This window comes from Cryptomeria japonica, chromosome 6 (assembly GCF_030272615.1).
Source record: "Cryptomeria japonica chromosome 6, Sugi_1.0, whole genome shotgun sequence".
Taxonomy (NCBI): domain Eukaryota; kingdom Viridiplantae; phylum Streptophyta; class Pinopsida; order Cupressales; family Cupressaceae; genus Cryptomeria; species Cryptomeria japonica.
The window spans coordinates 116,140,525-116,212,613 of NC_081410.1; the positions used below are offsets into that span (position 1 = coordinate 116,140,525).

Here is a 72,089-nt window from a genome sequence, read left to right on the forward strand (position 1 = left end):
CTATGACAGAATTCAAAACCCAACACCATGACAGTGCAACTGAATATGCACATTCTATTCCTAAGCATACCACTGATGCTTTTAGATATATACATAAATTATGTATCACAAATTATGAGCCCTAGGGGCAGGATCAAATTTTTAAATATTCATTCAACATTTATGTATTACAACATATAAACATAAGATATAAATTTGAATGAAATATCAATACTGGTGTAAAAGCTTATGTTTCACTGATGATACAAAACTTTGAGCATGCATTTATGTAAAATGAATAGCTTATTGTTTGGCAAAGGTATAAATCACGCTAGAAATTCGGTAAACTAAAAGGCAACCAATATGATTAGTTATTTCCAACCTCTATTCCAACAAAATTCAATCAAAAAAATACAGAGATTATTAGTTCAAATGTCATCAACTACATTTACTATAATAGATGCCTAGCTTAAAAAACTTGATCTCTGCTCTTTCTCATTCAGTTGTAACAAATCAACGTTTACTGGCATAGTAAGATGTATTTAAATATCAATAGTAATCGAGAGGATGCATTTAAAGCTACCGAATATGCAGGCAGCAAAACAGACATGGTTCATAAAGGCTTCTCATCACTATTCAGCCAAAGAGGGTTTTATGCTAAAACAACACTTCTAGTTGAAAAACGGTTCTAGGCATGATCTTATCCAGTCAAATAAATCCTCACATTGTATATTTAAATTTCAAATGCCAATCATAAACCACTCCTATAATCTCTCCCACACAAGATTTACAAGTTGACACTATTATAGAATGTTTTTCTTCACATAACAAATTGGTAAAGATGGTACCGTTGTGAATTTTTATTTAGATGTATTATGCATTAAACCTTCCACAATATTAAAACCTACTCTGACAATATTAACTCCAGACAATCAAAGGTGTCTTTTGGGTCAAGCTAAACAAAATTCCATGTTGCCCACTACATTTACAAAAGACCTTTATGCTCATTCCTGGAAAACCAAACTAGTAATTAATATATCCTTAAATAAAAGATAAAAGAGCAGTTCAGTTGGTATGTGATATGCATACAATTTAAAGGAACATAGCTCCTGTAACTAATTACGCTTTTAATTCGAAGGGTTATATTAAAGCACAGAAAAGCTTATGACTATTCTCCCACTTATCAAGAAGAGATCAAATCAATAAGCTATGAACTCAATGAGCTAGAAAACAACTTGCCAATGGTTATCTCATTGTAAATGCTTCAGAGAATGATGAGGCATGCACTTGATTCTTTGATATTATTAAAACAACCATCAATTACACTGACTGGTTACATGAATGGATAAAAAGGTAGAATCTTGGTCACAGTGTTTACACGAACATCTTTCCGTATTAAAAGGGAATCGATGCATCAGTGATACAATAGAATAAAACTTCCCCATTGTAGACTGAATTAAATACAAATAATTTGTCAAAATTGTGAATTGCTAAGAAATGTAATCATACATCTTGTGCTTTGGAAGCTTGTATCTAATCTCTGCCATGTAGAACTTTGGAGCTCAAGCAACTGCCTTGCCTTCTCTTGTAAAAATATTTGCCGTCGGATTGTTTCACCATGTATCTGATGATATATGATCATTACAGATTTCAGGTATGCTTACAAAGAAAAACTTTCCAGCATAAAAAAATGTACAACAATATTTTGTAAAATTGATCAAATCAAGTATCCATGCTCACCTTTAAGAATAGCCGAACCAAAGCCTGTACAAACTCAAAATTATTATTGCAAAAGACCTCATTTACAAAGTAATCTAGCAGCATCCCAATCCCTTTCAGTTCTACTGCATGCTCAGTTTCTGTTACATTCTCATTATCAATAATTTGAAGCATGCGCAATTCCAAATCCACTGCCGAGGGAGATAAGCTCTTCAAGTAATCTGTGACTGATGCAACTGCAAACAACATGGGAGCTTCATTATCAAGAGAGATATAAATGTAATCTTTACATGGACTATATTTTTTTTTTCCTTAGCTATTATTTTCTAGATAGTAAAATCACAAACTCTTCGTGATGGCAACTTACAGTCTTTAGTTTCTATGCAAGAATATAGAAGATTCATAAAGGGTGAAAATCCCTCATTTTTATTTGCTTGAGCAGCACTTTTAACATTTTCTGCCTCATTTTGATCACCACTGTCACTTACAGAGTTATGAACAAAAATCCTTTCTCCAGTAAGTGTAGACAATGATTGCAAGAAGAAAGGAGCTTTCTCTGGCTTCTTAGGTGGCTCAATAGGCTTGTTTCGCATCTGTAAACAAGTTCATCAGAGGAGATCATGCTCAAGTTTATGGAAGGTGCAAATGCATATAAATTTCATGTGCATGGTTGGCTTTTAATCAAAATGCTACATAAATAAATCCCCAATAGCTTTGAATTATTAACAGCAATGCAATGCATTGTTGGATCAAAAAGATACAGCATGCCGTTTTCCCACTTTCAAGTTCCAAGTTACAATAATGAATTAATTTTTATCAACAGTAGTAGAATGCATTCTTGGGTCAAAAAGATACAGTTTGTCCTTTTTCCCACTTCCCAGTTCCAAGTTCCAACATTAACTTTCAAACAATTCACAGGATGAAAAATAGAAGACTTCAAAATAAATACAGAAATACTCAGCCTGGTCTGAAAATTATGATTAAAAAAATATTATTTATAAGGCTCCGCAAACACAAGCCTGCCTTTTCAACAATTGAACCTCAGAAAGACACTTACCAGGTGTTAGCTGGCATCAGAAATTTGAATACATGACCTTTAAACCATCACAAGTCGGGCTAATAAAAATTTAAAAGGGAGATGCAAAATTCAGAAAAACTCCATAAATTCTGAAGGTGTTAAAGTTCATATTTCAGAAGCTCAATCTAAAGTATGAATGCACAACACTATTAGAAGCTTTCTATGATGCATAAATAACCTTTAAGATTTTAATGCTCACAATATCTGTAAAAGGAAGACAAATGGAAATTAAGAATTTGACTTCACAAATAAGGTATGAAACAATTATCAACAGTCATGACTCATAACACCATTAAAAATGTAATATTAGAAGGTAAACAAAGATTATAATGAGGTACCTTTATGATGTCTAGATTGACAAGACTTTGCCATTGAGTCTTAGGTAACATTGCAAGAGTCACAAGTCCAGGTGTAAGTTGAGCTGAGCATGAATTTCCTAACAGGCTATTTGAAATATCAAGCTTCTTGATAGCCTGGTCTTTAACAAGCATGTTCTCTTCAGTATCTTCAGATTCTTTTCTGGACGAGACAGTTGGCATAGAAACCTTCACAACTTGCTCCCCACTAATGAAAGATTCAATATCTTCAGCACCTGAATACATCATACGGTTCGCCCTGAAAATATTTGGAAAACAATTACAATCTTAATTGCATAGGTAGCAACTCCATATGGGAAATCTAAGATGAACAAAATTAGCCAATTGTCTCTACAGTAAGCCTTTTATTTTATTATTAAGCATACAAAATTGGTAAGCAAAATAAACAAAATTTGTCACCATGCTAGCTCATATGCAAAAAAAGCTTTTCCTTTTCAGCTCAATTCAAGAATGCTGCTCAACTACCATTGACGACCCAATTTTTAATTTTTTTTTTACTTTTGAAAATGTCTAATATATTAATTTGCAGCATTAAGATGTATAAAGCCCAAAACCAGGATCTAGCCTAAGCTTTGTAAGATCCAAAAGATAGAAAAGCAGACAGAAAACAGGGAAGCATTGAACTGACATGAAGAGGACCAATAACAGATCGCACTAGAAAACATATCAAGCAGTTTGGCCCAAGGCTGCCCCAGTCTCTACTCTCTAGGGTGGCTGCTAAATGCTGAGTTTTTAACAGCATCAGCTGTAGAGGCTGCTATTCACAAGAAGGAATTTTTTTATTTGGTACACTTTTGATCCTGTTTGTCACACCTGCCATATGCTTGGTTATATATTCATCAGAAGGCAGGAATATTCTTGTTTACTTTTAATGGATTTTTTTTTCAGACATTTTTGAAGCTGTAGAAGGAGAAATCAGGATGTTACTGTCATCTAGTCTTAAGACCCATTCCAAAAAAATGGAGCTGTAAAATCTTGACACTACAACTGGAAAAAGATCTAGAAGTTCATATCCCATTCATGAAATTTTACAGTTCGGTGGAACTAAGAAATATTACTTACAAAATTAAATTTAATTATTTAAGTTTGGCAGTTTTAAATTTCAAAAATACTGCTTTATTCAATTGACCTAGATTATAAACTGCAATTTCATGCTACTGATTTATATGTAAGTAATTTTCCTTCAAATGTCATAATCTGCATGGCAAACTAGAAAACGTACAACTTCTAGGAATAGCTTTCTTAAATGTTTAATCTTGTGCAAAATTTCAGCTTCTGTTCATATCGCTGAAAAAGTGAATCTTATCTTATCATTGTCTTCTAATACAAGGTGCATTACAACATAGACTTGGAAAAATGACACTAGTTCAATATTGATGATTACTATTTTTTTTACAGTACATAGTTTACACATGCTAACTATCTATAGAAAAATTAATATATACAGGGAATTAATTTCTGTTATGCTTGAATCTGAACGGATAGATGGTTTAGTTTTGAGCATATGTTTGAAATTGTTTTTTAAGTTTTTACAACTTGAAATCTGCTATGAAAAAAACTTTCGCCCAAAGATTTCTATTTTTTTTCAATGAAAGACATTCTCTGAAAAAATGGCATTAGAAAAAACGGGCTAAAGCCCCATCCATTTGGAATATCAAAGCCCCCATAAAAGGATTTAGAATTACTAACAAACAAGAGTGCTCAGGACTTCACTTTCATATAATCTTTCCTCCTTTAAGTCTCTAAACAGCCATTACCTGCTACCAACTAGCCAAAACTTTCCCTGGCATAAAATAAAGGTAATGAATAGAACATTTACCACAAATAGATGCCATTTCTGTCAACGTGTGTAGTTGCCAACATATCCATATTTGGTGATATAGAAAGAGCTGTTGGAGCTGCATCAAGATGAATTGCATCAAGTTGCCTTGATGAAATTACATCCCAAATTCTTATAGTTCCATCCATACTGGACGATAATAGCCACTTCCCATCTTCACTAAAGCACAAATCGGTAACACGATCCATGTGCCCAACAAATTTGCGCACAATTCGCACTGCCGTAACATCAAATAAACGAAGAATCATATCATCTGCTGCAGTAGCCAGAAGCCCTGAGAACAACAAAAAATCATTTCAAATCAAACACATTACATCTATTATTAGCAACAAATTGAATAAATAATTGACCAAATCTAAATAAAGGCAGCGCAAAAAGTATGATGTAATACCATTTCCAGCATGATAGACTATCTTGACTAACGGGACACCAACTTCCCATCTGAACTTTAGATCACGACCCTTGAAATCCCAAACCTGCACAATAAAGTAATGTGAGTAAAACAGAATTTGAAAAATGAAGCTACATAACAGAATATAATCTAATGGTAAATGGGCGTGTGCATGTATAGTCATTGATCTCACAAATATAGCATGATTTGCAATAGGATTTAATATAATTATGATCTCAATCACATAATGGATCTGCACTTTTTACCTTTGGATTTTCAATTTTGCTCTAGGGAATTAAAAAGAACTACTGGATTTAATTCCATGTAAGTCAGCGAAAAGTGAAATAACAGTATAGCATATCCTTATTGAGAATAACTGCAGCAATGGACTAGGCAAACATAGTGACACTTGAAGACGTAGAAAATACAAGAGAATTAGATACAGACCCTATTAAGTTCACTATTTGGTTCCAAATCTATTTGATACTAGCATCTTGTTTAGGAAGCAGACACTCAGGTTATGGATAAAAATATATTTTTCTTGCCCAACACTATTTAGTTATTTGATTATCTGATGCTCAACATCTTGTTTAGAAAGCAAAAACTCAGGTCACTGGGAAAAATCTTTTTCTTGGCCAAATAATGATTTCACAGATACAACTTGAGATTTGCATTCCCTTAATGAGAATTACAGTGTTTGGGATCCTAATTAAGCTCCTAAGTTGAATATTGTTTTCGTCACCATCAAGCTTCGTTTGTTACCTTTCTGAACATTAAGATGTGATACTTAGTGTCTATTACAATACCAGTTGTTGGTCATAAAATGGGCTTTGTACTACTTGTTAAGCTACGTTGGTTAAGTATGTTAGTGTCATTGAGGGTAGTTGTCCGTTGCACGACAGTTCCCCACGGGTGGTAACTGCAGCCCTCGACCGTGTCTTTATATATGCTCTTGTACTTGTTGTTGAATACATGGATGCAGAGAATGATTATTGTACTAGACATTTTGGCATTAATGAAAGCATTGCTCTGAGTTTCTGGTTACTATTCTATCCTATGGTTATCATCTGACTGTTGATATGCAATATTAATAACACTCCCCACGGGGTAAACACCAGTATATATTACAAACCATTATTATTGATCTACAGAATAAAAATTATATGGCACCTACCTATTTTGATTGCATCAAATTCTAAACGATCACTTTATCATTGGATTTGTAATTTGAGAGGTGTATAGTCATTCCATGTCTGAAAGTCCTGATTGCAAGCTAGTTCTACTTAATAAATATGATTAGCTTGACATATTTCTACTTAACTGTTTCAGGCTAAATTGTTAGAGATAAATTTTTGTATAACGTGTTTTGAGATTTGAGATTTTACACTGTTTACACCATAAGAAAAGTTTCATTGATAGAAATTCTTCAAATGGTTGGTTACTGGTTCTGGGTTGTTTCATGCACTTCGGTTCTCTTGTCTCTGCTCACTATGCTACATACTCTAGCATATTGTATTGAAATTGATCTGTTACATTGCTAGTGCGTGTACATATCGACTGCCCTTGAGGCTTGGATTACCAACATGTGGTATCATTGGACAATTAAATAAAAATGTGGTGGCTTTGTTTAATAGTGACTATGGTCTGCCAATTAGATGTGTATTTAAAGAAATTCAATATCCCAAATTTGATGAATTGTCGAAAAACGGGAATTATGTAAGCAACTATTAGGATCCAATGGTCCCACCCTATGCCTTGGTGTCTCTTCATTGTGTATGTCACTTCTTCAATCCTAGTTGCTTATTATTGTTAAGTCCTTTATTAAGTGCAGCACTAAATCTGTGCACCATATCAAGGCTTTGGTTCTAGTGGCAGTGTTTGTGTGGCAATTATGCTTCAATACTGCATGAGAAAGTCTTCAAGCAATGGTTATACAGTTGTTTCTCTTGCATCTTTGAGAGGCAACTGGTTTGGCAAGAAAGATTTTAAGTAATCATTTTCATGTACAAACCCTAAAGGCTTCTTTTTGCAGAAGGTATTTTGGATTTGCTTTTTAAAATGATAGTTCAAGAAAAGTGTGTTAGCTTGAGGGTAGATAATTTTTCATAAAACACCCAAATTGAAGCAAAACTTCATCTATTAGATAATTAGCACGTTCATTGTAAAGCACTTCTTTTAATATACAGTACAACATAATTCTTTAATATATAATAAAACGTAATTTTGAGCGTAATTTTGAGCAATACTGAGGGAAATGTAGTTTGTGGAAGTTTATGTCCTGGAACAGCCTCTTATTTGTCTGCAAAAATCACACCTGAATTGGAAAAACCCTAAATTTTGTTTGTAGTGAGGAATCTTTGGTTGCTGCTTTATTTTTATCACACATGAGCATTGGAAAAAGCATACGCATTGATAGGAAGACCATATTGTTGCATGTTACTTGACAAAGCACTTGTCTGCCATCATTCTTGGATACTTGCCATTGGTCATAATAATATTTATGAATCTCCTAAATGGCAACTCGTTACTGGGTATTCTGCATCTTATTAGAATGTAGTTATAGTGTAAGACATCAGTAGTAATGGGCAGACCATCATTGAATTGTTCCTTGTCCTGTAGTACTTGTCAACTTATTGAATATTCAGCTCAAGAAGGATTGTTCTTGTTAATCTCTAATAATTCACCTTGCTTGAAGCGTTAATTGATCTTCAGCTCTTGCTTATTTTCCATCATAGCCATATTACATTTTTAAGGAAAAGTTCAAGACAAAAGTTCTAAAAAAATTACATACTCCAAGCCCAAGCCCAAACCAAAGGCCAAGGGGTACATGTGGAGAAGTTGCTGTATTCAAGGAGATAACTGGACAGCACAGGAATAAGGAAGAGGAAGCAGATTTTAACATAGCACATCTGCAGACAAACTAGTCTAAGCATAGCAGATCAAAAACAGACCATTTGAGTGGATCTTGTTAGGGCTGGGGTGCAATTTGGGAATATGAACCATCACAATCAGTCAAGCAAGGTAATGGTGTTGAGTATCAAGAGATATGCATAATAGTGGAACTGTGCATTCATATTGCCATGGACAACAAATTCAAGCATCTTAATACAATGGTTTTGCTGCTAAAAGATTGCACTAGGTAAGGTGATGTGCCTTTCCATTGAACTGATGCCTTTAATCATGACTAGGGTTTGGAAGCTGTGGCCTCCAATATTATCATCGAGGAATTTCATTCTGCTGTTAATTGTGAGTGCTGTAACAATAGCATTCCCATTCACCCATGTGGGATTTCACTCTGATTGTTTTCATTTTTCTGAAAGAAGAAAGACTGATTGATAAATTGATGAAGACAACCAACAGTACAAAACACTAGGGGATCACCAACACTTGGCGATTAAATATCGATGCTGCGTAGGGAGGGGAAGGTGCAAGGTTGGCCATTGTGGGGCATATCTATAGAACTAAGGAAATATCATTTTAAACACTGCTGGTAGGGAATCCAATATACCTGAGAAACTCACTTTGCTATAATATTGTGGGGATATAAAAGCAGTTAGTTAAAGAGAGAAAGGCTGGTGGGGTGAGTGATATTAGAGTGGACAGATAAAGGTTTAAGGACTGCTTGAAAAGAGTTTTGTTGATAGGCAGCCAAAGTGGTGGGATGAGAAAGATGGAATATTCTGATTAAATTCAGCAAAGATTTATTAGAATATTTAATTAGTATTTTAATGCTCATTAGTGTAATTTTTGCTTTATTTAGTTTTCTATTTTTGGCTTCTATTTTTAGAAACATCACTGTTTGTAATCGCCTATTTAAACAGCTCTATAGTTGAATAAAGTTATCCGATTGTTTATTCAATTATTTTTCAAGATTGTGGAGCAGATCATTATGCTGTATAACAACAGATAGTTTCTCTTTCGCTAGCTCAGCAGTTTTGTCAGCTTAGAAAAGCTGTTGTAGAAAAATTTAAAACTATAGACTTTTAAGGATTTCTGTGCTAATCCTTTTAAACAGCTTGAGAGACAGCTTCATATTTTCAGTAGAGTGATCTCTTTTAATAGACTTTAAAATGTGTCTTCTGCTATGTCTTGGGTGGTTGCGAGGCAGGTTGGTGTTTTCAATCAGCAGTAAAGGATTTTTTGACAGTTTCTAAATGATGGAAGGGATTGGATGATTTCTCTAGGTAGTGATTAACCTTGTTTATGAGACTTAAGATGAAAAGCATGATTATCACAGACAAACTTTCTTTTTCACATGCTGGAAATCCTTTTACCCAGGTTACGTTGGTAGATATGAATTAAATGTTGCTTGAAGGTAGATGTTTGTCGACATTAGTATGCTTCTAAAGTGAGGTAATACTTTCATTCTTAACATGTAATATTTGAGGCGTTATGGACATTGTGCTATATAAGTAAAAATCAGTTGTGTGCTTGTAATTCCCACACTTGGAGTGGTTGCATCTTTGACATGGGATACATCACATTCAAAATGTATGGAAGGGCACCTTGAATGAGCCCTGTTTATCATCGAATCATGCATGGCATTGAGCTTCTAAGAGTAGTATCCACGGAGATGCATGAAGAAGTACAGATGTGGCAAAGGCTATTTCCTCGAGACAAGCCTAATTGACACAAAAGAAGACTAAATGTCCAGATGTTGTGTTTAGAGGGATGACTTTGTCCTTTGCTGAGCATTGAAATTGAGAACCACGGCAGGGACGTAGGGTTAGGAAAGGATAGATGCATTGAGGTTGGGGAAAAGATGATTATGGATGCTGTAATATAACATGCTAGATGTGGAGCAAGGGATGGTTATTTTTGTTGCTTCTTTGAAGATCACTAGGTAGTTATGGGTTTGTTGAAGACCTTCCTTTGCTGAAAGTTTGTCATGCCCCACCTAAGGCTAGTGTTTAATAAATACCTAACATTACCCTAAGCCTAGAGCAGACTAGGAAGAAATATGATAATGATAAATAAGAAATAATTACAGTCCATCAACTGACAAAAGGAGGCTGACCTGGGAAGCCGACCTAGGTTTTTTATGAGACAAAGATTATAGAAGTTTAAATTAAGGCTGACCTAGCCTTGACATGTACTTGAGGGCCGACTCATACCCCAGCCCTAGACAAAAGGCATATATAAGGCGGAGGCAGGGGGCAATTTGGAAACAACAGGCAAAATGCAAAGGATACATTACATTATTGCAGAGCAGCAATCATTCTGCATACAGTGATAGATAGGAATTAGGGCAGTAACTGCAGAAGGCTAGTGCATCGACTACATTATTTAATAAGCAGCAATCAATATTGTTAAAGGCAGCGAATCTCATTATGGATAAAGGCAGCAATCTCTTTATGTTAAAACCACGAGTCAGAAGGCATAGATAATTAAAACAAGCATAAGGCAGCGATAAGCATTCGGTTGTTAAGGACGATTAACAAAGGGATGTCACCTTTGGTGAGAAGTTGTCCCTCTTTAGAATCAAAACCTCCATTCTTAATGGCACATGATGAAGTATTAAAGGGAAAACCATTCAGTTGGAAAAGGGAAGGAGAAAGGATGAATCGAACAGCAGAGAATAGAAAGACAATCAGATATATATATATATATATATATTGATTCCTTTAAAGCTTCATCCAATCTGTTGTTTTGTTATGAAGGGGCATATAAGGAAAGCGAGTAGCAGGGTTCCATTCGAGTTAAGTTAGGAGGCCGAATGACAGATGTACTTCCGTGCCCCTGAACTTGATGGATAGGCTCAAGGCGCCTTGTGTGATCTTCCATGGGCTTCATAATGTGGATGGGTCATTGGGTTAAGCTTGAAGGGAATCCACATGCACATTATGTAATTTACAATGATGGTTAAGATAATGTCCCTAACCCTAGTAGGAAAGGTCAATTTTATATCTAACATGATCGAGTGGTCTCAATCAAGAACTAATTGGTAAATGATATCTCTATTCCATTTCTTACTGTACCTAAAATTGTAATTTTAGGGCAAAAACTAGGGCATTGAAAAAGGGGACATTACAGAGTTTGGCTACCTAATTGTGTTGTTGCTTTTTATGTAAAATTTGTATTGTGGATAGCTTTATCATTAACTCTAATATTTGATGGCATGACGTATTGATTTTCAAATTTCTAACCAACTTTGTGTTTTCATAAAATATTGTTGGTAGACTAGGTATATGTTAGTTCACTACGCTAGAAAAATTATATTTTATTTACTCACTCTCATTAAGCACATTTAGGTAGTTGTGTCAATCAGTTGTACCTTGATTTATGGACCTGATTGACACTTGTCTATCTAGGTTGAATTAAGTTCCATCTATCATGCTAGTTAGGGTGAATAACTCCCCTCTTGATTAGGAGACATTTATAGTTAAATACTTACCCCTTGGACGTCATCTCTTTGATTCATGGATCCAAGAGGTATACATGTATTTGTACATTACTCTTTCTAATTATGCTCCATAATATTGAATATAAAAATTCTTTATTCATTTCCCTGGTTTAGTTATTTGTTTATAAATTGTAAGCATTAGGTTTTGAAGAGATTTGTTGTGTATATGACAAATTCTAACATGATATCAGAGCCATGATGTCTAGAGCTAATTTTTTTCTCAAAGTAATTAGATTTTAGATTTTTGAATATTTGGTGAATGTTGGAACTATTCTAATTTTAGCTAGGATCGACTATTATTTTGACTAAATCAGGCAACCTGAAGTTAGCCAATTGGAGGGAGCGCTTTCTTTGACTTTTGCAGGAAGTAAGCTGCTCCAAAATTAATCATGCCATTGCATCTGAAAGAGAGAAATCATTAAGGATAAATGGTAAACAAGCCTATGTTCAGCGCTATTTTTTAAGGTAAAAAAGAAAATTTAGTACCTGAGCACATTACCTGAGATCACAAATAACCAGTAAAGGTCTGAATTGTTTGTTTTTTCATTTTCAGATCTAAACAAATGTAAAAAACAATTTAAAATTTGTAATTCTACTTTTTTTTTCTTAAATTTGGCATCAGCATTTTTTGGATTTAAAAAAAAATATCAACAGAACAAAACGAGAAATAAAGAGAAAAAATAAAAAATATCCATTTTTTGTTTGTGAGGCTGGCCCATTTAAGGCCGACTGCCACCACTTAGGCTGTGGAGCCTATCTTGCTTGACCTACATTTTTAATTTTAATTTTTCTTTTTATTTCATAAGTGTCTTTTATCTTTTTCATATATAGAGGATTTGCATTTAGATGTTTACTATTTAATTTTTTAATTTTCTTTTTCTTTTATGTTTATGATACTTTTATAACTTAAACTTATGTGTGTGACATATATGTTTTATACATAGGTTTATACATGTTATATAGGATTATAAACATATGGTTATAGTTTATGATGTTGGTTATTTGTTCTTATATTTCTAGGTATTAAATAGGCTTGTTATATTTATGTTATTCTTAGACATAGGTTTTCCATATTTTGCAATAGTTAGTAGCGTATATTTCTCTCTTATTAGTTCCTATTTTTAATTTATTTAGCTTTGTTTTCTCTTAGAATATGCTTAGCTGTTTATAATTCTCTTTTAATATTTTTCTAGCCTCTATTTCATGCGCCCTAATTTTTCTATATTTGTAATTTTGTTTGCTTATATCTCTTGCTTATTAGTTGGTTTATATTATATAATTTCTGCTCTTTTATATATATTAGTATTCTTGTTTATTTGTTATGTGTGTGGCCTTATAGTATTTGTTACATTTTTTATAACGTCTTTTATTTTCTTAACCCTTCGTTCACTTTATATTATAGGCTTTTGTGTTATTTTAATGGTATATTTTATTGTTGGCTCCTTCCTCTTTTCTTCTTTAGCTTTTATATTTTAGATAGATAAATATGCTCTATTTTACTATCCTATTATTGGTTTTAATGTTTAATTGTTTTCTTATTCTTTCTCCTCATACCCCCAGCTTCCTCCCCTCTCTCTCTCTTCCCTTCCTCTCTCATTTCTATTTATTGGATTCCTGGGTCTGCAACTAACCATTTCACATCTCATGTAACTTTCTTTCATTCTGATGATGGATCACAGAGTGTGATCCAAAACGTTGATGATAGAAAAGTGATACACAATCAAATCCAGAAACAGCAAAGATAACCATCTTCTACTTGTCAGGGGAAGTTTCTTCATTGTGTAAATTGATAGGGGCAGCATGAGAGGAGGGCCATTGTTATGCTTGTGTCTTCTAGCTTTCAATTCTTTAAGTTGTGCTCTTACAATGGATAAACCTAAATTTCCTCTCCTAGCACCATATAATTACTCCCCATGGAAACAAGCAATATAGAATTTATCTAAAGGCAAAAAGGATGTACTAAGTATGTAGATAAAACAAGGCCTAAACCCATTGATCCTAATAATAAGGAAAATTGGGAAGATAAGTATTAGGAAGCTGTTGGCCACATATGCTCATTAGTGGTTGCCTTTCTTCATGGAGGCAAGAAGATATAAAAAGAGAAAGTAGTGAAGTAATGGTCAATGGAAACAGCAAAGAATAAAATGACAATCAGATATAAAAGACAGATATGATTGGAGAAATATTAAGACTATTCAGCAGTCTTTGTTAATCACAAGAGCTGGGCATGATGTAAATATACTCTTTATTATGCTGTGTCCATCATAATGATATTATTTAATATTTATACTATTATTAATAAAATATATATGTGCATAGTTAATTATGATAAGGTTCCTTTAAAGCTTCATTCAATCTGCCGTCCTATTATGGAGGGGAGATATGGGCATATAAGGAAAGCAAGTAGCCAGGTTCCATTTGAGTTAAGTTAGGAGGCCGAATGATGGATGTACTTCCATGCCCCTAACGAGGCCAAATGATGGATGTACTTCCATGCCCCTGAACTTGAGGGATAGGCTCAAGGCGCCTTGTATGACTTCCCGTGGGCTTCATAGTGTGGATGAGTCATTGGGTAAAGCCTCAAAGGAAACCCACATGTACTTATGATTATTAGGATGATGAATGGAGTTCTATTTGTAACTTGTTGGATTATATGTTTATCTTTTGATAACTAATCTGACTGTAGATTCTAAATCAAGATGTTAAGTCAGCAAATCACATTTCCAAATATAATCCATACCTCATTTAGGTATTTTAGGGCAAACTGAGTTAGGGAACATTACAGTGACCCTGCTGGCCTGTAGATGCTAACGAAGTATGCTGTCTTTTAGCATTACAGTTCATATTTTCTTGCATGTATGTTTTAATTGCAGTTCATTGCCTATTAGATTTGAGTTTGTATATGCACATAGATAGATTGTCTCAAGTCATGTCACCCAGAATAGTTTCCAAACTCCAGTGCTTACTGCTATTTACTTTGCAATTATGTCCTCTCTTTTTTTATCAAACCCTTGAAATAGAACATATGCTAGTTGACTTAATCCAATTTTCTTTTGTCAAGATGCATGCAGCTAGAAGTCTGGCAATAACTAGCACGAAAAAGGAAATTAATTCACAAGATATATGAGCCACCATTACAACATCACAGAAAAGATGAAGACTGAATGAGACCTTAATATCTCCGTTGTAACCTCCACTTATCAAAAGGGAGTTTGTAGCTTCACAGGCAAGACCCACTACTGCTCCATGATGTCCACAAGGTTCCTCCTCCCCAATATCAATATAGGTGCCTCGACTGAAACCTGATTGGAGATTAAATCGCTCTATCCACCCTCCCTCTGTACCAATCACAGCAAAATTGCCACACGTACTAATACTGCAAGCCTGCGATAATAGTTATTAAATAAAAAATATAAGCCTAGATTCTCATCTAGAAGTCCCTATCTGATCAAATTGAGTCATCTGCTGAAGCATTAAAATTCTGACCCATTTCAAAGGAACTAAAAACTTAAAAACAAAAGGAAAGCACAAAATATACCTTTACTGCCATTGGCACCTCACACGATGGCCTCAAAATATGTTCACCAATTACAAAGTTCTGAAGACGCCATGTATAGGCACAAGAATCATCCAAATGGCAGGTAACAACATTGCACCAATCTCTTTCACGAATTTCAGCTACATATTTCAATGACATGCATAAAACAACAGTAAATTATCGAAAGTTACAGATAACGTGTGATCACAGTACAGATAAGTAAGCCCTGAAAGTAAGTATCTAGAAAAAAAGTACTTATGCGCTAATTCATGTCAAAAAAGAATGTAGAATAATGTACTCATGCTCAAGTCATACTAAAAATCCTTTTTAACACTTTACATGACATCGCTGAAAACTTGAAAAGTAGAACACTGTTCAATCAATGGTGAAACAGAGAGGAAACATTTTAGTAATATGTAGAAATAAACCTTAATAGATAACAATTTGCTTCTACTTTATTTCTACAGATATTCAGCATCAAAATTTCCATTCAACAAACATTAATAAATGAACATGATGATCCCCCTGTGGTCCCATCAAATGAATATAGACAATGATGGGAAAAGCAATAAGGCAACACCTATCAACGATCTTCATAACCATTAACACAATACTAGAAAATAAAATCACTTGTACTAATTATTATAACACCAGCAGATCCATCATGCCAACTTCAATCGTTAACCCACATAAAACAAAAGTGACGAAAAAGCAGCTTTCGTCATGAGCACCCATCAACTTGTAAGACATAGGCCCTATGGAAGGCAAAGTGCAAGTGATGTTTACTGTGTTCCTTATATGAAGTAAGATAAAGTTGGGATGGAGCAGATAATGAGTCAATCTCTCTGTACAACAAAAACAAAAGTAGCTTAGAATGAATGGCAACTATCAATGAAGTTAAACTGTCATAAAAGCAACAACCCACTTAAGACAATCAACTAAGCTGTTTTAAAAATATAACCTACAGAGTAACAATGAGAGCATTTGTCTCCAACACAATTTCTTCATCGGTAATAAACAATGTTTTCTACTGTGAAAGGTCAACTTTTACTTCTACTAAAATAAAAAAGCATTCCTTGCAGCTTGTATTCCACGTATGTCTGTATGGATAAATAACTAAACAGCAATATCTGGAACACATTCAATAGGGATTTATAGCAGGCCTGCAAGGAATGGCCATTGAAAAATTCATTATGGATAGGCAACTCCTCACATTCATTGCCATTACCTATTAGGAATCAAGCTCATTATTTTGGACCCCAACAAATTGTCGCAATTAGCCATCCATAGAAATCATATAAATAAGTAATATATATTCTATAGAGAACTTCTCAACTACAGCCCATGCAGTGAAAAAACGTACCTTCTCACAAACATTAACTATTTGTAGATTGTATCCATCAAGAACCTTAATTGCCAATGCATAATGAATAACACTTCAGCTCTATGGTAAACCTCAATTGATGGCATACCATGGAGTACACCTAAAGTTCTAGTAGCTATACAGGATAGATTAATGGTAAAATGGGATTTATAGGCTTCAAAAGGTTCTATGCATGCATATGTCTGATCCTACATGTTGACCTTAGTTTCTCATAAAGTAATGTATGTTTCAGTGCCAGAACATTCTTGCATGCTACTGATATAATTGAGTGTGTCTCAAATTGTTAGCAGCTGTAACAGCAGGATTAAAGGATATACCTAACAAATATGCCAGATCATCTTTGTCCTCAACATGTTGAGTGCAAGCAGTATAGATGTTAAGATAATTTCTAAATGGTCTCGGACACATTTGCTATATAGATCCTTCAAAATGCTGGTTCTAATGAGAATTTATCCTCTAGCTAGTGCACTTTCCAAGGAAGAAATGACACAAAAAAGATGACAAGTGCAAGTCCAACTATGCCTTCTAAATGATCTAGACCAAGATCACATTGATATGAAACTCACTAAAGAATAATTTTAGCCTCGGGTGTAAGTTTTTAGGAGGTTTGTGTTGGCATGAATTGTGAAAATGGACAAAATTTTCCTAAATTGTCCTAAATTTCTTGTGACATGTGGACCTTATACTTCCAGTGAGATATTCTATGACAAGTTAACCTTATTTTATGATATTTCAAAAATAAAGGTAATGATAAATGTAGTTCTTCAGGTCACTGCCAAGCAAGTCACCAATGGTTGTGGATGAAACCCCCCTTGTAGAGTCCATAAGTGGATTCTTTTCCATTAATCTCTCATGTGCTTCAACAATGTACATTCCCACTCCGTTCTGCATTAAAGTGTGGACCTCCTCTATGGAATATAATATACTGGCATTGTAAACTAAAAGTGATATTGTAAACAGAATTTTGGGTTAAAAAACAAACTATAAAACGGGCATTACCATTGACTATTTACTCAATAAATAAATGGATGGATGGCAATGCTTACCTGCATCAAAGGCGATAACTGGAGGTAGCTTTATTTCTTCTTCCTACAAGTAAATCAGTTTTCATTAGCATTAATTCATGAAACATTGTAAAATTTAACATTCTATAAAATTATTCATCTGTTATCTATCTCTCATAGGAAATGAAATTGTGCAAGATCTTTTAGGGCAATTTGGACCTTTCTATGCACAATAATTAACTTAAGAAGAAATGGCATCAATCAAATATCATCTCTTCATACCAACTAGATTTTAAGAATTAAAAGTTGGCATAATTAGTTGTTATCGACATTGTTGGGAATTATATTACACCTATTGTATAGTTAGTAGTTTAATAAGTAAATTTTTAGTAAACTTAGAAATAATAAAATGTTAAATAATATTAGTATTATATTATTGGGTGTGGTAGTTAGGGTTAGTTGTGTGGGAATTTCACAAAAAGTGTAATGAGCTGGAATATATTTGCTTGGTTCAATATAAAAGTTTGATGCAGAGTCAGACCAAAAAGTTCTAGTTTTCTTGGGTGGAAGTGTAATGTTTGACAAATGTATGATGAAATAATTGCAGTAATAACAAATATACAGTTTACTTGAACTTCAGCAAACATAAATTTGCACATTTAGCATTAAAAGTATTCCATTACAATTGCTCAATAACAAACAGATTTCTGAGCCCAGAGGGGTAGCACGGTTGGTTGAGGGCATCTGGTCTAGGTCCATGACGTTTCGAGGTCAACTCCCACCTCGGATCACCCGATGGTGGCAACTTACAAGCTGCTGCCACCATCCTCATAGATTAGTCTTGCCTCAACTCACCCCAAAGGAGCCGCAGGTTGGGTCGCAGGGACATCCCAGGTCAGCAAAAACAAAAAAAACTGATTTCTGGCCTCTCATTGGTCAATTCATGCACAATTCTCATCCCTCTACTGACTGGTTTGGTCTCTTTCTCAGGTGTATTCCCTCACTGCTGAATGAATTCTGATCTTCCCAATGCTTAAAGAACACTTCAAAGCTCTTAACCAACAGAAGTGACCTCTTTTAACCACTGTTCAGTCCCATGTCTCTGCTGAGACTTAGAATACCACAGAAATGCAGCGACCAGATATTAAATAATAGGAATCAGAGTAGGATGACAGCAGTGTGTGGCATTAGACAATTTTTGCTAATTTTTTCCTTGATTCAACCTCGAAAAATCCACTCCTCTACCTGTCATGATGTTCATTTCCCTTTCAACAACGTAAGCAGCTTTCCAGACCCAACCCTGTTACCATTCTCCACAATTTAGAACCTGCACGGCTCCCTTTCTGGTAACAAATGACTGTGATTCCTCAAACTTGATTCAACCTCGAAAAATCCACTCCTCTACCTGTCATGATGTTCATTTCCCTTTCAACAACGTAAGCAGCTTTCCAGACCCAACCCTGTTACCATTCTCCACAATTTAGAACCTGCACGGCTCCCTTTCTGGTAACAAATGACTGTGATTCCTCAAACACAACTGAGAATTTCCCCTCCACGTGCCCAGCATAAGATTTATAGACAATATTTAATAGTCACAAATTTCTTTCAACAGATATTTGCTATTAATCACCACACCCTTATCTACTTAAGTTTATGGTTTATTTTTAGCACGACCAACACTCCAAATTAATTCAACCAGCTATATGTTATAGCCAAAGACTTTTATGAATTATTTCACTCACCTTATTATATCCAGGAACCTGCATTTGCCATTCCACCATCCCTTAAACTAAACCACCAAAAAAACTCTGAAAATCGAAATCTTCAATTACAATTTTTAAATCATCAAATCTTTCTACATGTTGTTTATAACTAGGGCTTTATAGGGTTCGGATTGCCTTAAGGCAACATCGCATCCGAACCCTTTTAGGTCTGGGCCCTAAAGGGTAACGTGACCCCAAGTCTAGGCCCAGCCCTATCTCTCACGCTATCCTAAAACACTCACGCCATTATAAATTTGGCACCAAAACCTAAAGGAGGCCGACTTGAAATAAAGGTTAAAAGCGCATATAAATAAAGGACATTTCTCAAGTCAAAATCATCAATTCAATCTCAATCAAAAGCGAATTTAGCTCTGCTGCTAAGGTGTGAATTTTCAAGGAAGGGTGTGAACTTATCCAGACTTGTGCGAAATTGTCCAAGAGGACATAGTGTATTTTGATACAGTTTTGAAGCATGCAAAGGGACAGATCTGATATGTGAAGATCAGATTCAAGCTAAGTATTGTACTTATGATTTAGAGGAGAATATATAATCTGACCTGTGGGTCTTTCATGCTGAGTTTTTCCTCCTTGGAGGTTTGCTTGTTTGTCTACTGTTTTTATTTCTGATTTTACTGAATGTTGGCTTATTAAAATACTGCAAATCTGATTACAATCTAGGGCATAATCAATTATATAAATCTGATTAACATACCTAGGGTATAAAATTACATGGTATCAGAGCTAAGGTGTCACTAACTTCTGATTTTAGCAAATCAATTGTTGCATATAGCTGTTGTTTGTTTTCAGATTAAAAAAATGTCAGGTTTGAAGGCTGAAGATAGACTTGAGGGAGCCATTGATTTTGCTGCTTGGAAAGTTCGTATTCTATTGATCCTTGAAGAGAATGATCTACTGAAATTTGTAGAAGAAGAAAGGCTGTCTCCTCCAGAATATGCTGAAGAGCTGAAACTGTTCAAGAAAGATTCCCTCGAGGCTAGAAGGATCATAATTGAGTCCGTCAAGAATCATCTTGTCACTGTCATATCAAAGTTTGTATCTGCCAGAGAAATGATCAAACACTTGGAAGGGATGTATGAAGTCAACAATCTCAGCAGGGCCCTTGCTCTAAGACAGCAGCTTCTTCACATGAAAATGAAAGAAGAAGACTCAATCATAGCCTACTTCATGAAGATCAATGAACTAAAGGACAAGCTAAGCACTCTTGATTGCCAAATCTCAGATAAAGATCTTGCTATGATTGCATTAAATGGTCTACCTGATGAATGGGAACCATTCATTCGTAGCATTGGTGGAAGAGCCGATCATCCCAACTTTGAGCATCTTCAATCTGATTGTATCGAAGAGGAATCTCGAATTGAGGTAAGAGGAAAACTCAAGAACTCTCTCAAAGATAATCATGTTCTCTTAACTAAATCTAGGAAAGGTGGTCATTGGAAGAAAGAGAAGAGAAGCAAAGATTTTAGATCCTCCTCCTATGATCCAAGGAAAAAGTCAAGAGATTCCTCTCACATTCGTTGCTTCAGATGTGATAAGTATGGTCGCTATGCCAGAGATTGTCAGAATGACCCAAAGGAAAGGGAAGCCAATTTAAATGAAGTTGCCGAACAAAGTGAAGATTACCTTCTTATCTCTGCTCTATCCAACAATGTTCCTACGGACAGCAATACGTGGATACTTGACAGTGGTGCCTCCAGACACATCTCAGGATTTCACGAGCATCTCTCAGATCTGATTGAAAAAGACACCAATCTTCATGTAGTAATCGGTGATGATGCTCGATACTCGGTAAAAGGTTCTGGCACTACCTCTTTAAAACTAGATTCTGGTATTTCCTTGCAACTCTGTGATATTCTCTTTGTACCTGGTATTAAAAGAAATCTTATTTCCATTTCTGCCTTAGAAGATAAGGGTTTGCAAATAGCATTTTATGAAGGGAAAGTACTCGCTTCGCCTAAGAAATCTAATTTCAAATCTGCTCGTATTATTGGAAATAGATGTGATAGTTTATATAAGCTTGCAACTAATCCAATTCAAGCTCTCATTCATGAGACCCCTGAATCATGTGAGCTATGGCATAGAAGATTGGGTCATCTTCACTTTCAAGCTCTTCCCACTCTCGGTAAAATGGTCAAAGGTATGTCTAAACTCAGTTTATCTCATGATGATGCTTGTAAAGGTTGTGCAATGGGTAAGAATGTAAAAAATCCTTTTCATAAAAGCAAAGGTTAGAGCTTATTCATTCAAATTTATGTGGTCCTATGTCTGTAGCATCTCCTAGTGGTTTTCTATATTATGTTATCTTCATAGATGATTTCTCTAGGAAAACATGGATCTATTTTCTTAAATCTAAAGAGTCTGAATAAGTCCTAAACAGATTTAAAGAATTCAAAGCCTTAGTTGAAAATACTACAGGAAATCAAATTAAATGTTTGAGGTCTAACAATGGAGGTGAATACACCTCAGGTAGTTTCTATGACTTTTGTGTTAACGTAGGAATTAAGAGGGAGTTATGTGTTCCCTACAATCCTCAGCAAAATGGAGTTGTTGAAAGAAAGAACAGGACCATTGTTGAAGCTACAAGAGCCATGATCCATGATCAAGACTTGCAACCTTTTCTATGGGCGGAAGCATCCAAAACCGCAGTTTATATTCAGAATAGATGTCCTCATCGCGTCCTAAAGGATGTGACACCTGAAGAAGCCTTTTCAGGAATCAAACCTGACATCAGTCACCTAATGATATTCGGAAGCCCTGTGTATGTTCATGTGCCTAAAGAAAAACGAACCAAGTTGGATCCATCTGGAAAGAAAGGCATCCTAGTAGGATACGGTGAATCTTCCAAAGCCTTCAGGATCTACATTCCAGGTCAAAGGTATGTTGAGGTAAGTAGAGATGTAACTTTTGAAGAAGATATTGCTTTCAAAAGATCTAAAGGTTCATTAACCAACGATAATGATATGGTGATTGAAAATCAAGATTCAATAGTTGATGCTAACCCTGAGTTACAGGAGGAGTCTACTGACCTTCCAAATCAAGAAGTTCAGAATGACCCATCAGAACCCATGCACTCTACCGATATACCTCGGGATATTGTAGTCTGCAAGAAGAGACCACTTTGGGTTAGAAACACGATTCAAGATGCTGAAGGGTTTGCTGCTCCCAGAGGAACCTTTAGAAATAGCAAGAGTTTCCAAAATCACGCCAACTACATTTCTATGATGTGCAATATAATTGAGTCTGAACCTCACAATATCGAAGAAGCTATGTCCCATCATGCTTGGAAATTAGCCATGGATGAAGAGTATAGGTCTATCATCAAGAATGATGTCTGGGACATTGTACCCAAACCCAAAGGTAAGTCTGTTGTTTCCTCTAAATGGTTGTTTAAAATTAAACATAATGTTGATGGTAGTATGGAAAAATATAAAGCTAGGTTTGTAGCACGTGGTTTTTCTCAAAAGGAAGGAATAGATTATGAAGAAACCTTTGCCCCTGTTGCTAGATATACTTCTATTAGGTCTATAATAGCTATTGCTGCAGCCAAAGGTTGGGAGCTGCATCAAATGGACGTTAAGACAGCCTTCCTTAATGGTGTCATTGAGGAGGAAGTCTATATTGAGCAACCAGAAGGTTATGTAATCCATAAAAGAGATTCTCATGTTTGCAGGTTGAAGAAAGCCTTATATGGGCTCAAACAGGCTCCTCGTGCTTGGTATGAAAGAATTGATAAGTACTTACTAAGTTTAGGATTTTCCAAGAATGATGCTGATGCTAACATTTACTTGAAAGTTTATAATGATGAGATGCTTATTTTAGTTTTGTATGTGGATGAATTATTTCTCACTAGTGAAAGTAAATTAATCATAAGATGTAAAAAGGAATTAGCCTCAGAATTTGAAATGAAGGACTTAGGTCTAATGCATTACTTCCTAGGGTTAGAAGTATGGCAAAGAGCTAATGAAATTTTTTTAAGTCAAGGAAAATATACTATTGATATTTTGAAAAGGTTTAGAATGTTAGATTGTAAACGTATGCATACCCCTATGGAATCTAACTTAAAGAAGTTATGTGTTCCGGCAGCTAACTCTGATTTTGCAGATCCCTCTGAGTATAGGCAGTTGATTGGCTCCCTGATGTACCTAGTCAATACTAGGCCAGATATCTGCTATGTTGTGAATGCTCTCAGTCATTTCGTGAGCTTACCTAAACTTGTTCACCTGGTTGCTGCCAAGCACATTCTAAGATACCTGCGTGGCACGATTGGTTATGGGCTGAAGTATTCACTTAATACCTCAATCCTCTTGGAAGGCTACTCAGATTCAGATTGGGTAGAAAGTGTCAAGGACAGGAAAAGTACTTCAGGTATCTGCTTCAACTTGGGCTCTGCAATGATCTCTTGGGCATGTAGAAAGAAATCTTCGGTAGCATTAAGCACTGCAGAAGCTGAGTACATTGCCGCATCTGTTGCATCCAGAGAAGCAGTGTGGCTTCGTAAGCTCCTTGTTGGATTATTTGGTCAAGCTAGTAATCCTACCACCATTCATTGTGATAATCAAAGTTGTATAAAGATGTCAGTAAATCCTGTATTCCATGATCGGTCCAAACATGTGGAAACACACTATCATTTTATTTGGGACATGGTGCAAAGAGGTGTAAAGTACATTAGCACAGATGAACAGATTGCGGACATCCTTACCAAACCTTTATCCAGAGTGAAGTTCGAATACTTCAGAGACAGGCTTGGTGTTGTGAAAAACGAGACCCTGATTGAGAGGGAGCTGCAATCTCAGTGACTCTATCTGCAGCACTATGAATCATCCTTTGCTTGTGTGCAAGAGTGAATTATGTCCAATCTATGCTTGTGTGCTAGATGGATGATTGTAATTATGTAAAGACCCACTTGTGTACTACACTTTCTATGCTTGTGTGCTAGAACCATCCTATGCTTGTGTGCTAGGTGGAAGATGTAATTCTATGTTTGTGTGCTAGATCCATTCTATGCTTGTGTGCTAGATGGAACTCTAAAGGTTCAGATTATGTATTCTCCTCTTCCCTAGTTAAGAGGGAGTGTTGTTTATAACTAGGGCTTTATAGGGTTCGGATTGCCTTAAGGCAACATCCGAACCCTTTTAGGTCTGGGCCCTAAAGGGTAACGTGACCCCAAGTCTAGGCCCAGCCCTATCTCTCAAGCTATCCTAAAACACTCACGCCATTATAAATTTGGCACCAAAACCTAAAGGAGGCTGACTTGAAATAAAGGTTAAAAACGCATATAAATAAAGGACATTTCTCAAGTCAAAATCATCAATTCAATCTCAAGCAAAAGCGAATTTAGCTCTGCTGCTAAGGTGTGAATTTTTAAGGAAGGGTGCGAACTTATCCAGACTTGTGCGAAATTGTCCAAGAGGACATAGTGTATTTTGATGCAGTTTTGAAGCATGCAAAGGGACAGATCTGATATGTGAAGATCAAATTCAAGCTAAGTATTGTACTTATGATTTAGAGAAGAATATATAATCTAACCTGTGGGTCTTTCATGCTAAGTTTTTCCTCCTTGGAGGTTTGCTTGTTTGTCTACTGTTTTTATTTCTGATTTTACTGAATGTTGGCTTATTAAAATACTGCAAATCTGATTACAATCTAGGGCATAATCAATTATATAAATCTGATTAACATACCTAGGGTATAAAATTACACTACACACTCATGAACTTTAAAAAAATCCACTCTGCATTGGCTAGGGAGAAACCAATTTCCCTTAGGGTTTTCATCCTAGGGTTTCAACTTGAACAAATTGTCCAGACTCCAAACTTCACAATAAAAGTTGAATTTGCCAAAAGATGTCAATTTCTCATTTACCATTCCCTTTTATACAGTCTTCGAATAATTCAAGAAACTATATTTTATTTCTCCAACAAAGTGACTTTTAATTTTTAAATAACTTTTGGATCCCAAAATAAGTCAGTTTATAATAAAATGCTCAACTTTATTAAAATAAATAATTAAATATTCCTTCAATGAATTCCCAATTAGCCTACAAGAATCAAAATAGTCTAAGGGTCTTCACTAAACGCTCACTCCTAAGAAGAGGACATTACATAAGGTAGTTTGAGTGGTTAACAAGAGGGTTTTATAAATCTAATGCCTTACAATGTTCCCAACGAATAATAATATCATATAGCATTATATTTATAGTTGTTGGAGTAATTAGGACACTTTATCTAATTATTTAATTTATTAGGTCCTTTAATTACTTTTTCACTTAAGCTAAACTTAGGTTCTTTTATCTAGAGTTATGATTTTCTAGCTTTAGTTCACTTAGTGGTACTTTAGTCGTAGTTGAGCTTAATTTAGCTCCTCATGCTTTTTCTTTAGTTCTCCTAGTTTTAGGATTAGGGCATCTCTTGCTTTCTATAAAGCAAACCTGCATTCATTGTATCTCCAATATTGTGCGTGTTATAATACAAAATTCTCAGGTTGTTATCTTTGCTTGATCTCTTTTGTGTGACAAGTGTTTTGCTTACAGATGATTCTTGGCTCCTATGGTTGTATCATCCACTTCTACCAACGATGGATTGATCTATGTTTTTTGAACTACCAATTTCAAAATTGTATTAGAGCACCTATGGATTTTGGCTCCATCAATTGACAACTCCATTTGCAATTACCACCATCAAATCTGCAAGCAAGGTTATTCTCTCCAATGAATGACTATATGTGTTTGTTGAAGATGTCAAATCTTACACTAGAGATGGTGGTGTGTTTGGGCACTGTCAGACTCAGCAAGCTGATTTTTGACTCAGGCTCGGACTTGGTGCAAACTCGGCAAAAGCTCAGCAAGCTTAAAAACCTAAGAAATTTAGAGATTTTGAATGATTTAAGACTTGTTTTCATGCACCCTTTAATAAATAAACCTCATCAAACAGAAGCTACATTGATCACACAAGTGTAAACACAAATTTTAACTGAAGGAAATAGCACATTTTGATATATAAATATTGTCAAATGTGTAAAAAACTCATGTAGTATGAAATCCATGGCATCAAAATAAAAACTAAAAAACATAAGTGTATGGCTCAAAGGAGCCTACATTAGTCATCCCAACATCATGGCAAGTCATGCGATGGCATCTAAGATAGCTCCTAGATGATGATGTAGCCATGCCTGCTAATGAAAGACTCGAGTGGCCCGGCAATACTCGGGCCGGTATTTGAGGCCTTCTTCCCGACGAGAAGGCAATGTTCTCGGGCCCTACTGATAGAAGGAGATGGCGAAGAAAAGACTGAGGAATTTATTATTAAATTTTTCTTGAAGCCTGCAAGATCGCATGTTTTGTTGTTAGGCTCATTAACAAAAAGAACAGTTAAGTAAATAGATAAATAACTATATTCTAGTTTGACCTTAGCTAGGACACTAATAGATGGGATTTTTCTGACTTGTTTGTGCAAGGCATGATTGATACATTATTGCAATATGAAAATGTCATTTCTTTGCAACTATGAGTTAACGTCTATTAAATATTGCAATCACTATAGCATGCCAAATTCGCCTATGGCATTCCTTGTATACTAAACTAGTTGTCCAATGTATGAAACAAGATAATCCTTGATTGTGGCTTTGACTATGAAGATGCAAGATTTGCAACAAGTGATATGCATTTTGTAGATTTTATGATCACGATTCATCATTGGCCTATTACTTGCTTAGAATTATAGTTTGATGAGGATTTGGGGGCACCCTAATGGGGTTGAGGGGCAACATCCTCTACGGGGGTTAAGGGGCAACACCCCAGCAGGTTCAAGGGGCATCCCAAATCCACTAACCTTCATGGTGCACACCATTTTCATATTTTCTTGTAAATCCTAGATGGGCATGTCATAAACTGAACAAGCATTGAAACTGTGTACTTGCCTGCTGGACTTGCCTAAAATCAATGAGTATAGCGAGTCTCCCAAACTTGTCAAGAGTCACACACACACACACATAAACAAATTGATACATACATACACACACGTGCACACAATCACACACATGCGCACACACACAAAATATACTAAAAAACAAAATTACCTTCAACTCCTCCAAGTTGGGTAAAGTTTTGAAGATGGATTGTGACACGACGGTCTATGACAAACATTTGAACCTCCTCGGCCTCCATGTAGATTTCTTTAACCCACTCAATCTGTGTGCCAATCTTTTGCAATATCAAGTAAGAGATTGGACAGAAAATGGTATACTCCACCTCCATTATTGAACCAATTGACCTGCAATTTTTAGCATTGTTCATTATTGTAGAGGAAGGGATTTGTCACCTCCAAGATGATGAATCTTAGAGGACAAATCGATCCGCCGCTACCTCACTCAAACCGGTGCTAAGGTGAGCCAAGGGATAAAAATGACAAAGTTAAGTAGTTAATCGCAATCTAAGGCTCTCGGGTGTCTCTGTCAAGCCTCTGTCCAAAGGACGAGCGCGCGGGTCTAGGACACTAGCGCGGCGCGCTATCATACTGCACAGATGAGGTACAAAATTCGTACAAGGAGTTCCAGGTGCGATTATAATGCAATAAAACACAAAAAGTAATGAAGCTAAACTAGTAAATGTGATATACGAAATAACCAAGATAAAATGGAAGGAGAAAAAGGAAAGAAAGTAAACAAACAATAGGTCCACGCTGTGAAGCCTCCAACCAGATGAATCTTCCCTAATGCAACCTGCACACAAGCTAGAAAAGAAAATGTTGGGGGTTGTGTTGTGGAGTCTACATCAGTCAGACCCCCATTTTGGTGTTTCCACCTCCACAGACAACCCAGATAGATTGATAGTGTAAAAGATAGATGCAAGATAAAATAAATGATAGAAGAGGGATGTGATAAACCCCAAGATGCTCAAAGATAGGATAAATAGATAGATATTACCGAATTGGCTTGACAAAAGCCAAGAGAGTTGCAAGAGATATCGTGAGAGCTTGAGAGTGTTGTGGCAAACTAGAGAATGTTGTAGCAAGTGAGTGAGAGAGCGAGAGCAAACTGTGAGAGCCCAGAGAGAGAGAGAGTCTAAGAGAGGTTGAATAACCAAGAGGAGCTTGACTGAAGTGAAAGATGGATTTAAAATGAGAGAAGAGGAGGGAAAGAGAGGGTCGCAAGCTGTCTAGAAGATTCTGAGCCGTTTCCACCGACATACGCAGATGACAAGTGGAAAGATGTGCTTAGAACCAACATTCGAACGTTGAGATGTCGTCGGACTAATGTGTGGCGCGCAGACGTCCGTGCGGCGCACTAGTGTCCAAATGAATCACACTCGAAAACGGCAGGAGACAAGGGAGACACGCGGCTAACCAGACTGACGCCACGAGGGAGCTGCTAGGAAGGGTCTCTTGAGCATCTCGAGAGGGAAAAGGCTGATGCAAGGGCTGAAGTGAAACTACTCAAGTGCTAGGGGAATGGCCACCAAAGTGGTTACAAAAGATGTACGTCGAATTACAAAGGGGTATGCAATTTGCGACACTACAATTATGACTTGCACAAAGCTTCCAAGGCCCAACATCTCAATGGCTTGTATGAGGATATTGGCAATGAAGGTTGCATCCTTCGCTTGCCCCTCACAATCAACTAGCTTCAAAAACATCAACCCTTTCCAGAATGTTGAAATGACATTAATTAATGGTCTATTTTAACAATCTTCCATCCATAAAAAATGAACACTTTTGTTTTACGCCATGCATCCTTGATTGCTCTCAAATGCCTCTATAGAAACTCTTTCCTTAGCCAATTAGGTGGTGTACATCTTTTCATCCCTAGGACTAATATAATCAACAAGTGCATTAACAATTGCTATCACCATATCCAGCTAGCATGGTGATATAACAAGGTTGGATGGATGCACTATGAATGCAACAAGCAATGCTCTCATGTGCAGCCTTTCTTGCCTCACTCTTGAAGACCTTTTCCAATGGGCCTCTTTTACAAGAAAGAACAAGGTTATTCTCTTCTCATAAATATGATGGTGGCATGAAAGGATGTCAGCCAGCTAGTTGTGTAAAGCCAGCAATAGGTTTTTGCAATCCTTTCTTCGAAAAAATGCATACACTTTCCTTCAATTTGTTACTTACCATGTCAACAACCTCCTGTTCTATGATATATCTCATCATTTGTTGCTTTGGCAACCTTTTTTGTTCGGCCCTAGACAAATTTTTATTTTTAAATCAGTAATATTGAACTAATGAGTTTTCATTCAACTATACAACCAACAAGTGATAAGGACCATAATAGCGTAGATCTTTCTGTAATGTAGCCTTCACCTCCAAAGAAAAATATGGGAACCTTAAAAAATCAGCAATGGCAGCTTGGAGCCAAAAATGTTGTTTTAATCACTTGTGTTTGTGAAATAAAGTAAAAGAGGTTATGAGCCCTCACTTCATAGCAAAATAAAGTGTTAAAAAAATCCATCTTTTTTTTCTTAAGCACCTTGTGGGGTCCTTCACAATCTGCCCCGAGCACCCTATGTTCCCTATGGATCCTTCACAATTTGCACTAGGAACTTGGGGTGGTCCCTAGACAAACTCCTACCCAAACTAGCCCAAAACAAATACATATAAGTACAACAAAGGTTTTGTCAAACTTTGCAACATAGTATAAGCATAGCATGGTTGATATAAGAGTCTTAAAGACATTAATGATAACAAGGGAGGTCTCAAATCTGAAATTTTGAAAGTTTTTTAATCAAATCATTTTATATATACAAACTCTATGTAATAGAGTTTTTAAAGTAGAGATAGGCATTTGTGCATTGTTTCTAAAGACATTTTTGGTAAAGTTCATTATAGTAGGTGCATTATCAATTGAAACCAACGCCCTCCTTTTATACATAGGCACAGATGACATCATATTTGATAATTGCAATAGTTTCATGTTCTCTAATGCGACACGTGTGACATCAAGTGGATAGAGGAAAGAGGCGGTTGAAAGTATTTTCCCATCTCAAGATAGGTTCACTCAAAAATGGTTAATTGCATAAGATGGAGCAAAGAGGATCTAGGTAATTCTTGGTAGTATTTTTGGATGGTGTAATATCACTAGAAGAAGTGTTGTTAGTGTATCTAGATTTATTGGTTTTGTTCATGTTGTACATTGGAGGAGAGATGTGTTCCCTTTTGGCACTAGATAAGAGATTTTGACACTTTCTGAGGGTGGACTCTCAAAGGAAAGTTGTTTTCTCATTGTGCGAGCAATCGATAAGTGATTTGGACAATCTCAAAGGAGAGTGGACCCTCAAAGTAGAGTTGTTTACTCATTGTGCATGGAGATTGGAATTTGTTCTCTTATGTGGTAAAGAGGATTTGCATAATTACTTGTTCAACACTCAGATCAACCACTAATGTGATCAAATATGGTATGTTTTATCCCAGTTGAGATTTGGTGGAGCCACTTCATCAGATTTCCATTTGGAGCCACTCTGTTCAGACGGGGGAATGCTGGGAATTATATTACATATATAGAATGGTTAGTAGATTAGTAAATATAAAATTGCTGTGTTAGTAAATAATGAAGAGTTGAATAATATAGTATTATATTAGCAAAGGCGGTAGCCTGGGTTAGTTGTGTGCAAGAATTTCTCAAGAGGGAGTTCACATGGTTTGATGAGAAGAAGTTTTTATAGAGCCAATGTATTACAATGCAACCCAATCCCAATGAATAATAATAACATATAGCATTTTTATAGTATCTACATTTATGGGTTGATCTATTTTTTTTGTTCTACCAATTTCAACAAACATTAGAATTTCAATGAATTAAAAATGAGAAAGGTGGAATGAAAAAGCACTCCACTACATGAATATGACCTATCCTGATTAACTTCAGAATATTATGCATTTGGTAGTGGAATCCGCATTTAAGCATCGCTTTGAAAACTGCATGAAGGAAATTGTACAATAGAACTACCTTTAGTTTTAGTTTCTTGGCTCGTTTTGCAACATGACCCTGAGAAAGCTCTTTACTTTGTTGATCCTGTCAGGCATGGTATGAAACTATTATATCAGGAGAATTTCTTTTAACCAATGCAGCATTTACCTCATAAAAATGGAAATATAACACCCTTAAGTACTCGAATGATTGTACATTACTATTCATTTCCACAAATAAAAAAATTCAGACATATTGATGGTAAAGTAAATACTCAGTAGTAGCAAATTAAACAAGAAATGGTAAAGGAGAGACTTCAAATAGAATGAAAGAACAGCACAATGCAGCCAAACAATTAAATGAAAAAAAAAAAATTAAACCTGTATAACAGAGAAAAATCGAAAAGCACGATCTTGCCCAGCAGATAAAATATGCCTCCCTTTACCATAATACCTGTAGCAAAAGAAGATTCATTTTTTTATTACACACTTCAGATTACATACGACACACATTAGATTACAAGAACAATTTACAAGAGTACAAGAAGCATAGCCATTTGAAAAAGACTTCTGTTTTATTAGCAGCTCTATTAGATTCAGAATTACTGATTACACTTAAAGCTACTAAAGAAAGTACAAGGAAAAGAGAATTTTCATACGAATAGCAAGGGTGAAAAGTGGGAAAAAGAATTACTGTTTTAAACAAACTTCCATTCCATTTAGAATTGCAATTTGACTCACAATAATTTACAAATGAATAATAGTGGACATAAAAAGGAACTTTCATAATACAACGTTTTTTAAAGGAACTACACTAACACTGGAGACATAATGATAGGTATTACAAAAGGTTGGATTAAAAATTGTAAGGTACAGTGCCTCCGCACAGAAAAAGAAATGGAGTGTCCCCTATGGGTATAACACAGATACATGGAGAGAACATATATAATACAGCAGCAGAAAGCAAAGAGTCCTTAGTCCTTGACCAGTCCTTTGCCATGAGGCTTAATGGTTATCATCCAAATCCTCCAGGCATTTAATTAACTTCCCTAAAATCCTGGTACAAAACATATAGAAGGGAGTTTTAATCTGAAACTGAAAACAAAAGCAAACTGGACGATGTAAATGATTAGACATACTCACCATTGAAAGAGAGAAACTGCATTAATGATTAATGTCCTTAAGTAACCTAAGTAGGTCAATGGGACCCAATAATTACATTCAATTATAATAGAAAAATACTGAGGTAAAAAGGATCCAACCAATGAAAAATGGAAATGGAAATGGATCCTTTTATAGTCCATGATATCAAACAATGTTTTGGGGTCTACAGATAGCTTAAAATATATGGGACTGCCCTGTACTCCATGCAGGAGGCACCTAACTGTGCTATAAATGAGGTGTACATACATTACCCCCTGCAGGATTTGAACTTGTAACCTCTCTATCAAGAGTACAAGTTCTCCACCATTTGAATGAGATATCCCTTGTAGAAATTAGTAATAAATAAGAGATTTTTTTCCAGATCCTATTCATGTTATTAGCCATGAAATAAATAAAATTCAAGTCAAATAGTCCATCAGTGACCATCACATAGCAAGGTGCATATAGAAAATACATTAGATAAAGCAATAAAACACAAAATAATTACCATATGGTTAGGGAAAATTATTAAAACTACAAGAACATTGAAAAAGCATACAAATATAGCTCTTAAACATTCCAACAAGGGATTACATGCAAATAACTGAAATATAATTAAAAAAACAATAGTCTCACAAATTCAGTCCAACAAAGTGAATTACCTTATACATGTAGGAGGGGCACTGTGACCACTTCTAAATCTCAATAGGCGTGCTTCTCCATCACTGGTGTCAAATATCCACATCTATGAATAAGAGTGTGAGGTTAAATTATCTTTTCAAAATATTAAAGATGGTTAGAAATATCCAAGACAAACTAAAATTACAATGCATATGTTCATTTTCAAGTAAGGAAGGAGAATATTAGAAGAAAAAATACATAGAGAGGGAATAAGGAAAGAAAATTACAAAAGAAATCAGGAAAGGAATATGCAGTAAATTTTGTACTGACTATATGAGAAGAGAAACATAGAAAGGGGCCTAAGGAAACAAAATTACAAAAGAGTTCAGAAGAGGAATATAATAAAACAAGAAGGCTAATGGAAAAAGCAGAGAACAAATGTATGTAGAACCTAGAAATCAACCCGGGAGGATATTACAGTTAAACAACTGTGAAGCAATAAGTAAACATCATATAAAGAGTATGTTACAAGTTTGTTCAGATCTCCTCCCTGATAGGGTACATCAATACAAGTATTGGTCTGCTGTGGATGAGGGGTGCTGAAATGCACACCTGGGTTCGTACAAGTATAACCTGTGACATAACTGAGCAGAGCTGGGCACCCCTTTCATTTTCTTTTACTTTTTTTTCATTTTTTAACTTTTTTGGCCTCACGAAATGATCAGTTGCCTAAAAGCAACCGTAACCCCTAAATTTCACCTCAAAACAACTAGAAACACAGAAATGAACAAACATAACTCATTCTTACTTGTCATCACAGCTGTAGAGCTGAGCATTGATCATTGAAGGTTCCAAACAGATTGGATTGCTGTTCCTACACATGGAAGAGCTCATCCACTGCTAAAGGGATCAGAGAGGAAGATTCTTGGATTGCAGTTAAGTATTGTCTGGGTTTTCCTTAAACAAACAAGCACTCTTGCTTTGTTTTTCATTCTTCTACTTTTAAATGAGTTACGATATATATCTTTCTATGTTCCGCAGTGTTTTGGGGGTGGACAGCAGGCAGAAGGACAGCAGGCAGAAGGACATTTTACAAGGACAGCAGGACGGTAGCAATACATACACACACACAATCAAATTTCTTCACATTAACACCAGCAATATAACATGACAGAATTCTAAAAACAGCAATAAAAATAGCATGACAGCAGTATAACAGCAATAATGACAAAAATTAATCATGACTGCAGTGACAGCATCAACAGTAGTATAACAGCAATAAATATACCATGATTCAAATTCATGTCAAATGATATAAGTTATATAACAGTTAACAGTAACAGCCTAAAAATTCGTAGACAGCAGCATAAAAGAATATAGTTCTAGTACTAATAACTATTAAATACAACTATGCCTCATCTGGGCTATCAACATCGAAAGAGCTATCTGTGTCACACTCCGGTAAAGCTAGGTCATCCAATGGAGGCCCAAACAATCTCAAGGCACCACCTCCTTATCAATCCACCTAACATCTTCACGATCAACATCCCAACATGTTGCTAGAGTTTGTCAATGTTCAGTAGTTTGCCAATCCTAAAGTCTCCAAGCACTAAAAACTAGGACCAACTTCTTTGCTCATCTAGAGAGAAGCCTTTTCCTCCTTTTAATCAGGTGGATGAAGCCACAGGTGGCGCAATTCATGCAACATAGTAACCAAGAATCTGTGAGAATAGATGAACAAGAAGTTGTTTCAACTCCAATGTGTTCTTCACATAAAATTTACACCATTCAATAGGGATTTTTGTTCAATAGTGGCCCTATTTGCCCTAGCCTTTGGTTTGTTAAGTGTAAGACATTGAAGATCAAAAAATCGAAGCCACTGATTCTGAAGTAAGGTTGCATCCTTTGAAGGAAGAACGTGGCCAAGTTTTGGTTTGTACTACTTGGGATTACAAGCATAGGCAACCATGTAATGAGAGGTTTTCATGTTCCACCTCTTTGTGACAATAAACCTAATATGCTCCTCATCAACTTGTAATCCAAAATCCTTGTTACAAAATGCTTGCCTCATTTGATCAAGCAAGCTATCAGAAGTCTAATAAATCTCTCCAACACTAGGGGAATTTGTAACCACATAGCTAATTACCCCAACAATAGGTGATATGATTGCAAATATATCTACAAGCAACATTTAAGAAATTAACAATATTAAAGATCTAAATTAAAAATTAAAAACAAAGTGCAAACATATTAAATAAAAATTTCTTACCTAATCTTGGACTACCAAGCATCATCAAGCACCCTTTATCTCACCTTCTTCCTTTCAATTGTCTTTGATTCAGCCCAATTTTTCCACTCTCCACAAAGCACCATGGATTGTATAGAGCATCCTACGCCTCCAACATCTTCTTCACTAAAATAAAATCATCTTGTACCTCCAACATCCTCTTCAATAAAATAAGATATTCTTTCTTCAAATATGATCAAAATAGTGCAAGCGAAGTGTGATGGTTCCATACAAACATTTGTATGTCTCTAGCTTCGACCACTATTGTCTTCACACAATCTCTTTTTCAGATGTCTTCAAAGAATGTACATAACATGGAGTCAATACAATATGTTCGTAAGTGGTCTCATCCATCGAACCAGCAAACTAACAAACAAAAGTTAAATCTGGAACAACTTGCACAACATTGGTAATCAACATCCATACATTTTCTAAAGCAATCAATAGATCTAAGAAAGTATGTTCCAATATGACGTGTAACTATAATATTAATGAGTGGTTGATGTAAAATATCCATCTACCCATCCATTAAATCAAAACAACCACTCCTAATCCATGTCTTTATCATCTCCACCAATATGTTCACTTTGGATGTTGTTTGTCGAGAAGGAAGGTATGCAATCAATGTTCTCCAATGGGAACATAAGAGGGTCCACCTTCCATTACATCGCTCAAAATCCCCTTGAAATAAGAGGACCTTGCCAAATGAAATGGGATAGCATGGGCATAAAAAAAAGTTTGCCACTAAATCATCAACTTGCTCACGTTATTGCAAATTCAAAAACCCCAATGCTATATTTTTATCACCTACAATAGAAGTGGCCTTCCTCTTCCCTCTGCTATAACCCTCCTAAATTGATTTATTAGAATACTTGCCAATAGATGGCAATGGTGTTGATGGATGTTTCTCAGTAGTTCTAGTGATTTTCCTCTCTCCCCAACCACCTTTGCCATTTCAACCCCTTACTCCAACGAATATATCATCACAAACTTTAAGCTTGTGTCCATTTTTACTCAATAATGGGGGTACAACCCTACTATAGATCACATTCTAATCAGTTCTGCAAACATGGCACAACCAATGCTTGTTTCCCTCTATTTTAATTTTTTACCTTATCGGGCTTAATATGGTGACAAATTGCAGCAAGGACTTTTGGGGGTTGAAGGGCCTTTTGCAAAGTGCTGAAAAGAGGATGAAGGGCATGCAAAACAGTCTTGTGGTGTTCTAACAAAACTTGTGTTTGGATTTCCATAAGAATGAAAATCTTCAACACTCATTTCCACATCAGCATCCCTTTTGTTTCTTTTTCACTGCCCATCTCATTGTCATCACTACCACTATTTAAGGAGGTTAAGTAGCGGAACAGCTTCCCACACTAACCTTGAGAGGAGGATAATGCAAAAAATTTTACAAATCAGTACAACAATTACAGAAACTTAACACAAATAGACATAATAGCATGCATACCACAACACAATGATTTACCTGGGCCATTTCGGGAGAAAAACCCCACCCCAAAAGTTGCCCAATATATTATTCAAAAATCAATAACAGATTACAATATACTTGAAGAGCAAGCTTTTCACAGGAGTACCACCAACCAAAGATTCAGAGGTAACTCAATAGCCATAAGACTCTTACACACAACCTCTATCTCACGCACCTCATATATTGGAGATACAATCCATAAAACTGTCAAACGGTATTACAAAACCATGGGCTAAAACCACCCAATAAAGTAGAACCAACCTTATCTCCAATCTAGATGCCCTATAACGTGTTAAAACACACATCAACACGTGTTCCTCCCTTTTACAGCTCATTTATGTGTCTGATGCATTTTTATATTTCCTATTTCAGGAGACCAAACATCTGGAGGCCATAACTTGTGAACCGGATGTCTAAATGACAAACCGTTTGAAGCGTTAGAAAGTTCGCGATGTGATCTATCACCTCATAACCGGCTTACACCCACTTTTCAGGACGTTTCACAGCCACTAAAGTTCTCAAAATTAAATTTAAACCTTTCATCGCAACCTTCAAAAACGGAAACTTTAATATCTTCCAATCTATTATGATCTTGCAACGAAAATTTACCGACATACTTATCTAGCCAATTTGAAGCTCTGGGAAAAATTTTGAACCAATTCGTGCCCAAACGAAAACTTAATATAAACAGTAACCTTATGTAAATGCAAAATTGAAACACCATTTTCCCAACACACTAGTGGTCTTTTTTAATGTCAAAGATGTTCCAATCTTTAGAGGTTGGTAGTGTTGTGGTTTTGAACTTTGAAGTTTCTATTTGAGAGTAAACTGAAAAAAAAAAACTAATAATAAAAATTCCTAACTTACTCCCTAACTATTATGTATAAAGTTAAAGAAAAAAAAGAAATAAAAATGGACGGCATAGTATCTCACCTTAATGGCTGAAAATCAAAAAATGCAGCTCTCTAGTAGTTGCAGCACCTCTCTTAAAGTTGGCTGCAAGACTCTGAAATGGCAGCACATATGAAACTAGTGGCAAGCATGCAAAGGAACAACAACAGCAACTTCATAATAAAAATGTAAGATGACCAAATGAAGCTGCTATTGTCATTTTAGGGTTGAATAAGGGGCATGAGAGAGCTTGTGGGACACCTAGTCCACTTTAAAAACTTTAATTTTCGAAGTCTTGACAGAATTTTTTGGGAAGTGCCTCCCCAAATAGTTGGGCCCTTTTTTAGCTTTATAAAATGTTGCCTTGTTGTCAGAGACATCTAGCCACTCCCGAGACATCTCAGACATCCATAGCCAACTTGGAGATGGCCAAATGTCCTTGCAAAATTCCTTTCACTGATACGTATTTCTAAAATGTTTTGAAGATTTGCAAATATTTGTAGATGTCCCCTTCCCTCCTACCATACCCAAAATGCCAATGGGAACAAGGATGGGGGTTTGGAGATTGAGGATGCATCCTTGTGGAACACAGATATTTTTTTGTTTTCATTTGTTTGGAATTTATTGGTTTCCAAACTTGCTGCCATGGGGAATTAGATTGGCAACCAGTTCTAGCTCTGTGGTTTAACCTTGCTTCAAAATTAACACAAATTCACCATTGTGGAAGTAAGTTGACATGATATAGTAGATTCTGAGTCATGGAGGATATGTTTGAATTTGCGGTGGATTTAATGCCAATACACAAGCTCATACAATTGGGTTGAATCCCATTTGTACAGTATTGCTGGCATGGGCATCAAATCTCCCCCATGCAAGAAGGATCAACTATGCCAACATCCAGAGTGTATGATCGTATTAGAGAGCACGAGCAAGTAAAAGAAGCAATTGCCCTTAAAACAAGTTATCATTAGGCAATGAGAGGATCTCATTCAAAGAGGTCGCATGTTTAACCATCTCTTAACATTCTTAAAACTGTGGTAGAGAGCCACCCATTTTTAGCCATGCATGAAATAAAGGCCACTACAAATAAATGAGCAAAGAATACACCACAATATATACAAAAACCAAATTTCACTACACCTCTGTCTCCAATTGTTTGTATTATAAAGAAAGTACATTACTTGAACATGGAGGAACTTGTTCAACTTAGGTTCTCTCCAAAGGCATAATTCTTTGTGTTGCCGTTCATTTTCCTTATAAATTCAAGACCTCCTCATGCTGCTCTCTACCCTAATAAGCATACAACATTAAAGATTTTATTTTTGATGCAACAGCATTTGTTAGTCCTATTGAACATTACTTTTATGTCATACATGTATGAATTGTCCAAGATAACACCACACACATCTAGAGGAGCAACACTAAGCACTGTTTCATCAACCCAGTCCTAGCTGAAAACCTCAACTTGCATTCTTACTAGCTAGCACCAGTACCCCCTTTGAAACAACCCAGCTTGTAATTGAATAGTTTTAAGGCCTAGTCTATTAACCAAATCTTAAGAAACCAAGTTAGTTTAAGAACATGAACTAAATATTTCATCAACCTCGTAACCATAACATTAATCTTGATGTAAAATAATGCTTCTTTTTGCCAAAAATACAGCTTTCCTAGTAGCTTGACAAAGTTAAGAACCCACTTACAAAATACAATCAATTGCCTTAAGTTTTTACCATTTTCACCAAAAACATTAGAGTTCCTTTTACCCTTCTAACCTTCTTGTGAGGATTCTTTACCATAGGAAACTTCCAACAAGGGCACTCTACATGACCATCCTTACCACAATGGTCAGAAGGAAGCATGGGTTTCTACTTGGTACTAGTAAAATTTACATTCTCATCCTTGGTTTGGGATCCCTTATTATTAGGCAAGAATGGAGGAATATCTACCTCAACGAAATGAGCATTAGCACATGCTTCATCTGTTTCCTTTGGTTTGGAAGCCAAAATATGTCTATGAAGATGACCATGAAGCCCTCCTATATATTTCAATAAGACTTCATCTTGTACATCTTTTCCAATTGTACAACTCTTTTATAGAATTCACTAGTATATTATTGTACAATTAACCATCTTTGTTTTAAGAATTGTCATTCCATATACTTTTCTTCTCTATGACAAATAGAAAAATGTTTCTTGATTGAATTTTTAAATTGTTCCAAGAACTTATACAAGCTTGTTTCTTTAATGCCCTGGAATACAAGGGATTCTCAAACCAAGTCAAACAGTAATTTTCCTTTATTTGATATAAAGGTAGAGAAGCATGCTAAAGTATACCTCTAACTATGTCAACCAATGATCAAGCTTGTCAATCTTAACCATTGCTTCGAACAAAGGCTTGTTTGAAAAACTCTTTTTCACAGTTTGAGATAGGCTTGCAATGTCATCTCCATAATGAGGAATCTTGCTTCAGCATCAAATTCTTCACCTCTTGCCATGCTTCTCAATTCAATTCTCCACTTATGGGATTCAATATCTCTTTGTAAAGGTAATACTTCTTTTCCACATGACTTTGTTCTGAGCATGAACCTACAAAATACTCACAACAAATGACTTCCCAAAAGGAATTAAACTGCTTTGATTCCACTTGATCTATAAACAGGGAGGATATTCCTCACACTTTCAATAATAGATTTTTTAGTAACAAGACTGATTAAACAAGGAAACGAAACATAACAGAGAGCAAAACACCATACATAAAGACAATTTGAGAGTGAAGAACCCTTATTTGTGTGAAAACTCCAGTGAAAAGGTGAGCACAATCTCACTTAGTACACCAAATATGGCATTACAAAGAGATCTCAGCCCCTAGGTTTGCTATACAAAACTCCTACATCTCTGCGTCAGCTCTGAAACAACCTCCAAGAACTCTCAAATCACTTTCCCTACTGCTGCTGCTATGACTGTCCCAAAACACTCAAGAATTCAACTAGCATCGCCAACTAAAGCCCTCAACAATGCATATGAGCTACTAAGAATGCTTTACAAACATCCCCATAGGACATTAAGTAATATTATCATTCATAGAGAAGCCAAAAAGACTGAGAAACTGTGCCAAGAAGAGTAAGAACTGAAAATTGTAAATCACCAGCATCAGCAGAGCATTTTGGTTTTAGGGCTTTACTGCCTCTTCAAAGAAAATCATTGATCTCTACAAGATTTTATTCATTATGACGATCAAAGATGTATAGCTCTATTCATCAGAGAAATGACTCAACAAAGAGTTTGTATCTTTATGAGTCATCAACACAACTCCAACCCCATGTTCACCTTTAGATTCCTTTCTTCAACCTCCATTCCAGAGGTGCAAACAAGCTCAACATGAAACATGATTTCTTTCCTTTTCCTTACAAACTTTTACTTACAGATAACAATATACAAATACAAATTTCAAATCTCTATTACAAACAATATAATACAAATTTCAAATCTCTATTACAAACAATATAATACAAATTTCAAATCTCTATTACAAACAATATACAGTAGATTTTCTCTAAATCTCCTGAATACAACATTCAAATCAATCCTATCAAGCCAAAACACACACTCTCCTCTCTTTATAGTTGTTGGTAATGCTAGAGCATTCCCTCTGGGCCCTAGAAGAATTCTCTACAAGCGAGAAGTGGCAAAGATATCATTTGATTGTAAATTTTCAACAGTCAGAGATCAATTGCACAGGTGCAGATTTATCTTAATCATTTCCCGATGTTGATTTGCCCCAAAAGTCTGGAAACTTCCCTGTTCATTCTGGATTTTTATTTGTTTCTGCCATCCTGTTTCTGTGTCTGTCTGTTCCCAAATTCAACTTACTGTTGACGTTTTATTATCCTGTTCCTTATGGGTCAATGAGGTGTAATAATGATTCTATGGACATGTTGTGCAAGACATTTTCAAAATCTGATTTGATTTATGTGGCAGATTCATTGAAGATGACTTCTACAATTTGGACTGATCAGAGAGAATGGCGCTAATAAGGAAGCCATAGCAAAGCCAGATTTGTAACACTCAGATCAATCTAAAACAGATCTGATCTGGTTTGTGTAGATGCAGGATGTGAGGAAGATGGTAGTGGTCTTAGGAAGAGTACAGAGCAGCAGCAATGGTTGTCAGAAACAGAGTACATAGAAGGTACTTGTGTAAATAAACATCATCAATTCTCAAAAAGAAAATAAATGCCACATCCTATTGCTGAACAGGTATTCTCAAAAGGCAAATATACAATATTAAAATATATTTTCACCTTGATAGAGTTATCAGTTGAAGAACTCATCAGTACAGGCTCATTTGCAAAAAAGTAAAGAGAGCAAATGGATGAATAATGAGCATCCTTTATTACTGACTGCAACCTTTTCTTTTCAAGATTCCATACACTTATTACACCCGAAGAACCTCCAGCTGCTAAAAGTGGCTGCCCATCTAAAAACAGACTAATTATTAGTGATATTGAAAGAGGATTCTAAACTATATGAAAATAAAAACTTAATCCATGACAGAAAAAATTGATTAGAGAAGAAAACTAAACAAGCATAAATGTCACCTATAAAACAAACTCCAGCTGCTGAAAGAAACTACTTATAAAAAAAAATGTTTGGAGAAGAGACTAAACCAGCATAATCCATCATATTATAAAGCAGTACAAGTCAATAAATGAAGAAATTGATTAGGAAACAGATAATGTCAATGAGCATTTCCATATATAACTTATAAGTGATGAGTCGAACATACCATATAAATAACAAAAAGCTCTAATGAGATCCTAATTTGCACAAAAAAAATCAGGAACAGTGCCTATCATGTTATGTAACTTTTCCAAAAGACGCATATTGACAAAGGTGTAAATAGGCACAGAGTTCATAAATTATCACCATTCAAAAATTAATGCAGCAACAATGACATTTGTAGGAACTTCTTAAGACACAAACAGAAAACAAGATTTCATTCCTTGAAGCATCTAAGAGAACCAAATTAGTCAGTTTTTGTTCTAAGGAAAGGAATTCTAAGATAATAGTAAAAGCAGTAATATCCTTGTAGAAATTAGCTTTTGAACTTAAATAGCTAGGGAACAAACTCACAAGAATGTTGTCCGCTTTGATCCATATAACTTTTAAGCAAATATAAGCCAATGTGTCAATTAATTGTCGAATTATGTTTTCCCCATCTTTTGCTTTTGCTTTCTAGCTATATGATATTCATGAAATTTAAAAGGCAATAATCACAAGCACCAATAAGAAGTCCAGAGAATTAGAATGTCCAAGGGCTACGTTAACCTGCCAAAAGATTTACAAACTCAACAACTCTCTTTGTTAAAATATCATGTTCCATTGTGATCCTAAATTGTGTATTTTAGTTGATGTACAGCTCTCTACAAAGTTATGTCTGATAATGGCAGTTTAGAACAACAAATCTTAAATGCCCTTCACGAGTAGCAATCAATAGAAACAAAAGGATGAGCCATTTATCCTATTGCAATAACCCCACTTCTGGATTGTTTCCTGTTTCGATGATGCATTATAGCTTTAGTGGTATATGGATGAACCTAAAATACACCTCATTCTTTAATTCCAAAGTGTTTGTCACACAGTAACTTATTTGTTGTAGATTGTAGCAATGTATCATAATTTTTGTCAATGGCGCACTTTAAAACATGTCACTAATGATGCAGAGTCCTATTTTTGACAGTTTAACTCAAGTTTCTTTCCATCCAATAAAAAATGCTAGCTTCATAACACAGCTTATAACCAAGATGGTTCCCTTCCTATCAAAAAAATAGAAATTCATTACAGCATTGGTACTTCATACCAGATCACAAATATGGGATGACTATTATGACCCATTCAAAGCATCAAAGATTGAATAATTGTATATGTATGAATCTACATATATTTTTTGAAAAACGGTAAAAACCAATAAACACAGGTTGGCCCCCCAAAATAGTATTATTAAATTTGAATTTATTAATATATAATTATTATATTATAGCGGTAATGTTAAAAAAAACACTTTTATTAATAAAAATAGTGAGATTGTAGGCCTTAGGTGAGGGAGACATGACAATATGGGGCATTAAGGAGCTACTGGATTGGTGAAGACCAGAAAGTGGAAGGTGGATCCACTAGGAGTTGGGAGAGAAGGGCTTCACAGTCTAGAGATTCCTTGACTAGATTCTGCCATAGAACTAGATCAACTGGTCTAAGAGGAGGATGGAAGGATATTTCCATTTGCTCACTCTTGTTGAGGCTAGAATGACCATCGCAATTAACTAGACAAGGCATCAAGGAGTGCTTAACAAAGTTACTGTGGGGATAGAAGACATTGAAAAAACACTAAGAGGAAAAAGACATCAAGGTTCACAATGTTTGATCACATAGAACAGCATAAAGGAATTTACAATGACTATAATGTTTGAAAGGAGGGTATAATGTATGGCAAAGTCAGATTAGAAGGGACAAAGGGAGCAAGAGTCCGAAATTGAAACAGAAAGCATAAAGACATATAATCATCTGAAAAATGAAAAGAGTGATAGAAGGTAGTCATGAGGTTACACTAGACAAGAACAAAGTGAGATAAAGAGATAAAACAAAGGTAAAAGTGGATAAGTGGATGTTAAAGGGAAGGAAATGACCCTATATGGGATAGGAAGTAGCAAAGAGATATGGCATTAAACATAAATTATGAAAATATATTGCTATACAAAGTAGATCTGGAACATAAACCTTATATTTTCTGCCCTTCTTTGACTTTTTTAATTGAACTGGGAAAGCCTTTATACATGTAGCAAGGTGTCTAATGTGTTGTTAAATAGAAAGGCATCTTAAAATGTCAATCCGTCATTTTTATTACAATGTATTAGCAACAGTGTTAACTGTCTGAATTGCTCAATTTGCAAGTCTGTCTCCTAGGGGACTAAAATGACTCTTTGCATACTTCAGATAAAAGTGGAATAGTTTGGGTGTAACTCTGTTCTATCTAAGTGGAATCAGTTTGATCGGTAAACCTTTTCAGTCATGTTGATTACAGTTTTGGCCTCTTCTTCAATATGCAGACAAGTAGCTCCATCATCAATGGCAAGTTGAACACCTCTGTGAAGGGCCAAAGCTCGGTAAACTTGTTGGTTTGAGTTCCTATATTCTAAGATAAACAAAGATAAGTGTGCCCGACAAGTCTTAGAGTTCTGAAAAATAACCCCAATTCCAGACGTTCCCATATTATTCTTAGAAGTGCCACCAAAATTAAGCTTTGATAGGCCTTTGGGCGGATGATTCCAAGTTTGTTTAGTGCATATGATGAAGTAGAACAGATTATAAAGAAAGGGAAGCAGTTTGTGTACTACCATGAGTAATCCCCAATCAGGCTGGGTTATATTTTCAAAAATGTGGCTGTTCCATTCCTGCCAAAAGTTCCACATGACAAACCCTAAGGTAAGATGATGAAGAATTTTGATAATCCAAATTTCAGACTTAGAGGGAGGCATATGTTAGTAATTTTCTGAATCAAGAGATATGTAAGGAGTATGTTATTGAATTGTTTTGCTAAAGCCTTCCAGATTTTTTGAGCAAACAAGAAACTGGTAAATAGACGATGAATTGGTTCCCTGATTACGTAAAAATTTGGGTGCCAGAGGAACCAATCCATCTTCAGTTTTGTGAATTGTCCATGGTTAAGAATCAACGCTTTGCTTCTATAAAAGAGCCAGCAAAAATTAATTATCTTAGGCCCCGAGACTGAACTGATTTCCATTTCTTTCTATTCTAGATGTCAACAGGCGTAAGAGTAGCATATGCAGAAGCCACAATAAAATCCCCATGCAAGGTTTGAAGCCAAATGAGCTGATCTGAATTATTAATAGAAAAATTGACAAGGAGATCAATTCATTACACAAATGCTGAATTTCGATAGTCAGCTGCCCACCAAATTGGGTTATCAAGTACTAATTCTAGCCCTACTTTGCACTAATGGTGCTAGTGGTGCAGTATTCATTAGCCAAGTGTAACCCCGCCTTTGGAGGAGATCTTTGAGTGCATGGAGTTGCAAAAAATGTAATGAGAACTTCCCATCTTTCTCAAATAGAAGGGAAGAGTCATTGCCCACGGACTCGGTGAAAGAGCTCCACAAAAGTTCCAGACCTTGTTTCTGAAACGCAGCAGATCCAGAAATTTGAGGCTTCCAATCAACATTGATAACTATAGTAGAAGAAGACAGCAGGCACTTACCTATGAACATATGTAATGGGATTGCTTTGTAGATGCCAGGCAGCTTTCACAGCCAATGAATTGCTGAACTTTTTCATATTTATGACTTTAAGGCCTTCAACAACTTTACTTTTAACAAATATTACACCACAACACCAAAGGAAATTGGAAATTAGCATCCACGCTGCATGATAGAAAATTGTGTTCAACTAGGGTGATTTGGACAATCACTCAAATCAGAAAGGGGGACAGGGAAAGTAGGTAGATGGAAGTGCTTGAAGAACTACTTGGTAGAGCTGAACGCAAATTTGACATAACTAATCTTATCCTCCCAATGGGCTGAAATCTTATTCATGTAGAAAAAATCGCAGATACTTGATCAGAAATTGGTCATCTTGGAATCTCAAAATCTGATGGATTTCCCATCTTCTTTGAATGGAGATATTAATGCTTATAACTTGAAACTGGTATTGATTGACTAGCTCCACCCAAAAAGGAAATCTGAAAAAGACCTGGGAGCTTGTAGGTTGATAGAGATACCCAAAAACAAGAGAAGTGGACGAAACTAACCTGACATAAGCTGAAAATGATCAAGGAACTTGGTAAGTTAGCAGAGTTCCCAAACAATAAGGAAGGAGAAGAGAAGACTATATGATCAGTCGAGGCCATTCATAAATTAATTTATTGAAATTCAGTCATGGAAACAAATCCCAGTTAAAATAATAGCATTAAAGTTAAGGCAGTTCTATTTCTACTTTACAAGAAAGATATGTAGTTCCAACCAACATAAATTACCTTATAGAAAAGTTGTGTTCTCGCATGCACACCCTCAATTATGCACCATATAAAATAATTGATTTGCTAATTCAAACAGGCACGATCTCATCTATGCACCTAAGAAATCAATGGTATGCGATTTTATAAATAAGATATTTTTATTAAATTAATTTTTTAAATACAATACCTGTCCTAAAGGCCAATGCAGTAACTGCTCCTCTAGTTGTATGTGTAAATGTCACAACCTCTTCATCAAATCGCAAATTATGGACATGAATTTTGCCATCTGCACAACCAATTCCAACCACATCTAAAGCTGGAGATGAGACACAGCATCGAATGGAGGATCCCCATCCCTTAAACTCATAAAGTTTTTTCTGAGTATTAATATTCCATAATTGTAAAGTCCCTTCTTCACTCCCAATAATGACCTACATTTGTAATATTCTTCAATTAGTAAAAAGGAATTCATTTTTCCTGCAAACCAAACAATGATAAAATCTAATGACCCAAAATCCATACATAAATAGTAATATTAAAATACTGATATCTATCAGAGCTGACTAAAAACCTAATGGTTTGGATAAAAGAATTAAGGCATATAACCACCTACCTTGTTTAGGTAAGTGTCTGGATGCATAATGCAACTCGGATAGAATTTTTCTCCTAGTTGTATTTGTCCAACTAATGCTTTGTTTGGATCGAGTTCAACAGCAGTCCAAATTAAAAGGCTACCTTGTAAATCAAGACTTAAAACATGTTTTCCAAATAGAAGTAAGAATGCAACTTTTGCCTTATGTCCACTCCATGTAGTCACCTGGTCAAAGAAGTGCCAAAATCAATTCAATTAATAAATGCCATGTTCCAAATATTTAAATCAAGAAATCCCAAAAAAAATTAAAAGAATACACTTAAACACATTAACTCAACATATTTATTTTGAGAGATATAGCATTCCTTGAGTAGAACGATTGAGAGATTACTTTTTCTAAGCATGCAAGTTATCTGTTGATGTAAAAGTCAGATACTATTTCAAGCTCAAGAGGCAATAGAGTAACCAAATACTCATGCATAAAGTGAATTGCAGCTATCAAAAATCTTCTTATTGAGAATGACACGCTTGCATTGAGAATTCTTTCAAGCACATTCACCACCCTTAATATTAAATGTGCACATCTATATTCAACTTTCATATTTCAAAATAGCATCTTCTTATGTTTTGTTAAACTATTAACATCGCAAAATTACACAAAATCAATGGCAAAGGAGAGACAAGCAAAAATGTTTCAATTGCTAGTGTCCTTCCTCAGCTGCCAAAGTCCGGATGGAGAAATCAACAGCATCCAAGCTTTGCATTTGTCAATGAATGTGGATACAGAAATGCTTCCCAGAACTGTAAACCAGAATCTGCTTGTCAATCATAACAAATTGGTAACAAGAAAACACTACAACAAGTGCAAAGAAGTCAAAGGCAAGGCAAAACCTAGAGTGGCATACAAAACCTAACGAGCCTTTTTTTATCTATATCAATGATTATGATATTATCAGCAGTGTTCCACGATGACACATCCCTGGACATAAATAAGCACAAGGAATGTCTTCCCATGCAGTTTCAGCACACAGGGACAGAGAAGAAACATCCCCCTAATAGAATGCCCCTCCCATTTTTCTCTCCTACCCATCCCTGGGACATTTTAGCCCCTCATGGAAATATTCCAAGGATGTCCCATTTTTTAATTCTAATTTTGAGGGCATCCTTCAGCTACATGGGACCTGTAAGGACACCCCAGGAATGTTTGTAATGTCCCTAAACAATCTCAAAGATGCCACAGTATTTCTGATGTCCTATAAATATGTTAAAGATACACAAAACATCAAAAAGGCTCGAGGCCCTACCCTACTACACCCCCAAATCCTAACTTCTGTCATTGTATTCTATCTGCATGAAAAAGAAAAGTGAGGAAAGAACAATAGATAAGAAATTTGAAGCCAAGGAGAAACAATTTACAAAGACAAGGGATTAGTGGTGCAAGGAATAGATTTAAAATATGATTGCATTTGCTATTTTTTTAGTACATTTGATATCATTTTTAGAAGAAATCATTTTGCTTAGGGTTTGTTTTCTTTGGCAACCTACAACATGTGTTTAAAAAATTTGTGGGGAAGATGGATATGCAGGAAACAAAGTCAACGTGCGGTGGAGGAAGAAAGACTCAAACACAAAGAAAAGTTCAGTTGTTAGTGCTACTAAATTTGATTGCCCAACACCTTTTTTTAAGCAAAACTATGGGGACCAGTCAAATCAACAAAACCTTAATTCTTGACACAAACAAGCCAAGAAATTCCACAGGGAATCACCACATAAATTGCAATGAGTGCAACAATGACAAGCAAGGGAGCATCATCATGGTTAGTTGTTGTACAAATCTTCACTCGCACAGAGAGCTGAAATGCAAATGTTGTTTGACAAGTACATTTGTTATCCAGCAGCATCCGCTATCAAGGCATGGATGAAAACAGGGTGTTCTATTATCATAGATGGGTGAACAATAGTAACCACCACCCTCTCAACAATGTTCATCCATTCATAAGTATTCCCATGTAAACATCATTCAGTTTTCATCAAAAGCATGCAAATGATCTCCTAGAAGATTTATCCCTATTACAACCAAAACATTGTAAAACAAATCTATGTAAAATCCAAGAAGCACTTTATAACAAAGGTCTTGAGAGTTTCTTCTAAATAGACTCAATCCAATCCTAAATTCACCCTCAAGTAGTCCATGCATGACACAAGCCATGTGGACAAATCAAAGCCCCTTATCTAACCTATCAAGCTGCTAAGTATAAGATTCCAAACCCAAAGTACCTCCTTAGGCACATATACAAAATTTGCTAGCCTCATGAATCAGGAAATTCTAGAATTTTGAAGAAACTATTAATTACAATCATTTCTTTGATTAGTACAATAAAAATAGCCTTTCCTCATTCTCCAAAAAGCTTTAGATTGATTTTGAGAACACAAACTTCTATGAATGACCAAGCCAACAAAGTGGCAGTTTGAGACAGATAAAATCCTAGACGGCTAGAGACCAATCCTTAAAAGTCCTAAAAAAAAGGAACTACTCTCAAGTAGCGACTTGGTGAGGTAAGAGACAACCCTAACAATGAGGAACTACACTTAGATGTAGGTTGAAAGTATCTCATGCCCCAAACAACTCTCCCCTTTTTCAAGACAATCAGTCTCTACTCCAGATAATACCAATTTGCTCTTGAACAACCTAATCTCTTGAAAAAAAGAGATGCTTTGTGTGCCAAACTGCCTTCCTTGCTCAAACAGCTTGATCTCCCCCAAACTGCCTGTCTGCAGCTTCTCATATGGCACTCTTTTGTCAAAGGGCCTTGTATGCCCCATTTAGAAGCTGAAAAACCTATTGTAGGCTCCAAATACACAATTAAGACTCCAACAGCCTTATGAGAGGAGACCAACCTATATCTGATTAAAAAAATATCCTTTTTAAGTTGATATTTTAAATATGGCATGCCAAATTTTATAGAGGACTACCAAAATTCCTAACATAGAACCCTAATCTCGAAGCTTTTGTCAAATCTCTGATTTTGATGCTTCTCAAATGGTTGATTTGCTCTTTAGCTTAATTGTGGTTTTCTAAATGACCTTTGCTTCCTTTAAAGCTTCTTCTAGACATGAAAAACTACAACCCTATGGACTTGAAATAGTTTGGCTCCATAATTTATTTTTCCCAAATCAAATAATCTTAGTTAGAAATTGATTTTCCTCCTATTTAGGCATTCTCGTAAAACCTCTATTTCTAGATACAGCTATTTAATATCTTTAATGTGTATTTTGCCCAACCCTTTATCCTAAGTCTTTTGTTTCACTTTCTAACAAACTCAACAATTTCCAGTTTTATCATAAGTCCTTTGCTTTCCTTGTGTCCATCAAAATGGCATGGCATACAATGCCCTAAAGACTGATCGAATGGCTTTACCAAGCCATCATCCCTCATCAATGAATGACACCTTGAAGTTTTGAACAAACAAAAATTATATTGTATAATTATAAACTTTTGTCTTGGGTAGTTATAATAGATTTTGAAAAAAAAATTGTCCAATATCTCTAGCATACATCAACAATGCCCTTCACCTTATTAACATTAAGAGACAAAGCTATTATAGATTGAGCTTTTCTAGCTTGATTTCAAGTCCCTCCTTCAATAAACATATAAAATTGAATATCTTCCTCCAAAGGAGGATCCTAGCATGCTAGTGATTTCTTTGTATTTGCACTACATCACCTAAACATTAAGAGATAAATAATCTCTTGCCATATAACTTAGTAAAATGTGCTCGGCATGTGTGTTATCTTTGGTGATTCTCAAACTTAATTCTCTATGGATATCTACAAACTTGGTATCAAAAACTCCATTGGAACCAAAACTGCAGAGTCATGCATCAAGTGAAAAGAAAGGTCATCAAACCTCATTTTATAGGATGTTATGTAAAACCCATATTAATGTTGGAAATCTTTCCTTTTAATTTTTTTATTTCAATAAAACATGGATTTATTGGTAGCATCTTGTTATGCATTTACTTGTGAATAGTAAGGACTTCACAATTATATTATATACATGGTTCAATATTAAATGCTCTCTTTTACAAAATAGCCCCCTTAGTTAGTAGTATAATTGAAGAGCTATGCAAAACCTTGTGATAATTCGCTTGCATTAAAACTGAGTCTCACACACCACAAAGTTGTTGAGTAGGGCTCTACCTTCTACCCACTTTATTAGTTATTTTGTTGCTTCAACTACATACTTACATCTCTACAAAGTATAACCACATCTCTCAAAAAGGTCATGAGTTTCCTCTTTAACAAATTACATGTTGCATCGATCTTTTGGCATGTATTACAAACCACCACCCATCGTTTTCAACCTTGAACAATGTCACCAACCAAAGCCCTAGCAATAGTACCTTCCTAGTTGCATCATGATCATATAATACCATGTGGTCTCCTACATATCCATCAACAGATTCCTCAACTTCTTTAATAACCTCCTAAGATACCGGGGTATGTACTCTAAGGTGCAGAATTGGAGACGGGTCTGATTTGGATTCCGGTACGGTCCGGGTTCGTACCTGGATTTGCACCGAGTCCAGCCTAAGCACCACATCTGGCACAGCTCATCGACAAAACTGCAGACTTCATTTGCTGACGAAATTTCAACGCCCACCAGATTTTAGCAACGCTTTTTGGAGGAACAGGACCTCAATTGCCCTCAATCGTGTTTTTAGTTTTTTAAATAAAATTTAATATCTCAATATTTTATTTTTTAAACATTTATGATTTGGTTTTTATTCAATATATTAGAATTAGATTTTTAATTATAATATATTTATGTTTTTATATGAATAATATTTAAATTGAAATTTTAAACCTATTTTTACTATAATATTTTTTAATTTATTATTTTTATATGAATAATATTTAAATTAAAATTTTAAACATATTTTTATTATAGTATTTTTTAATTTATTAAAATATTTAAATTAAAATTTTAAACATATTTTTATTATAATGTTTTTGAATTTATTATAATATATTCAAGTTTATTATGATATTATTTTATTTTTATGAATTTTTAATTTATTTTGAATATATGTGTGTACGGACATACCCGTACTTGTACTCGAGGAAAAAAAATTGTCGTACCCGAGAATCTGTACCCGTACCCAAATCGGTAACCTAGATAACCTCTCATGACACAACAACAAAGGTCCCAATCAAGTCCTATCTTGCATAAAACACTCAAATGTCCCCTCTCTGAAATATAATTTCATAATAAATGATTAGATAGATTAGTAAAATAAGGTATGTCTTCAGTATTTCTGATATGTGGCAATGGTCTTGAGAAAGCTCCTTGTATTATCTTTATAAATGATAACAACATTAAAGCCCGCAATATTATTCGTTGAATATCAATACTGATCATAGGTTAGTAACCAGTTGACTAAGACACACATGATCATGACTCTAACATTGATTACATTGATCACATACGGTCAACATAACCAGTGTTAGATACATAATCTGATATATACAAGAAGCCATTCCAATATCAGCACCAAGACAACAGGGAAAATTAGATATTGAGACACTAAATACAAGGATGGTGCACATATACGTGTATCTATTCATGCAGTATCAAGGAGGACACCATAAGTTGGATTGATCTCACTAATGTGGCTTAGGAAATATCCATTCTTTATCCATAATAACAGATTTGATGGACACGTCAAGGGTTCTGTAATAAGACTTTAGTATAATAACCAGATCGGACAACAGTCGTCATTGCCATGTAACCATGAGTATCATTCCCGAATGATCAAATGATGAAGAGATCAATCAGGTTAAGATGATTGATCAAATATTTTACATAATGCCAATATCCGTCAAGGATACAAGTCATCTCAAGCACCTCGATATATGATAAACAAACAATAATCTGCCTTTCATTGATATCCAGTCATTAACAAAGGATACAGTTATTAACCTACCATTGATTTGGATATTAATATTAATGAAAGTGTGTAATGTTTTAACGTGATAGGGATGCGATTATCATAAGAATAATCCGATTAGACATACAAAGTCAAATCAACAACTAATTGCTGCGATTAGTAAGTATTATCACCAAAAGGTATAAGACATGACTCCTCATTCCTAAACGCATGGTATAAGAAGGTATTCACAATCTCCCGATCCATGATCGATGAGAGCTGGAAGAGATCATAAGGGCATATACATACCTGGTGCTCAGCAAGGAGACAAATGATATTTTACTGATAAATATTGTGTGGCAGCCAACAGGGTGTCCTGTAACTTATTTAAGCATTAATAATGAGAATAATATAGCAAACTGCATTCATTATGAATTCATTCTATATATATATATATATATATATATAATATCAGCCAACAGGGTGTCCTGTAACTTATTTAAGCATTAATAATGAGAATAATATAGCAAACTGCATTCATTGTGAATTCATTCTATATATATATATATAACATTTACATTCTTATACATTAAGAATTGTTATATGGTAGCCTAATCTTTAATCTTTCCTATTACCCCTAAGAAGGATTGAATGTGGGAATGTTAGGGAGAGGCAGTATTAATACTTCACAAGAGGTAAGTCCTACGGTGGAATGGGCAATGCTACATCATACAAGGGCAATAGATAAGACCTGCAGTGGAATAGGCATGTGTTACATCATACAAAGGCACTATTTGTGAAGGATAGTTTCTAGTGCCCTAACATAGTTATTCCCCATCCTTGTAGGGTTGAAGATTAGGTTAGAGGTAGGGATTGGGGCTTAAGTATAGTAACTGTCAAATGTATTATGAATCATAATTGTTCCTTAGTTTTAATAATCTGATTTAAGACATAATATTGCATTGTGATGTATGTTAACCATTGGGAATTGACAGCCTCCCAGTAGGGGACATTACAAACACTTTGATCCAATCCATGTAGGCCATTATAGGTCCATTGGTTAGCCTTTTTTGAAATATTGAAAGGTATTATGTTGCTCCTCTTTCCAAGTGAAGAACATTCCCTCACTAACCAAGAAGCGGGTGGTAAGACATTTGTGCAAAGTTCTTCATATGGCCAAGGAATTCATAATACCCATGTTCGAGAAAGTTTAAATTTTGAACTATATATTATATCTTGTCTAAATTTATAATCAACCCAACTCAAACTATATGACCCAAAAGCTCATTCCTTCTTATCATGAGCCATTATCATTTCTTGTGCTATTGAAGAGGATACCCTTTAAGTTTTTAACTACCAAGGATCACATGGTATTTTGTGTGAAAGCAAACTAAAGCAAAACGAGCCTAGCTTTAAGTCTGCACAAGTGCAATGATATGTGAATATGAATCTAAGACAACTTCCTAATAGATGCAAGACAAGCAAAGTTTTTCCTTTTGTTATTTCTATACTGACAAACCAAGTTCACGAGTGATATGCAAAAGCTATTTCAAGAGAAGCAACACACCACCAACTAAAGAGCAACAAATAATGCATAATCTGTATTCTTATTTTAAAGTCTAATAATTAATTTTCACTTTCCTTCTAAATTAACATCAAGTAAATTTAACTTAAATAGGAAACTGCACTCAACATAGTCAAAATCATAATCCTCACTTTCCTCCTACCTGATGGGCTCGCTTAAAAACCACGATGTCATGTCCAGTAGCAGCAAATGTAAAATCACGCCAAGATGCTAGTGCTCTAATCTTTTTCCCCAATTCAGGTCCTGCATCATAACAAAGCAATATACAATCAGACCATTTGCCAAATTTGATTTAAAAAACGTATACTTGTGCATTGCACCCTCTAAAAATATAAAAACTTGTATTACAAGGAAAAGTATGTTGGAAAATACTATAATGTAGACATCTAATGCCAAATATCTATCAGGCAATAAAAATTTGAACATCTATTAGCTTTACCCATAAGCAGTTGACTGGAATAAAATTCTTGAAACATTATCAACGTAGCATATTTTATCCTTCCATGAAGAGTTCGTGTTTAATCAAGTGGAATATGAACAAAATGCACTTTTACTTGAGCGAGGTACAGAATAACAACCATTTAATTAGAACCAAATCTAATCATCCAAATAATTTGAGGAAATTATATTTAGACATTGCCTGGACATTCTTAACTTTTTTGGAAACTTTGATTCATATTGCATTGTGGATAACTAACTTCGATTTTAACATATTCAACAGGTATCCAGACTCATTTGGATAATGTAGATGAACTTTTTAAGGGAAATAAAAAGTTGACAAATGGCGAGAATGTATCACATTCTGCTGCTATTTTTTGCATATATAATAGTCACTAAAATACTGTCGATAGGAATCCAGAACTTACAGCTAGAAGAAATAATGCATAGAGCAAAGTAAGCATACTTTGTAAGGCTTGCTGCGAAATTGGAATGTTATATTTGTTAGAGGCAGGTGACTTGGCCTACTCAGTGCTTGGCATACTCGTACTAAGTATATACATATTCACGGATATTGAAAATATGGTCAGTATCCACTGTGGCAATTGCTGAAAGGCATATTAATAGATTGACTAAGCAGGAAAAAATATACTGTTTACTGAGACTCAAATTGTCAATACTCAAATTTACTGACTATGGCAAGTATAAGATAGAACACTCAATCAAATGCCACACTCAGAATGCTCAAAAAATTTGGTAAAATTTAGGATTTTAGCCATTGAGAAGCAAGAAAGATATGCTGTTTACTGGGTCTCAAATTGTCAATACTCGAATTTACTGATTATGGCAAGTATAAGATAGAACACTCAATCAAAGGACACACTCAGAATGCTCAAAAAACTTGGTAAAATTTAGGAATTTAGCCACTGAGCTAGTTACCATATGGGTGCAGTTTCCTAGTAAAGTAGTGAATTCTTGCAAAAAAACATTGATAGCATTGGATCAGAGGCCCATCGAGATGAATGGATTCTTGTAAAAGAAGAGTAGCAACGGATCAGAGGTCCATCAAAATGAATAAATTCTTGTTAAAATTTGGTAACATTGGAACAGAGGTTCATCAGAATGAAGGAATTCTTGTTAAAAATTAGTAGCATTAGATCAGAGGTCCATAAAAAATAATTAAATAAGCAAATGCATATTTTGATAGGATGTAAACAGGCAAGTCAATTTTGGTCTCCTGGCCTACAATCTTTCATGGATGAGAACTACTTCAATTGTTGCGCATCAACTAATTTTCAAGCAAATCATATTGGCAGGTATAATGGCCAGGAGCATCATCCTTTGCAAATTAGTGCCAGTTTTGATGATTTAAATATTTTTGTATAAGGCACATTAAGTGATAGACAAAATGCCTTAGCAAATGCAGTTCATTACCTGCATGCATTGCTGTATTTGTACGCAACTAGATTTCTAACTAATACTTGGAGCATTTTAACAAATGCACCCAGCAACTACAAAGACATATAGAATAGTGGCTTGCAGCCTTCCATTTTACCAACATTTTTCAACATCATTGAATTGAGTACCATACATGAGGCTCTAGAACAGGGTGCAGGGGTCCTACAAAATTAGTTGAAACAGAAATCAATTATTATTTTCAAAATTAGTTGAAAATAGATAAATTACATTAGGATTACTGTTATTCCATATGTGTCTTTTATAGGATTTGAGTGCCAATTAAAGGACTCTTGGCTATTGATGAAGGTTGTTCCCAACCTCTGATACCAAGCATTTTAGGAATAGAGAATCTAACTAAGGCCTAAGTGGATGATCAAACGAAGGAGTGACTATTTTTGTCCCAGCACTCATATCTTCTCAAACCATAGTTACTCGGTTTGCTGCTTCTTCACCCTTGCTAGTGTTTTGTTGGCTGCAATTCAAGAGAGGGTAACAACTCGCTGGTGAAATGAGAAGCGAGAAAGACTCTACTTAAGGAGAAATAGGCAGTGTCAGGTAAGGGGGCCTTTCTTGTTTACTTGAGAGTCACTAATTATGGCAAAGGAGCTGTTGTTAACCCCAGCCCTTCATCAACCAATTTTTAAAGATACAAAGAATTCGTACGTAAGGGTATTTTGTTCATATGCAAGTTTGAATTGTACCCGCATAAGTGTCCAAACTGTAAGGTGTATTTTGGGCAAGTAACAAAAATAAAAACGAATATACTAATTTGAAAAGGATACAAAAAACTCTTACCTGCCAGTACAAAATCCAGCTTGCAAATAAGAATAATTTGTTTATATACAAGACTGAATTGTAACCCCGCAATTGTCCACACTATGTAAGTTGTGTTTTAGGCGAGTAGCAAAAAATTAAAAATATATATACTGAATTTGAAAAAGGACGCAAGGAATTACTACCTGATAGTACAAGATTCAGCTTGGCGCACTGCAAAAGCAAAGCAGAAATAGTCAGGGGCAGCTCCCCAAATTCCAAAACAAGAAAACAGTTATTCTTAATACACTAACTTTTAAAAATTATTTTGCTTAAGTTTCCAACAAAACATATATACATTCAAATATATACCCATTGTATCCACGATCAAATTTAAATACACATGACATGCATTAAACGCATAACCTGAAACACGAAGCTTGGCCAAAAAAAAATCTTACAAAAACTAATTCTCACATTATAAATTTGCCAAGCTTTTCCAGTGCTGAGAGTGACAAAAGTCTCCATTCCACGCCTTTGAACAGCAAAAGGAGTACCATCCGTGATATATCCCAGAGCTCTGAAGGGTTCAAATATTCCCATCTTTCTTCAAGTATTAAATCTCCTAACGGACAGAACAAAAAAGACTCAGAATTACACTTAGATTACAGTGAAGCTAGAAGGAAGAGAATGTCTTCAAAACTCCTGTCCGTGGATATGTTTTCCCATATATTTTTGTTAGTATTAGTTATACCTTCTGCTGACTGCGGACGGTCATAGCGCCATCCTTAGTTCCTAGGGTTTAAAGGGTTTTGCTATTTCTATTAATTGAATTATATATATTGTGTTCTTTTAAAATAAGAAAATATATAAAATGGAAACGAAAGTTTCTTCTCCTCAGATGCTGAAATAGTGTAACAAGTAAGAAACCTTTTACATCAATCCAGGGTAATAAAATAAACCCAAGTCATAATCAGGCTGTTTAATAGGGTAATTGTTATTTTCCATATAAAATAGTATCATATTAAAAATATAAATTTGCATAACACAATTATTTTTCAATGGGTTCTTTGCATTTTTATAGTATTGAAAAAATTGAACCCCTAGAAATTGTATAAAAATCTATTGTGATTTCCAGATTTTATGTTTTTTATTAGGTGTTGTTTTGTATGGAAAATCCACAACTCTATTTACTAGGGAACTTAAATTGGATAAATTGAAATGTTATTTTTAAAAGGCAAATGTAATAGATAAGATGTTTAGTTTTAAAAATAATAATAAAAATTGTTATTAATATAGTATTAAATTTAGTTGTTAAGGTAAAGGAATGAATGTTGTTATTATTTGATGTTTTAGGTTTTGAATAGTTTTAGAATTTTTTAAGATCAAAATTAAGTTGTTTCAAATCAAATCTAAACATGTGAGGAAGATTTATTATACAAAATTGGGCTATAACTTGCAAGATTAACATGAAAAAATATAGACTCATAAAAATTACTTTACCAATCTTTGAGATTTGAACAATCATAAGGATGGTGGTATTTTAAAATGTCTTTGAGGAAATTATTAGAACCCTATAATTGAGTTCTTCTAGATCAACCCCCTTTTCAAACTAACTTAGCAACTCTAAGCAAATGATTACAAACCTGTGCAACCTTGTCAATAACGTATGTGATTTTGATGTAGATAGTGATTCTTTTCAAGCAACAAATTAAAAAAGGTCTTAGAATGATTGTTCTTTGTTCTACATGTTCTCTTGATTTTACTCCTAGGAATCCCTTATGAATTAATTGCACAAATGAATTTATTTAAGTAGAAAAACATAATAACTAGTTGTACAAACATGTGTCAATTCAATTCACAATAGCTAGTAAAAAGGGGTGGGAAAGTTCAAATTTTGATTTATAATTTATATTTGAGATCAATTTGACACTACACAAGATTGAACCCAAGCCATTAAAGATTGATTTTGTTGATGATGATAAAGATGATGACATTGTGAGCATTCAAGGACCTATTAATATGGATATGATGAGTCCTACTGAGTTGATGGAGATTGCATCTGCTATGCAATACAAAGCATAAAAGAAAATTATGAAAGCTTGGAGGAAAGAAGCACAAACAATTTAGTGGTTGAAATATTTTCCAGTCTACTACCGGAGACTGACACTGACAGTCTTGCAACTCATATTGAGAAACTAGACCACTTGGTCACATCAGCAAGAGAACAGATGAAGAGTCTTGAAGAGGTTGTTGTCAAGAATTTGGAAAAGGAATATGAAAAGAGGAGAATTGAACAATTGAAGAAAGATATTGATAAAGACAGAGTAGGTCTTATTGTAAACATAGACCTAATTAGAGAAGCCTTGACAACCGGAGGTAAAATTCTTTCTACTATTTGCAACTTCTCCTTATTCCTTGGTGATATTAATAAGAAGAGAGAGGTAGAGCAGCAAGAGCTAGAAGTTTTGAGTGAATCATTTGATCCTCTAAATGATTCAACAACTATTTTGGGTAGATCAGTTATATGTATACAGCAGAAGCTTAAAGCATATGAGGCTGAACAGGTAAAGAGGACATCATCATTGCAGGAGTTACAAACTCATTTAGTCCCCGAGCTACAAATTTTGTAGAGGTTATAAAGAGACAGAGGCAATTTTGGCTACACAGGAGATGAGCACACTTGATGCAATGGAGGAGCTTGCCTATCAAATTAGGACACATATTGAGATCACAGGGACACTTTTGGAGACTTGGGATAATGATTTGAAACTTTTGAAGTCTAATTTTGCAGATGTACTTCTTAAGATGACATTGTAAAAATTGTTGAACTCCTATATATATATATATATATGCAAATTATGATGTATATTGTATTCATATTTTTCATGTATTTGCTTACCTTTGTCATTGTTGTCAAAGGGGGAGTGGTATATATATATATATATATGCAAATTATGATGTATATTGTATTCATATTTTTCATGTATTTGCTTACCTTTGTCATTGTTGTCAAAGGGGGAGTAGTATAAGGTTAAAATTTTGTAAAGGGGAGTAGTATAATTTTTGTAATAGCATGTAATTGTCAAGGGGGAGTTTGGGTTGAGACTTGGCTATGTATTTTGAGTTGAGTCATTTTTGTCATTCGACACTTAGACAAAAAAAATTTGAAGTGTTGCCATCAATGCCAAACAGGGAGATTGTTGGCTCGATGATAATGATTTTATTGTAATAGGTTGAGTGATGACTTTATTTGTGTTGTCATTGATGGAAACCATGTTTTTTTAGTCATCTAAGTCATTTAGACTCATCGATAAAGCCTAACCGGTAGTGGAACCGGTTGATTGCAAGGTAAATTGAACCGGTAAACAAAAACAGAGCATTGATCATCAAACCGGTACGGACGATTGGTGAAGAATTAAGTGTTGCGGTTTGGAACGTATGTTCATGACATTGGCATGTGTCTATGATTGCAACCGCATCAGCAGATTCAGAGTATTGAGCAAGTTATGATCGGTAGAACAGTGACAGTCATGAAGAACACAAAATCGGTAAAGCAAAGACAGTTTGATCGATCACCGATAGAGTTTTTGTTATATTTTTTAGCTATGTTATGTTTTGCCGACATAAGGAAAGCGTGTTGTGCAAGATGACTAGGTTCATTGAATCTAGGGAATTGAACCTAGGGAATTATTCCAAGGTTCTTAATAGACTTAACAGTGTTGTTTTAAGGAGATGAACATTGAATGATTTTATGAGATCTAGAATGAGAATTAGATCATACGGTGGAAGGAGTTAGGTTTTGATGTTTAGTCGATGGTAGAAGCAGATCTGAAGCGGATCTAATCAGGCACAGAGGTGCTAACAGCAGATCAATCAAACTTGTTATTCCCTAACAGTTGCAAAAAGAAAATCCTCTCACAAGGTCACTCCTAACAAGGTGCAGTAGGATCCTAGCAGGTCCGAAGGTTAAATCCTCTAACCAGGTGACACATTAGCTTGTGTTTTGTAAATCCTCTAGCAAGGTAGCTCCCAACAGGGCTAGGTCCTAACAACCCTCATTGTAATAGCTCTTAACCGAGCTGAGACACTCTTAACCGAGTGTGCCCCTAACAGGGTATTGTATGACCTTAACCGGTCAGATCTCTATATTGCAGATAGTTGATCTTTGTCGATACTAATTCCCACTATGGTTTTTCCCATTTGGGTTTCCACATGAAAATCATTATGTTATGGTTTGCATGCTTCATTTGGTATTTGTTTATGTGGTTATATTTCTTGCATGCTTATTGATTTTCAAGTTGATAAAAGGTGTAATCAGATCTATTAAGGTTTTGCTTATTGATTCACCCCCCCCTCTCAGTGCCTTATAAGTTTATCAGATTTAGCATAAAGGAGTGGAAATTTCAAGATAAAGATTGCATGTATGTAAATGGGTGCAAAGATGGGTGTCATAGATGGCTAATAATGGTGAATGTGTTTGAATGAGTGCAAATAATAATGGAGTAAGGTAAAATGCATAAAAATAAGTGTAAATGAATTTAAAATCAACAAGGAATGGTATTATGTTGTGAGCCACTATTAACACAAGAGTGGGCCACTTGTTAATATGTAGCTATATGGAGTCATTCCATCAAAATGGGCCTAAAACTAGATGAAAATTGGTGTCTAAGTGTGCTAATTTCACCATTACATGGTGCCCCCGCTTTGAGATGCATGTGAATCCAATACTAGTGTGCATTTCAATCATATGTGTAGGCACCTAAAATTGTCCTAGCTTTATTAAATAAATATTTTATTTATTTAATTATTTTATCATAAGCCTTCTATTAATTAAATAGATTTTGTATTTATTTGATTAATTCATTAATCCTCTTCTAGCCTTTCCTTGTTTAAATAAATATTTTTATTTTTTTAAATTATTTTTTCCCTAAATTAAATTAATATTTAATTTGTTTAATTGGTCCCACTTCCTCTATTAATTAAATGAATTTTTACTTATTTAATTAATTCGTTAGCTTTTTCTCTTCATGACACATGTCATTTATCTCTTAATTTTCCTCTACCTACCCCCTTTATTATTTTATTATTGATTTTACCTACCTTTTAATTCTAGCCAACCATTTATCTTTTCACCTATTAATCCTATCCCTCCATTTTCTAAGGTGTTCTCTATATAAGAGGATTCCCTCATCCTTATCAATCCTAATCTAATCCAACAATCTTTATGCAATCAAGCGACTTTACAACCACAATCCATTCTTTGTTGAGCTCTTGTGCATAATACAAAAATCGGAGAGAAAATATATTAAACAAGATCAATAGAGATAGGAGACAATGGAGATCAAACCCAACTTGGCATGTGAATGGTACTATTGTTTCCATTTGTTGATTTGCATGTTCTTAGGTTTCTTCATTAGTGTATGGTGAATGCTTTTGTTGTAGAACTAGGGTTTTTTCTTGTGGTTGGATCTTTGTGGTTTTGCAATAATTTATCATCATCATTTTTTCACCATATACAATACGAATATTCTTATTTGTGCATGAAAAGTAAATATTCAAATGCTTATAAAAAGGATATTTGGTATATTTAAAATAATGGACCATTCTTGAAATATTTGTGTCTTCTCCTTGGCACAAACACTCCATAGGAATCTAGAAAGTAGAGAAAAGACATGCACTGTATAGCTTATGTGAAATAATCACAAATAATAATTTGATTTAATTAGATCTAATACAAAATTAGTAGATAATGTAAAAATAAAGGTATGACGATGTAAATGATATATGTAAAAGCATGTAGAAAATGTCACGCGTAGCTTCATGTGATGAGCAAATAATGACTATTGAATGATAATCATGTAGGTGTGTAGAGCATATAAATATGTAGTGTAAGATAAGTACATAAGCATGTGGACAAAATATGATTACCATGAAAAAAAATCCTTTGATATAGGTAAGTCACCCAGTGGGGATGGCCCTAACAATAAAATAAAGATCATATAGGTGCAATGATAATATAATCAAATCAAAAGATAAGTGCATGAACATAAATAAGTAAGATATAGGAATGAAAGTACATGATAAGGTATCAAAATGAGATAAGGCTCATGAGATATAAGCATAGGTATGATAAACATGAAATGAGCAAATATAGGTCATACTGAGAATTGCCTCAATAAGCATATATATAGGAATTGGAATGCATTTCATTGTATTTAACTCGTCGTAAATAATATTTACGTATTCTTGATTCTCAATAACACATTTGGAGCATCTTGATGATATTTCACATTTTTTGTAAACATATTGTCGAGATATGGCATACTTAGTGTTTTTTTTCTTATCGTGAATTTTTGGAGGTGATTATGTTGGAAGATTTTGTATCATAACACTTGTCTTAGGAAACATGTAACATTATTTTTGGATGGAAATATTGTATTTAATATTGTTGATTTTTTATTTGTGTTTGATAGGATAAATTATGGTACTTCTCTTTCTTAATCAATTTACCATTGTTGTTCTTTTGGCAGAGATAACCCTTTTTAAACACCTCATCAAGACCTATTTCAACTTCATATGGAGGTTCCTTTGGAGTTGGTATGTAAGTGTATATGATGGAATTGGAAACCAAATTATTGTAAAACTAAATAAGATTCAACCACATAAAAACCTAGTTCTACAATCAATCCACTATACACCAATGAAGAACCTAAAATCATGCAAACAAAAAATATGAAATGTTATACCTTGACATGCTCAGAGGGTTTCATCTCCATTGTTTCTTATCTCTATTGATCTTGTTTGATATTGATTATGTTTGCTCTCAGATTTTATGTGTGCGCAAGAGCTCAATAGAAACAGATTATGGTTGCAATTTGATAATGTGTAGGAACTTTGCTTGATTGATTGATTCATATATGGAGGGATAGAGAAAGAATCCTCTTTTATAGAGAATACCCTAGAAATCGATGGCTAGGATTAAGAAGTGGAAGGATAAATGGTCGGCTCGTATTAAATGGTAGGTATAGAAAATAGGAAAATATTAAAGAGGTGGTTAAAGGTAAATTAAGAGATGGATGACACTTGCCATGGAGGGGAAAAAGCTAATGAATTAATTAAATAAATAAAGATTATTTAATTAATAGAAGAGGTGGGGTAAATTAAATAAATAAAATTATTTAAATAAGGAAAGGCTAGAAATGGCTTGATGAATTAATTAAATAAATAAATATCTATTTAATTAATAGAAGGTTTGGGATAAAGTACACTCATAATTAAGCTTATATCAGTCTAGTCTCAAAATTATTATGTTATTTAGTCATTGGTCCTTTTTTGTTGGTTTTTTGGCTGCCTTAAATTGTTAATATTGGTTCATAGCAGTTATGTTTATGATGCGATATGGTGTTATCCAGTCTTGAATATCTCCTATGGTTGGATTTTCGTTCTAACAAAGCTAACAATTTCTCGAGATGTAAATGTTTCTTGAAGCATTGTAGATAGGTTCAATGCCATGCATCTGATATAATGCAAGAAAATTGGTGGTAGATGCCAACGGTGTTAAATCAACACATTCAAAGAATATTGAGAAAGTGCACAGAAAGGATGAAACCTGGGATAGGGCATTTTGTGACTTTCATCAAATAGAGTTGGAAGCCTTGTTTAGGACTTCGTTGAAGATAATGGCATTAAGCCAATGATGTAACTTTATTGTTTTTCTCTGAGTCAGGAATGAAAATTCCTTGGGCAAGACCGAAGGTTTTCTTAACCCGATTCTTTCCTACTGGTGCCCACACCGAATTGGGTTGGAAATATTATATTTTTTAATTAATAAAATATCGGCCTCGACCCATTACCCAAACAAAAACACTTGGGATAAAATAATTAAATAAATAAAATATTTATTTAATTAGGCTAGGACAATTTTAGGTGTCTATAGTAAGTATCTAATGTGAATTGACTTGTCTCGATAATAGGTTTACATGAAATATGTAAAATGGTGACAACTTTCCCATCATGAATATATTATATACATTGACATACAACCAAAGGTACCAATTTGAAGTGTTCAATATAAGGTTTACTAAATAGCATAGAAAATATATCAAAAGAAGGAATATCATGGCATAATATTTGTAAATGTTTTGGTACAATTATAATAATATCTATAGACACCTAAAAATGTCTCATTAATCATGTACTAATTATTCGTTTAATTGATTAAATAATTATTTAATTATTTAATTAATTTAGTTAATCTTATTCTTCTAAATTCATATTTCTTTTATCATCTTACTTATTATTTCAATTTTTATTTCTAATCAATTAATCATTTAACCCTTTTCTAAATATTAATTATTTAATGAATTATGATTTTAATTCCTTTAATTGAATAACCTTTATTATTTAATTATAATAATTCAATTTCTAAATAATTAAATAGCTTCTTTAAATTATTTAATTAATTTATTTATTCTTCTAATTCAAATTTAAATTTCAAATCCCCAAATTCTAATTTCATCTGATTTCAATATTCTTCTAATTCAAATTCTAATTTCATCTAATTTCAATATTCCTCTAATTCAAATTGAATTTCCCCAAATTCCAATTTCAACCAATTTTGTCTAATTTCAAATACATGTGCATGATTTCAAAAATCAAAGTCAAGTTCTAAATATATTCAAATAACAAATTGAATTTAAAATAAATTCAATATTTGAATTAAATCTCATGCAAAGATTAAATTGAAAATCTCAAAGTTCAAGCACATGTTAAATTTAATTCAATTAATTAATTAATTAAATCATTATCTTTCCAATCTCTATTTCTATCTTCCACTTTCCTTTTTTTCCAAAAAGAATTCAATCAGTTAACTATTCCATCTATTTTAATTGATTAATTACATCATTCTTCGGTTCTTCTCCAATCATTCTTTTTCATCTTTCAATCAACTTTTTTCTCAATCAATTAACTCATTTATCTATTCAATCTATTGAATTCCACCTCCAAATCAACAGTTCAACTATCAATCAACATGTGAGCTCTCCCGAGTTCCACCTTTTGATCAATTTGTTCCACCTCTCAATCAATCCTCTCCAATAATCTATAAATTCAATATTCAATCCTCATTTTCAACAATCACAAACTTTGAATCTTTGTGTCAATTGCAGGTTTCCAGCATAATATCTGAGAGCCATCATAACACGAAGAAGAAAAGAACAATGGAAGTTATATGTAGTCATGGAATAGGGAGTCTTAATTAATATTTTACATCCTTATTGCTTTGATTGTGTTATTCTATTGTTGTTGTTTGAATTCTTTAGCTAGAACAAGGATTCATGATTTCCTTATTATTTCTAGTTAAGCAATGATGATTTTAAGCATATGACATTTTGGTGAACCCGACATGAACAACAACTAATTAACCCTTTGTGTTTTTTGTGTGATTTTGTAGGATCATACAGAGTTTCAGATATTTTTGTAGGTTTTGTACGAATTTCAAAGGCGGATTTAAGCATCATGAAATCGTGCAAACATCATCACGCAATCACATAGACATAATTACGCATTCGATCAGATGAGATCACACATTCGTGTTTATACCTTCACGCATTCACTCAGATAGAATTATGCATTCGTCATTCATATTTAGGCATTGTGTTTGTTTCGTTTTCTTGTTTTTTAATTATCTATCCTGACTAAGTTCTGCATCAATTTCTGTAAATCTGAAGATTTTTTATCCTTATATGATGCTTTCAATATAACATCTCATGGCACATAAGGTAAAGTTTAAGATTTCAGGTGCTCGAAGAACAACAAAACAAAGGAGGCAAGCCAGAAATTACCAATAAATCCTAAAGGCAAAAAAGAGAATACAAGACCCAAAGGACCAACTAGCTATTGACAAATACAACAACCTAGTTCTATCATACATAGTGAAATATGAATTTCTTAATATAGAATGGTTGATGAGAGATCTGACTAGGGCCTCATAGTGTGTTTTGTAGGTTTATGGTGAAGTTTGAGCTTTTTGTAGATTTTGTTTTTTATTATTTGTTCATCTGTCACGCATTCGTCGTGTTAGGTCAATGCATTCACCTTGTCAGTTTAATGCATTCGTCCATTAATCATTACACAATCGGTTAGATATTATTACACATTCGGTCTATTAGGATCACACATTCGTTTAATAGGTAGTTTGGTTTTCTTTTTTTTTTTGTGTTTTCTGGTTACTGATTCCCTGTTTGCAGGGTGTGGTGAAATTACAGAGAAGGTTTGATCATCCCATATTATTTTGGAAACCACTAACTATTTGATTGCATGATCCTTTAGGGTTAAATCACTTTTGGATTTTGGGTTTAAAATTGGCATGCACGATCTAACACTTCAGCTTGGTGCTTAAAATTGATCTTGGGATTAAAATTGACATGCATGATCTCACACTTTAGCTTGGTGCTTAGAATAAATCTGGGTTTAAAATTGACATGCATGCTCTCACACTTCACTTTGGTGTTTAAAATAGACATGCACGTGTTTATCTCACACCTCAGTTTGGGCTCTAAAATTAATGTGAATCTGGCTTATGAATAGAATAAATCACACATTGCGATATTTAAGGGAAAAATAACTATTTTGTGTCTTGGGTGGACCTATTGTTGCATTAAGTACCTTTCCACATGCCTTCGGGGTCTTGGGAGAGAGGGAAAGGTGATAACAACACCCACTTTTATTTTTTAGTAGTGAGGGGTATCTTTGACTAGGGATGTCATCACCCCATAGAGGTACTTCGAATTAGGATGCGTTGGGGATATCATCCCTCCTAGTGTACTTTCGAGTGGGTTTTTCGAGTCGCTATATAAACACATTGGTCAAGCGGCTAGAGTATTGAGTACATTCAACGTATGTGGAGGCCTTCCCTGCACCGATAAGCTTAACTAAAGCCTTAAGTGGCTTGCTCTGAGAATCCATCATTGGATCAGGATCACTCAAAATTTACGATAAGAACCAACTTAGTAGCCCAGATTCCACTTTTATTGGTTTCGGGTGTGTGGATCGTACCCCATAGATACCCTCCATATACCTTACATGATGAGACAGAAAATCCTCAGTGATAAGATCTCTGAATCTTTGGGGTAAGAGAGACTGGCATGCTCGAGAAGTGTGTCTCATGGAGTGGAGCCAGTACTGCTAGACTCTTTATCTATTCATCTTGTTTTGGTATTTTGTTATAGGGGCCCCATCAAACAGTTTCTAATTTCCAGCCTAAGATTGTCTTTTGTGTTCTTGTGTGTATCATTGTGCTAGACCAGTATTGAGTCAACATTTGGGCTATTTTAGGCCCTACCTTGCGTAGCTTTGAATTCTCAGAGTTTGTCAAAACACAGTTCATCCAGCTATACTTATTTTCAGACGGTGTTCTCAGAATTTAAAAATACTTGTTCTACAAACAAAGTTCTTTGAAACAGAGTCTACCTTGAAACATTTGGCAATCCAATAAAATCCAAAATTTTACATACTTGTGACTATAGGTTTTCTTAGAGTCCTTAAGCTTTGCATAGTCCTCATTATCATCCTCATTATAGTCCTCATTTATGTCCTTACTTTGCATAAGTCCTTGTGTCATCCTCATTATAGTCCTCATTTATGTCCTTGGGATTTGCATAAGTCCTTGTATCATCCTCATTATCATCCTCATAAAGTTTCCATATATGTCATCACAATCTTCGCAAAATTCCATGTGCAAGTTTTACATAGTTCTTAGAAAGTCATTATTTGTGTTCCATTAACCTCCTAGTTCATTTTAGTGAAGTTATAATCTTCATATTAGTCCTTGTTTAGACTCCATATACATTTGTCTCAGTCCGTCTTCATTTGCATAATAATCCTAGAAAGTCATAGCATGTGTCCTAATGGGTCTACTAGGTGATGGTTTTCTCCCCTTCGAGCAACCTAATCCAGTGCCAAACGACGGTCAACAAGAAATCATTGACAACTTAGATAACTTGGCTTGGCAATTAAAGACAAGTGCACCTCAGTACATAGGAATCAAGTTTGAGCTAGATAAAGAGTATAAGGTTGCCTGCATAATTGATAGAGAAATTACAACAGAACTTTTTAGACAAGAACTTGAAAAACTTACGTTACAAAAATCTCAAAGTACTCAACAAGTTTCACATCCTAATCCCCAATGGAGAGTTAGGTCTAGTGTTGCATACCTCACTTTTTGGTCTAGAGTCTTGCATCCATACCCAAGGTCTATAATTGTCTTTCATTAGGTCTTAGTGTCCTCGTATAGCAGTCTTAAATGCCCATCACAAGGTAACAAAAGGCAAAGAGTAAAATGGACTCAAACAACAACTCGTCAATTAATCCTACTTGGAACATGGATATGTCAAGCAGTCAAAACTCTCAACAGTCAAATCCTTATGTCATGCCAATAATACACAAGCTACAACAAAACTTAACACGTGAATAAATTGAGTCAGCTCAATAGGAGCCACATGTCCTTATGATTGTAAATTCTCTTATAAACAATGACAAATATAGATATCTTTCTTTGTTATTATAAAATGGTGCCAATTTACCTCAAGGTTTTGATTTCACAATGATCTTACCACCAGGAATTACCTTAGGTCAAAATAGCAGTCAAGTACCAAATGTAACACCAACATGAGCTATGACTTCAAGTTCCTCCCAAAATGTATCAACAACGTCAACTCAAGCAACTTTGGTGTCAAATACAAGTTCTCAAGCAAGTGCATCGTCCTTGACAATGAATGTTAGTGCACAAACGCAGGCTATCATAGCTTCTCAAACTACACCAGTAATGTCAAGTGCTTCATCACCAAGTCAAACACAAGCCTCACATGTTTCTCATACGACAAATGCTACTCAATCTCCGGTTTCCTACTCAATAGGTACTACGCATAGTCATTAGAACATAAACCCAAGTTTTGCTAATATAATGAGTGCAACCCAATCAAACATGGGTTCATAATTCGCTTATTTTACAATACCCAATGGAAGCCACAACACACAAATTATAGTTATGGTACATTTCAACAACCTCCTATTTATACTACCACAAATCCTTTTGTGGGAAACATACACGCGCAAAATGTACCATTGACTCAAATAGAAATTCTAGCCCAACAAGTACAAAATCTACAACAATAGGTGAAAATTATGCAAACTGGTGATGACAAAAAGAGCTATATGATGTAGGACTTACGTCCTTATCCCTTTGATCATACAATATACATGCATTCTTTCCGTCCACATTTTGAAACACCGAAATTTGATAGATACTGAGGGAAAGGTGATCCTAGAGATCCCATTAGATTTTTTTTCACTACATGTATATAGGTTGCACAAGAGGACACCTATCTAATGAGATTGTTTCCAAAAAGTCTTGGAGGCCCTGCTTTGAAGTGGTTTTCACATCTCCCACCAACGATCACATCATGGGGTAAACTAGCGAAACAATTCATTGCAAACTTCTCACATAACATTGATACCCTAGTTACATTGAGGATCTGTGTGCTACAAAACAACATGAGAATGAAACATTCACATCCTTCTTACAAAGATGGAGATCTCTCTACCGAAGATGCATGACTATTATTCCCGAAACTGAGCAAGTTGACATATTTTCAAAGAACTTAATCCCAAAGATTAAGTATCCGATACAAATACAATGGTTGACCTCAATTAAACAAATCACTGAAAAGGATTTAAAATGTGAGAAGGGACTTGTAGAACAAGGTATCATAAAATATGAAACTTCTACAAACAACACAAATAATGATGAATCCAAGTTCTAGTGAAGAAACAAGAATGTGACCAATGATGGTGTTGTAGGCATTCGTACAATGAATAGAGCTCAACCGATTGTATCTCTACAAGGACCAATTCAGTAATCTAGTCAAAATAAAAATCTGTATATAGAAAATAACACAGTGTCAACAAATGCAAACGCTACACAAGCTACAAATACAAGATTACCAAGAATGAATGCTCCAAGAAGGAACTACACACCACTGGATGACCCAATTGAATCAACGTTAAAGAAATTAATATAGACAAATATGATCACTTTTCCAGAGGTTTGGGTGTATGAACCAGATCCTTTCAAACCAACTTGGTGGAATGATAATGATTTCAGTGACTATCATCGTACAAAAGGTCATAAGACTACAAGTTGCTATAAGTTGAAGAACCTAATTCAGGATCTAATAGATCAAGGTGATATCATAGTTGACACCAACAAAACTTCGACAAACACAAATCGCACCATATTTAAAGACCCTTTTGTCAAACATGACAAAGGTAAGGCATCAACATCAGGAACACAAAACAACACTGCTAAATATACGAAGGTCTCATATGACTATACCATTCATGCTATTAGCTCAAGGGATGCAATAAATGTTGATCCAAAATAAGAACTTGATAATGATGAGCAAACTCAATGGATTGAT

At 34.8% G+C, this 72,089-nt stretch overlaps 1 protein-coding gene across 2 annotated transcripts; it reads right to left on the bottom strand.

Annotated features, from left to right (window-relative positions):
- Nucleotides 1-1,251: 1,251 nt before the first annotated feature.
- Nucleotides 1,252-58,492, bottom strand: LOC131074804 (uncharacterized). Of its 2 annotated transcripts, XM_058011485.2 has the most exons (19): nucleotides 58,364-58,492; nucleotides 58,087-58,234; nucleotides 57,816-57,843; nucleotides 55,103-55,203; nucleotides 47,467-47,670; nucleotides 47,041-47,284; nucleotides 42,128-42,303; nucleotides 33,203-33,285; nucleotides 31,779-31,851; nucleotides 31,438-31,503; nucleotides 17,756-17,798; nucleotides 15,326-15,465; nucleotides 14,959-15,171; nucleotides 5,385-5,469; nucleotides 4,973-5,267; nucleotides 3,115-3,391; nucleotides 2,066-2,291; nucleotides 1,720-1,934; nucleotides 1,252-1,603 (listed from the first exon to the last, which is right to left on the bottom strand). In XM_058011485.2, the coding sequence occupies exons 2-19, from the start codon at nucleotides 58,210-58,212 to the stop codon at nucleotides 1,454-1,456; spliced, it is 2,745 nt and encodes a 914-aa protein (XP_057867468.1). In that variant the 5' UTR covers nucleotides 58,213-58,234; nucleotides 58,364-58,492; the 3' UTR covers nucleotides 1,252-1,453. The 2 variants fall into 2 exon arrangements, with proteins under 2 accessions (XP_057867468.1, XP_057867467.1); XM_058011484.2 differs by having other exon boundaries at nucleotides 58,087-58,416.
- Between the last annotated feature and the right edge of the window lie 13,597 nt (nucleotides 58,493-72,089).

Excerpts from the sequence above, each read along its gene's own strand:
- LOC131074804 (XM_058011485.2), bottom strand. The coding sequence starts at position 58,212 with ATGGGAATATTTGAACCCTTCAGAGCTCTGGGATATATCACGGATGGT. Across the intron at positions 57,844-58,086 it reads AAGCTTGGCAAATTTATAAT|TGCGCCAAGCTGAATCTTGT; the intron begins GTGAGAATTAGT and ends TTGCTTTTGCAG. Across the intron at positions 31,504-31,778 it reads GATTTTTCTCTGTTATACAG|GATCAACAAAGTAAAGAGCT; the intron begins GTTTAATTTTTT and ends CATGCCTGACAG.